Source organism: Silene latifolia, chromosome Y, assembly GCF_048544455.1.
Source record: "Silene latifolia isolate original U9 population chromosome Y, ASM4854445v1, whole genome shotgun sequence".
Taxonomy (NCBI): domain Eukaryota; kingdom Viridiplantae; phylum Streptophyta; class Magnoliopsida; order Caryophyllales; family Caryophyllaceae; genus Silene; species Silene latifolia.
In genome coordinates this window covers 440202220-440274308 of record NC_133538.1, presented here as the reverse complement: position 1 = coordinate 440274308, position 72089 = coordinate 440202220, and the positions used below count along the sequence as shown (strand labels likewise).

Genomic DNA, 72089 nt, shown 5'->3' with positions numbered 1-72089 from the left:
ATACCCCTGTTGGAGACTAAGTGCCCAAGGACAACGCCCTCATTTACCATAAAATGGCACTTCTCCCAGTTTAGCACTAGATTAACCTCAATACATCGCTGCAAAACTTTATCAATGTTAGCTAAACAATTATCAAAGTCATTCCCATAGACACTGAAATCGTCCATAAAGACTTCCATGATAGACTCGATATACTCAGAAAAGATCCCCATCATACACCTCTGAAAGGTGGCAGGGGCATTACACAAACCAAAAGGCATTCTGCGATAAGCAAAGACACCCTTCGGACAAGTAAAAGTAGTCTTTCTGATCGATCATCGGATGAATAGGGATCCGAAAGAACCCCGAGTACCCATCCGGATAACTGAAAAACTCATGAGAAGCGAATCTCTCTATCATCTGATCAATGAAAGGAAGGGGGAAATGATCTTTCTTGGTGGCGGCATTTAATTACCGATAATCTATACACATCCGCCACCCGGTCACTAGTCTAGTAGGTATTAGCTCATTATTTTCATTTCGGACAACTGTAGTACCACCTTTCTTAGGTACCACCTGAACGGGACTTACCCATTTAGAATTCCCAACTGAATAAACAATACCTGCGTCGAGTAGTTTCATAACCTCAGCCGTCACAACCTCCTCCATCTTCGGATTCGACTTTCGCCGACCCCCGCCCGCAAGGTTTGTGATCATCCTCTAGCTCAATCCTCGTGCATGCAGACATCGTGGCCGATGCCCTTAAGGTCATCCAACGAATATCCCATCCCCTTCCTATTTCTCTTAAGAACAGTCAATAAAGCAGTTAACTGTCCGTCGTTGAGCTTAGCGCTCACAATCACTGGAAACTGCTCAGTATCATCAAGAAAGGCATACTTAAGGTAAGAGGGGAGAGCTTTACGCTCGGGGACCTTTTCCTCGACTGAGCACAAAGTGTGTGCCAAGTTCTCTACTGTTCGGTGAACGTCGACAGCTCTATCTCATCTCGTAGTAATTCTAAGCAATCGCTCGACATCGTCCTCGTCATCCGAAAAATCGCACACTCATCTAGAAACATCAAAGACTCTGCGGATCCTTAACTAAGGAATCCGACCAAAATTAAAAGCGATTCATCAATAATATCAACGGAATAACAAGTATCCTCTATCATCGGTCTAGACAAGGTCTCGGCGGACTAAACGTAATCACATCATCCCCTACCTCCGAGTCAAACGCCCGAGTTTGACATCAATAAATGACTCATTTGTACACAAAAACGGTCTACCCAAAATAACTGGTACGGGTATCCTCAGCAATATCTAAAACAATAAAGTCCACTGGGATAAAGAATTTGCCTACCTTGACAGGCACATCCTCTAAGATACCTAAAGGCCGACTAACAGATCTGTCGGCCATCTGTAGGGTGATATTGGTCATTTTTAGGTGACCTCATTTAAGCTTAGAAAAGATAGAATAGGGCATGACACTGACACTAGCTCCAAGGTCACACAGCGCCCTATTTATCACCATATCTCCTATAACACAAGAAATAGAGAAACTACCCGGGTCCTTCAATTTAGGGGGAGACTTTCCCAAAATTAGACTACTAGACTCTTCCATGAAAGCGACAGTAGCGGTTTCTCCAAATTCCCTCTTACGCGTAATAATATCTTTCATAAATTTTGCGTAAGGGGGTATTTGGGTAATTAACTCAGCAAAAGGAATGGTTACCTGAATGTTTCTTACCATATCTGCGAATTTGCTGAATTGTCTCTCTGTCTTTGTGTCGCGTAATCGACTCGGGTAAGGGACCTTGACCATAGGAAGTGGGTCCTCTTCTTTCTCTTTACCTTTATCAGTTCTTGACACCCTCGCAGCACAGGAGATTACCCCACTACGGTCAGCATTAGAATGCGTGTCCGCAGGCTCAGCATCTCTTGATCGAGGCTCAGAAGTGCTCGATCGAGAGCTTTTCTTGCTAACCTCTCTCGATCGAGAGGTTTCATTGTGCGGCTTACTCGATCGAGAAGTATCGCCTCTCGATCGAGAGGTTTCTTCCTCAGCATGGGTCGATCGAGAGGTAAGTTCACTCGATCGACTACCCTTCAGCAATTCTTCGTCATTTTGCTGAACAGTGATCCCTGCCTCGGCGTTTGAACTTTCTGGAGTATATTATGGTCCGTCATAAGTGCGACCACTCCTCAAACTTATTGCATTTACCGGGTCTTCCTCTAAGCACATTGATTTACATTTTTCGAGCAGTTTACGGAAGACATCCGCACCCAGATTCCTGCTCAAGATGTTGCGTGTGAATGGCGGCCTTAAGGTTGTACTCGACCTGAACATTGTCAGCATAAAGCTCGAGGGAAAAGCCTCCTTGCCTAAACTTCCGATAGGCTAGAACGCTCTCGGATGTAGCCGTGCATAAAATGGGATTGTGTCCCCATTCGCCACATCTTCCACAAATTACCTCCATAGCTGAACTATAACCTGTAAGCACAAAAACACTCGGGCCAAGAATGAGAACTGTCTCAAGGAATAAATTCCCTGAGACAAAAGACAAACAAAGGAACTATAAAATTGCACCGTCTCCCCGGCAACGGCGCAAAAATTTGACACGGCTGTCGCAACCCTGTCAAAGATAAAACCAATGGGTCTCAACTAAATGTAGCAGAGGCAGTCGGGTATCGAATCCACAGGGAGATGGGAATCCTATAGTCAACTAGGTCTGTCGAAAGTAACCAAAATAGGGGGTTTGTTTGTTTGTTTTCTAAAAACTACGAGTAAAGGAGAGAATAAAAGGAACGAGAGAGAAATAAAATAGAGATGAACAAGGGAGAAAGGTACTAGGATTGTCGGTTCACCATGGCTTCTAAAGTCCGGACTAAAATAAAGATGCCCTAAATCCAAGCTGTGGGTAATAAACGTCACCTTTCGGTCCATAGTTCGCCCTAGGCAATACTAGTTTAGCTTTCGCCCTAGCTAGCATAAATCCTAATGAAACGCTGTAGAACTACTCCTTTTCCAATCTTTCGATCTAGGAGAAGGGGATAACGAGACAGTTAATTGAGTGCGTCGACTCAAACAATTAAGAGATATTAAAGCAGCAGATGCATACAACTAGACTACGGCTGTTCTAATTAATTCGTCCTTCCTACGCCATGGCTACCCTAAATCCCAGCAAAGCGATTAGCTATTCTTGATCGAAATGAGGAACAATAGTGGCAAAACAAATAACAATAGATAACATAATAAACGAAACTGAACTGAAATTATGCTATGATAATACCGAATTCAACAGAAGAAAAAATTGAGAAATGGTGATGAAAAGTACTTCCGATCCAAAAACTAAAGCAACAGTCTCCGTCCTCCGTCTAGAATGTCATAATTAGGTCTCTAGTATTCCTTGCCTCTTTATATGAAAAATAGCAAGGAAATCAAGCGTTATAAAATAACAACACAGTCGAATTAAAGCCCATCAGTGCGTGGCCTCTTGATCGAACTCCGCAGTTGCTCGATCGAGAGCTTCCCCTAAGTATCTCCCTCGATCGAGAACAGGACATCTCGATCGAGGCCTTCACCTTTGCATTCATTCGATCGAGAACAGGACATCTCGATCGAGGGGTTCTTGACTTCTTGTGTGTTCTCCTAATCTTTTGGATGCCTTCACGCATCTCAAGATGGTAAATTTTCGCGCCAACTCTCTTAAGCAAGCTTGGAGGATCGCAAATAGGCTGATTTCGAGTCATTCCGGTTCGTACCTGCAAATAATGCAAAACAGAACAAAGTAGACTATTCGGGGTATAAAGTGACATAATATCACTCAAATACATAGAAATGCGTGCCAAAAGAGACCGTAAAAGTCTATATAAAATGCACGCATCACGCATCATACTACACTAATATTAAGTAGTAATATTGAACATTTTTATGGTACTAAACTAATTTATGGGCATGTATCATCATTAAACATTATTTGTGGTATGGTACGAAACTCCCAGTAAGTCGTTAAACTGACCATTTTAGTGGTACGAAATGGTACCAAATAAAAAAATGAAACTGACTTGATAAAATGGAAACATGTTATGTCATTTCAGGTGTTACCTATGTCAAGGCATCGTCTTTGTCAGTGGCATATACAACAGAACGCAATATCTCATTTTTGATGCCTTAAGCAAGACACATCCTTCAACAGTATTTTCAACAAATGCTTAAGTGGGTGCTTTAACGTCGCCGAGTTTGAATCAACGTGGACTAACATGATATATGACTATGGCCTAGAGAATGATGAATGGTTCCAACATCGCTATAAGGAGGTAGAGGAGTGAGGAAGAGAAAAATGAATTTCAGTGCGGTAGATCAACGCCGTCTTCAAATATGTCCATGGTGGGACTTGTGAAAAGTGATTCAAGCGTTTATACTATCAACTTGTTCAAGATTTTATATTATCAACTTGTTTAAACGCTTTGAAGAGAAATTTGTATACTCTTTAGGTACAAATCTTGTCTTGCTAGACAGCGAAGACACAAATGTATTTAGGGTTTACCATTGAATGATCCCGACTCTCATCATGTGGTAACATTTGATTCTGCTATTACTCTCATCTTGTGCTCATGCCGAAAGTTTGATGCAGTAGTTGGAATGTTGTGCTACCATTCCCTTCGTGTGTTACATTTGAGTTTGGTCTCCGATATTCCCGAAAGATATATCAAGAAACGGTGGTCAAGATATACAAAATCAGAGGCACATTTTTTTGTTCATTAATAGTTTTTACTAAACTTAACCAACTGAATCATATTTGTTACATTTTCACTTATCGTACCAGTTATTCTAGAAAAGTACCTAGTATTCGAGCAAATGTACTTATCCATCACTTTTATATGTCCTAGGTGTGGGAGCGGTTAAGAGAGCAATCATCTAGCATTGTACCATCAGTTGACCGTTTATCCTGGCATCGAGAAATTCTTTGCAATCTACACACCCTCATACTTCAAAGCTAAGGGTCAAGCGAAACAAGGGTTTTCATCGACCAAGTTTACACAAGTGCTTGTGCTGGTGTACGTAAAATTCTTGAACAGTCACATACTTACCAAAACACCAGCAATGATAGTCATAAGTCCCCTCGCAATGTACTAGATCCACTACGTTCAAAGACAAAGGGCCGAAGTGGTAGGTTGAAGTGTCCTTCTAAAAGAAAGAAAACTAAGGGAAGGGGAGTCACTTCAACTACAACTAATAGTGTTGCACCGTATACTCCACCGAGCACTTCATTTAGATTTGTTTGTATTTCTTAGAGTTTAAACTGAATTGTTTTCATCTTTAACATTTACCGCTATAAGAATTTACCGAATTATTACAAGTTTTATTGAATAAAACACTAAATTTTTGTTACTATAAATTAAGATGGTTAATTTTTACGCTATAAAAAATTACAACTAAGCTAAAAAAAAGGAGGTACGAAACATATTTTTTAAAAATTACCTAAAAAAACCAAACATCTGTTAAAAAAAAGGAGGTGTGAAACCTACATACAATGGGAACAGAAAAGGCTTAAATTAATTGTATGATACGTACTCAATTCGTTGAGGTATAATTTCTACATAAACCGGCATTAAATACGATACAACTAAGCTTAGATATATAATATAGAGTTAACAATGTTGTATCAAATGGGGTACGGTATGACATACAAAAGAAACCAATGCCATTACCTATATTATGAAACGCTATTTTTGGAAATGGTACCACTTTTGTCCTGAAATGATACATTATCTTTATTCGAAGGTAAAAAAAATGATTGTTTCCATTTTCCAGACTAGCCAATTACCAATAAAGAAGTAAGTCTTACGCAACAATGCTAAATGAACATACCTGTTTAAAAATGATGTCTATCCAAAGGAACAACTGAAAAAACAAATAATCCAAGTGATCAAACTAACATGGACTTACAAGGTCTTCAACATTACATAAATAAACCAAAGTTAAGTCTTCTTGTTGCTTCCCTTTTTCCTTGCGACTCTTACTCTAACTAATCCCATGTTTTTCCGTGGGGAACTTATGTTTCGGAATCGATTAAAACCATCATCATTTATCCCGAGGTCAAATGAAGGCATCTCCTTCGCGTCATTAGTCGCCTCCATCATACGCGCAACTAAATCATCACATGATCGCATTACTTCATCGTCAGCCAGCAATTGCGTAAAGGATATATCACTACACCATTCTCCTCAACTGCTGCTTCTTTCTCCTTCTCCTTCTCGCTTAACTTTAAGGCATTCATCTTTATTCGTGTCACCCTCTCAATTGTGAGTCTTGAGTATATCTCTTGATCCCTCTTTTTCAACATGGAGTCTACCTCTTACTCCTACGTCATTAAACCATAAATTGGTAAGGACATATTTAAAATAAGGGTTAAAAAAACTGTTCACTATATTTTCAGGGAGATAAAAATGCTAAAAAAAATCAGGTACATATGATAGAACTTAAGCCATGAAACCATAGTTTATAAATAAAACAAAACAGGTACATAACGTATAAATAAAAGGCACGAAAACATGTCCATACTTACAGGGAAGAAACGGACTATATATTTTCATGGGAGGTACAGATACTATAGTAACATGCACAGAATGTAGGAGTAAAATAAAAAAAAAACTTACATTTTTGGCTTGTTGACGAATTTGCTCATTTGTGAGGAGGTCATCTGGAACTTTATACGTTAAAGTTCTACCATCGCCACTTTGAGATAATTCAATTACAAGAATTCTTTCTTCTTAGCCACCAGTATACGTTCCCTTCCGATAGGGTATGTAGTAGTATCCCACTCACCAAGTCCGTACTTTCCTTTCATTTCCTGAGTTGCTTTCCTCTCCTCCTCTACTCGAGTTTTCAACTGCTTCATATCCCAATGTTGTATCAAAGGGATTTTTGATGATGCCTTGAGAGACTGCCAAGTCAAGCGGTGGAAGTACACAAGCAGAAGGAACAACATACAACCTATAACATTCTTTAGATCTTTCAACCTCCACTTCGTAACAGCGTCACCAAGTTTCTGTAGCACATATGCACACCAATCAAAAGTACCTATCTCGCCAACATCCTTCACCGAAGGTACTAGGTGAAGATCAACATTCTTATGTGCTTTGGGTGCTAAAAGTGTTCCCATAACAAACAAAATAAAATACCTTTTGAAGTCGTCCCCCATCCTTGAACTTATGTATTTTAGAAGCAACTATCTCACCACTAAGTTCTTTGTTGGGTCCTAAACCAAACTTATCACTCTAAAATTGCACATATTCCATATGATGTATGTCTGATTTCTTATCTGTCGCTGCGATAACTTTCTTGCCCGTATCACATGGCAACATAAACACATCGTGCACATCATACACATTAAGAAAACATTCCTCATTATCATCCACATGAAATTGCCTACTTTTGGGGTGGTAAGCACCTAAAAGGAATGGTACCATTCCTTGGTAAAATTGTGTGAAGTTTAAAGTTAACAATCTCCCAAAATTGATCTCTTTAATATCATCCTTTTGTTTCTCATTTAGTTAACCAATTAATCGTTGAAGGCCAGATGGGGATCCATATGCATTAATATCCTTCCATTTTCTATAAATACATCAGTACGAGGTAAAACAAATATATTACAATTCAAATAGGTATGAAATAAAATAAATATAGTAAAACTGACTTTTACTAACATATTGATGGTACATAGGTACAAAATGGTCGTAGTATGGTACCTCTGTAAACAGGTACAATATAGAAAAAATATTGTACAAAACATAAACATTTACGTACTAAATGTACAAAGGTACAAAAGTAAAACAAGTACACTACAAATAAAAACTAGTATATTTATAAAAGACAAAGGTACCAAGTAAACAAAGTAGAATACAAATGTTTTACACTAAAAGATTGATGAAATATAGGTACCAAATGAGTTTAAAGAGGTACAATGAAGAAAAATATATTAAAAATCATATAAACTAACATATTCAAAGTACTTATTATTAGGTACAAAATGCTCGATAGTATAGTACATTTTTGAACAGGTACTAAAGTAAAACAGGTACACTACAAATAGAAGGCACAAAGTAAAATAATTAGATTTATAATATAAATAGGTACAAAATAAAAAAACTAGAATACAAATGTGTTATACTACCATATTGATGATACACAGGTACAAAATGTGGGATAGTACGGTACAAAGTAAAGGTCATTAGTTGTTCGCTATATCTAAATCAAATTAATTTATTAAGGTACAATATAGAAAAAATATTATACCAATCATCTACATTAACAAACTTAATGTACATAGGTACCAGATGGTTAGTTATATAGTACTTCTGAAAATAGATACAATAGTACAACAAGTCCATTACAAATCAAAACAAGTAGAATTAAAAAACACATAGGTACGAAGTAAGCAAAGTAGAATACAAATGCTTTATACTACATATTGATGATATATAGGTACGAAATGTGTTCAAGGAGGTACAATGAAGAAAAAAACTGTTATAACAGAAGCAAGAAAGAACAAATAAACAATAAAAGACAAACGCACAGATTTACGTGGTTCACTAACGATGTGTTAGCTACGTCCACAAGGCAGAAGGGAGAGAGTTTTATTGATTTGTGAGGAGTTTTCAGATCACAGATTCAGACGAGATGATAAGCATGACTGCTAGGTAGAGCCTTAGAGAGTTTATATTATACTCCCACATAGTCGTTCGAAGCGGCGACTAACAGAATCAAGGCACAAACCAAACAAATCTCCACCTTGACTTGAATTCTCTCACAAACAGGCAGATGTACCAGATGCACCCCCATATATTCCAGATGTACCAGAAAACTGTTCTCCCTTCCCCCTCATATATTGCCCACAAAGGGGCAATTACAGACTTCAGATATTTAGCAAGTCCAAACAGTGTTGGAACTTGCTATGCGGAACTGGCTTGGTAACCATGTCAGCTGGGTTATCATCAGTACCCACTTTGTTCAGCTTTATCCTCTTCTTATATCTCAGAAAGTGATATCTCACATCTATATGCTTAGTCCTCTCATGATGGACCTGATCTTTAGCCAAGCATATTGCACTAAGATTGTCACAGAATACAATAACTTACTCTTGATGGAGACCCAGATCACTGACCAACCCTTTTAACCATCTACCCTCTTTAGCTGCTGCGGTCAAGGCCATATACTCTGCTTCAGTAGTAGACAAAGTAACTGTAGCCTGCAATGTAGCCTTAGAACTGACGACCGAACCACCAAGAGTGAAAACATAACCAGTCATTGATCGTCTGCTGTCAACATCTCCTGCATAATCAGAATCTGAGTACCTTGACACAAGGCACTCTCTATCACCTCCATAAATGAGACCAACATCAGATGTACCCTTAAGGTTCCGGAAAATTCTCTTCACAGCTTGCTAGTGCTCTTTACCTGTATCACCCATAAACCGGCTCACCACACTGACTGACTGCGCTAGATCAGGTCTAGTGCAGACCATAGCATACATCAAGCTACCCACTGCACTAGAGTACGTAACTCGGGACATGTACTCCCTTTCTTCAGCTGATTTGGGTGCAAAAGCAACAGACAGATGTGCATTTGATGCACTAGGAGTATCCATGGATTTAGCAGTAGACATGTCAAATCTTGATAGTACCTTCTGAATATAGCCTTTGTGAGATAAGAAAAGCTTCTTCTTGCTTATATCCCTGTAAATATCCATTCCCATAATTTTTCTTTCTACACCCAAATCGTTCATCTCAAACTCAGCACTGAGAATACCCTTCAATTTCTGAACATTAGACTTGCTCTCTGCAGCTATCGACATATCTTCTGCATATAGAATCAGATAAATGAGAGATCCATTCTTCACCTTGCTGTAATAAACATAACAATCATACGGTATTGTAGCCAATTTCCAACATGTAGCTGTCGAACATTTTATACCACTGCCTCAGTGATTGTTTTAGCCCATATAAGGATTTCTTCAGCTTAGAAACATAGTCTTCTTTACCTGGAACCTGGAAACTGTCTGGCTCAGTCATGTATATCTCTTCTTCTAACTCTCTATGTAGGAAAGCTGTCTTCACATCTAGTTGTTCGTGTTCTAAATCCCGATGTGCAACTATTGCTAGTAACACTCTGATGGAAGTATGTCTGACCACTGGTGAAAAAAACTCATTGTAGTCTACCCCCTCTTTCTGACTGAACCCACGAGCTACCAATCGAGCATTATACCTTATACCCTCAACAGCAGTTTCTCGTTCTTTCTTCTTGAAGACCCATTTACAAGTAACAAACTTTCAGCATTGAGGCTTCTTGGATAATTCTCAGGTCTGATTCTTTTGATGTAAGTCCATCTCATCCCCCAGGGCAGCAACCCATTGGGCAGATTCAGAACATGTAACTGCTTATTTGAAAGTGGATGGCTCATGTAAGTCAGGATCCACCTCCTCAGCAACCTGAAGTGCATAACCCACCATATCTTCAAAACCAAGTATATTCGGAGGCTTCCCAAAATTAGGCATGATTGACCGCTCATGGGCCAAACTCTATTGATTCGGAACTGGTAATGAAGAACCTTACAGTACATATTCGGATTTGGACTGTAGTGGTTGATATTCTTCCTGTGGTACACTCTCATCAAAGTGTCTTTCTGCTCCACCTGTTTATCAACACTACTACAACTATCTGACAAAATAAAAGACTTTATAGTAGGATTAACCCTAGAATTTTAATTAAAGATAATATTTCTACTCAAAATAACCCTACCTTCAGATGGAGACCAGATGCATTATCCCTTGACACCATCCCTATAGCCCATGAATACTCTCTTTTTAGCTCGTGGCTCAAGCTTACCCTCACTAACATGATAATAAGCAGTACTATCAAAAGCTCTTAAACTAGAATAGTCAGCAGACTTACCAGACCACATCTCAAATGGAGTTTTGAGATTCAGACTCGTGTGAGGTCCCCAATTTAGCAGATAGCATGCTGTACTAACTGCTTCTGCCCATAATCTTCTTCTTATTCCAGCATTAGAGAGCATGCACCTTGCCCTCTCCAAAAGTGTTTGTTCATTCGCTCTGCTACACCATTTTGTTAAGGTGTATCTCGGACTGTACGATGTCTAGGAATCCCTTCATTCTTGCAGAACTCGTTGAACTCAAAACAACAAAACTCAGGGCCGTTATCAGTTCGCAACCTCTTGACTTTCTTCCCAGTTTAATTCTCTATTAATGCCTTCCACTGCTTAAAGTGAGTGAAGTCTTCATTTTTGTGCTTCATCAAATAAACCCAAGTCTTCCTTGAATAATCATCAATAATTGACACAAAATACATGTGACCTCCCAAAGACTCCACCTTAGAAGGACCCCGACAATCAGAATAGATGTAACCAAGCGTGCCCTTGGTCCTATGCACTGCTTTAGGAAACTTTAGGCGATGTAGCTTCCCAAATACACAATGCTCACAAAAATTCAGACTCTTGACCTTGTGACCACACAGAAGATCTTCTTTTGACAGAGTCGGCATCCCCCTTTCACTCATATGACCAAGCCTCATATGCCACAACTTAGTCAAATCTTCTTTATCAGCATCTGAGGATGCAACAGCAACAGAACCTAACACAGTAGATCCTTGAAGATAATATAGAGTACCGTGCTTGATACCTCTCAGAACCACATTTGAACCTTTGCAGACGTTCAGAACTCTACTTACACCTTGAAAAATGAAACCCTTACTGTCTAACGTACTTAAGGAGATCAAATTCCTTGTCATCAGTGGAACATGTCTAACTTCGTTCAATGTGAAAAATTTACCATCTTGTATCCTTATCCTGACTGAGCCGATTCCAACTATCCTATAAACAGTATTGTTGGCTATAGAAATATTGCCTACATCTACCAGTTCATAAGTTGAAAACCACTCTCTACGCGGAGATATATGGTTAGATGCTCCAGAATCTAGAATCCACAAATCAGTGTGATGCGTGACCCTATTAGTAACTAGAGCATAATCATCTTCCTCGGAATTTGCATTTGCTACACCAACAGTAGCAGTACCAGACTTGTTCTGTTTATCTTTCTTGGGGCAATCTAATTTCCAATGCCCCTTTCCTTTACAGTAGTTACAAACATCAGTAGGTTTTGGACCCTTAGAAACAGAAGTACCAGAAGTACCAGCAGAATTAAAAGAACCTGAATAAGAAGGCTTCTTATAATTTCTCTTCCCCGAATTTCCCTGTCCATAACCCCCGCTGGCTACTAACCCTGCAGCCTGATTGTCTATATCTGTACCAGCCGCCTTATGGCGCAGTTATCTAGTATGAAGAGTGACCTAACATCTTCTAGAGATACAGTATCTTTACCCACAATAAAAGACTGTACGAAATTCTCATACGACAATGGTAAAGAAACTAACAAAATTAATGCGACATCCTCATCTTCTACCTTAACATCAATATTACGCAGTTCTAGTAAATTTGTGTTTAACTGATCTAAATGATCTCGAAGACGCGTACCTTCCTGCATTCTCAGACTGAATCGACGTTGCTTCAGAAGCAACTTATTGGTCAAAGACTTCGTCATATAAAGACTTTTGAGCTTTGCCCAAAGACATGCGGTGGTATCTTCCTCCGCAACTTTAGTGATGATATCATCAGCAAGACACAACATAATTGTTGAATGTGCCTTCTCCTCCAAACTGGCCATCTCAGCAGTGACGGCAACGACGGCTGCGCCTTCCTGCTTCTTTTGAAGCGGCGCCCACAACCCTTGTTGCTTCAACAGAGCCCGCATCTTGATCTGGCACACACTAAAACTATTTCTCCCGGTAAAGCGATCGATCTTTATGTTCATCGCCGACATCTTAATTTTTTTTGTCACGAAAGTAATAATAGTGATTTTCAGTTATTTTTATACGACTATGGGTTAAGTCATTCTCAAATAATAAAACCAATAAAATATTTAGCAATTTATAATTTTATATATTTTAAATAATTAAGAGATTATAGTTTAGACCTTAGTGAAAAAAGATTAATTTTAATGAAAAGATAATAAGTTAACGAAATAAAATATAATTATTAGTTTTCTTTTTTAGTAAATCCAATTAATTAATTAGCTTCCTTATTTAAGAAGATGCTTTTTGAAGGGAAAAATTGTGAGATTACCTATTATTTTAGTAGATAAGAGATTTGTTTTATAATTAACATAGTATTTGTGAAAAACCCGGGCAATGCACGGGTCAGATCTGACATATCTCGAAATTCTAGATCCGTACAGTGCACGGGTCTGTCCAGTTTATGTGTTTTAATTTGTTCTTCTTATTTGATAATATGTGTTTAATTTTAGTTTAATTTGTTTTATCAAATTTAGATTTTAATTACTATTGTTATTGATTCGTGTTGTGTCTTAACTAATAAGTAACGTGTGTTAATCCGTCTTATGCTAAGAGTAAGAATACATCTTATCCCTCTCTTGTGTGTTTGATCATGTTAGTTAGAATAGCTAATGAATTTCATATGTTAAAACAACTTTGACAAAGTAGTTTAACACATGCATTAAATCGACAATGAAATCAATTCACATGTTAGGGTTAAAACGTTGTTTGCACTTCAACAAATACAATTCATTCGACTAGCCATCATTTTTCTAAGTAGAGGCCATCATTGCGACAGGCGGAGTTAGATGTCTTATTAACAGACTTCCTAACACATACCTACACACGAATCCTTTTCTCTAAACCGGTTTCAGAGTTTTCCTTAAAACTTGGTGGCGACTCCTTTTTCAAAACCCCTGTGAATTATCAAATTCTCACATCCACATTTTTGCGACTCCGCTTGGGAGTAGAGTAACTTCAAAAGTTAAATGACGGGTAACCGAATGAATTAGTATTTGTTTCATATGCATGGATAACCCAATTGAGACTTTAGGTTCGGACCATCTCCCCTTGGGTCGATTTCAAGGTAAAGAGATGACGTCCATTATACCTGGTTTAAGTACCAAGGTGGTCTTTACTGAATCTCCAAGTACTTGTTCTACCATATTACTATGGGCTTATGGGGGACTTGGCTTTTTTTATGAAGTGGGATAATTGGCATAGACCCAATTTAGAAGACCGAGTGAGACTTTGTCGAGTATAGGCTCATTCATTCATGCTAGTATGCGAATGACTACTTGCTATGTGTTCTCGTGTCAATGAAGTTTTCAAAAATTCAAGTCAATTTTCAAAACCGTCTTTTAAACTAGCCCTTTTAAAAAAACTATGTTTTAAAGTCAGGATACCGCCAAAGTTTAGGATTAGAATTTTCGACCAAAATGAGACTTTTATAGCCGGCATGTTGCCCATCAACCCATCCACCATTCATCTTGTCGATTTCTTACGGGTTTTAACCAAGTCCAAATCAAGCCACCTTCAACCGAGTCAGTCTTAGTATTCGATTTAGGTTAGGATGAGGATCTAGATTCAGATGAGTAATCGTCATGTTTCAGAATGAGCTTTATCTGACGGTGTTGGAAAAGATAATCGACTTGATATGGTCCGCGTTCCAAGAAAGACTTGCATAGGAAATTATGATACCTTTCGCCTTCGATTCACGTCGTCTGTTAGTCGTCTTAGCTAAGGTTCCTACACACTTAGGAATCTGTCTGTCAATGGGGTTTTGTCACAAGTCGAGTCGACCCCAATCAGTTTCAAATGTCAAATACCCGAGTCATCAAGAGTCATCTGGTCTCTCGAATTTCAAATCATCCAAGTACAAGTCAAACGTTTGGAAAATTTAAATTTCCAGCCTCATTTGAAATCGAATTCGAATATTTCAACTTTCAAATTCAAATTTCAAACCCTTTCAAAATTCAAATCCAAGTCTTTTGAATCTCAATGATTTCAAAACAATCAACCTTTTTTCGATAATCCCGACTTTCGAAAATTCAAAATCAAATTTTGTCTTCAAATTTGCTATGTGAATTACTATGTGTTGTGTTCATTATATATATAATTTTACCCCATATTTTAGTGTTGGAGTAAGCTAAGTGTCTTCGACCATAATGCGATCACATGTTTAAATCTCATAATAAGAATGCATGAGGGAAAGTAATATTTTATTGTCAACTGATCCACATTAATCGGTAATGATTGGCTGACTAGAGTTTGACATTACTGTCGTATGACGGTGGTGATCAGTTGATCCCTTAAGGTCATACCTCTAGGGTAACTCTCTTAATTTATTAATTAATTAATTGTATGTTGATACAAGTTAATTAATTCCTTAAAATTGAACGAATGATTTTGTGAGTGAGAATTCGTATCTTATTGTAATTCGATTAAATAAGATTCGTTCTAAGTAATGTAAAATTGTTTTATTAATTAGGTTTAATTATTGTTTATGAAACAATTAAAATAAGAATGAATGATTTATTATAAATACAAGTTGTTGTGATTTATAATCCCATTTTGAGTTCTTTTAATAATAAATTACTAGTTAATTTTTGTATGTGATTTATTTTGTTTATATAATGATTTTTAATAAGTTAAAAATGCATTATTAAATAACATGTCTAGTAACATGTCCAATATGTCACACTACACAAATTGACATATGACAAACTTAAAATGGACCCTTTTAACTCATGGGTGCCGTGTAAATAAGGGGTATGGGAGGTTGGTTGTGTTTTGTTCATTTAATTATTAAAACACAATCATACCCTACTAATGATAGGCATGCAAGCCTAAATCTTGAGAAGAACAAACTTGAGCATGCATTGGGCCTTCTTCCCCATGCTACCCGGCCACCTAGAAAATAAGAAGAATTTTCTCTTCTTATTTTTGGTCATTCTTACTTAACAAAAACATATGTAATTTGTAAATTCTCTCTTTTTGTTTAGAACACTTAAGAAGTAAAAACTCACAAAATCACTAATACTAATTACTAGTAATAAATTTAGGGTACATATACTAATTACTAGTAATAAATTAGTATTTGTTTAAGAGGGTTATCTTGGTACAAATCCTTGAGGAGTAGATTCTAAAATTGGATCTAAGTTCATCTTTTGAGCACTACGATTTTCTTAAGAACACTAATTTGGAAGGTGTCCAAATTAGTATAACCATTCGGCCCTCATTGTAAGTAGATCGTTTTCTTCTTACTTTGTATTATTTTGTTATGCATGCATAAGATCTAATTAGTTTATGACTAAACTAAATTTATAAAGTTACTAGAAATGTCTAATAAGAGGTTTATGAATACTAAAATTGGTATCAGAGCAATGGTTGTTGCATGCATAATCGATTTATAGTTTTTTCGAGTTATATGTAACTTAAATAAAACTAATATTTTGTGATTTATGAATATAAAGGCCACGAAATTTTGCAAGATTAACATTCTGGTCCTAAATCGATTTTAGGTCATTTTGATGATTTATGGAATTTTTATTGCTCATTAATTTAATTTTAGTATTTTTATTACATTTTATTTAGTAAAATGACTTTTAAAATACTAAAATAAGTTAGACTATGATTCTGACCTTGAAATTTTTAAACGACCTCACAAGCATATTTTACTTATAGTATGTAAAATTTTGTGTAAAAGTGTTTTATATTGCATGATTTATGATTTTTACATGATAAAAATGGATTAAATGGAGGTATTTTGGTTAAAATTAGTTAGACTTCGTCTCTGCCCATGAAATTTTAGTATGTTGTCGCATGCAATATTTACACACTATATGTAAATTTTGAGGTAAAATGGTTTTATTTTGCATGATTTATGATTTTTAGATGTAAAAATCACATAAATAGTGACTATTTTAGCAAAAATAGCTAAAATGAATTTTATGACATGAATTTTTTTTTCAATATTTTATATATAATATGAACATCAGATCTAAAGTTGCATGTCAAATTTAATTTGATTTGGGTGATTATTGATTTTTATATAATAAAATTGATAAATAGCAACTTTAAATTGTCATAATTGTAAATACGATTTATGGGGCTTGAAAATTTGTCATTTCCAGGTTCTGGAATTTTCTATAGAATATTCAAAATTTTAATTTTGATTTTTTATAATTTTTATGTTTAATTTGGAATTAAAATGTTGAAGTTATGTATTATGCGATGTATTTGTGAAGTAAATTAAAGATATTCTATGGGCAACTTTTATTAAAATTTTGGAATGTTGGAAATTTTCTAGAATATACAAAATCATGATTTTGAAATTTTCGAATTTTTATGACTTATTGGGAATTATTTATTTATTTTTATGATTAAAAGATGTTTAATTAGCAATAAAAGAATATCAATTTGAAGTATTGTCAAATATTTAGTGAAGACTAAATTTTTGAGTCCTAAAACAGTTGGGGTAATTAACTTGGACATAGATTTGATTTATGTAATATTGTGTGATTTTAATAAGTTAATAATCGCAACTATCCATAAAACCGGACCAAATATACGATATTAGCTTTAATAGGGCGATTTGGCACATCACATGGCATGTTTCATACATATATTAATGTTGTATTTTTAGTATGAATGTCATGTTTTATTTTATGTAATTTTGAATTATGTAATTTGCACTTAGTATGACCTTAGTTTTAATTAATATTTCCCGAAATGAATGAGGATATCGATTCGGTTGTAATTATTTGTGATCTCGTATTACTTTTATTTTATTTTTTTTGTTTTTGTTTTTATAATGTATAAAGTAAAAAAGTTATGTAATTTATTTTTCCCGGAGTTCCTTGAAGGCGGTGCCATTCGGGAAGGAGTTCCGACAAAGACGTTGTTGCCTTGAAGTGTGTGCCAAATGAAGTTCAAGGGACCAAGTAGTTGGTTTCCAAATTTGTAAATAGTTTATTAAATTTACTATTTTTAGGAAGGCCATACTAGGATTTTATTGCTTTGCTTTGCATTTATTTTATATGCTTGCATGCATAGCCAAATCTCCATAACTACACATGCATATCATATTTTATCGAGTCATCGACCCTGTCAATTATAATTATTGAAGTTCACCGCTTTTGTTCACTTAAAACGAGATAGATTATAATTTGATAAGACCTCTCACTAAATAATAATTGTGAATTAGCCTTACCAAATAGTAGAACCATGAGTCCCAATTTCATAAGAAAGTAGGCTCGGCTCACCGGGGTGCTAAACTTGTTAAATTGGGTAAGTGGGTAGTAAATTTTTATTACATCGTAAATTGGATTGAGCTCAACGGAAGCATTCGCGACCGTAGCCGCATGTGTTCTGGGCTTAAGATAAATATTAAAGTAATTTTATCGACCGAGAGTTCTAGAAGTAGAATCGATTAAAAAGTTAATCTACCGAATTATATTGATTAGGGATGAATCGGCTCACCGTCCCCGAGTTAATATGAATTTGGATTTCGGGATCATTTATAATAGTTGGGTAGAGGACACTATATAAATGCTTAAAACTTGTTTAAAATGTTTACAAGTATTATTAAAACGATAAATGTTTATTAATTCCTTCACTTCCTATTTTGTAGTCAAAATTGTTTTCTCAATTGCAATGACAACTCCAAATTCATCCGCAAACACTAGCTCGACGACTCTCACCAATGTTTATTGGCTCCGATTCTTCATGGATCGATGTAAATTAGAAAAGAATGGGTCCAACTTCGCTGATTGGGACGCTCAACTCCGTTTGACCGCGGAGGGCGACGACAAGCTTCGTTACCTCACCGAGGCCTCTCCCGCCATACCTACCGCAAGGTCTACCCCCGCCGCTAGGCAAGCCTATGAGACTTACCAAAAGGAGTCGGCCGCGATCAAAAATGTGTTGATCTTCTCTATGGAGGCCGATCTCCAAATGAGTGCTATAAAGATTAGCACCGCATATGAGATCTATACGAAGCTTGTGACCATGTTTTTACAAGCTCCAAGGATCATACAATAAGAAGCGGCATCCGCATTTTTCGATCTCAATATCAAGGAGGGCCAAAAAGTTAGCCCTCATGTGCTTAAGTTAATGGAGCATGTTGAGACTCTAAAGATGCAAAAGGTAGAAATTCCCGAATAACTCATCATTGTCCGAATTCTTCATTCCTTGAACAAGGTTAAGGCATATGTTCAATTCAGGGTGAATTTTAATAAGAAAAACTTGAAAGTTTCCCTCGATGAATTGCATAAAATGCTTGTGCAAGCAGAGAGGGACGTGGGGCTAAATGTTAACACCACCAAGGACGTGCTCAACTTTATTCAAAAGAGCAAAGGAAAATTTAAGAAAAGTGGCAATAAGGTAAAGAAGCTAACTCCCAACAAGGGCAAAGGAAAGGCTTTTGAAGCTAGCTCCTGTAAGTCCAAAAAGGGTGCCTCCTCCGAGGACAAATGCCACTATTTTAATGGTGTTGGGCATTGGAAGAGGAATTGTCCAAATTATCTTGGCGATATCAAAGCTGGAAAGATTGTTCCAGTAGGTAAATAACTATCTCTATCTTTTTGTTTCGATCTCAACTTTGGTATTTTGATACAAGTTGTGATGATTACCCTTTTTATTGTACTTAGGGCATCCAAGCAAGGACAAAGGCAAAGACAAGCAAGCCTAAAAGATCTTGAGGAAAGCTATATGTAGCCGTCCATGGTACTAGATCTATGGAAGCTTAGCCTTATTTTGCTTTGTCTTTATTATCGTGTTGTATTTTGAAATTTTAGAACTCCTTTTAATTTCCTCGTTCGACTTGGAAATTTGTTTGTTTCCTTTAAACAATGGTTGTATTTTGGATATTTGTGACTTGGTTTGCAACCCAAGTCACTCCACTTATCGTATCATTTGTTCTAAAATTTGTCATCATACACTACTTGCACCAAGAAGCATAAAATTTTAACAACTTAAATTGATCAAATAGACAAATATAATGATTGAATCATTAACATAAGCTATGAATTCGATTCTCCTTATGCCATTGTGACTAAAAAGTAACAAGTTACTTGTGTAAGATCAATTATGAAGTTATGCTGAGTTATTGGAGTCACATTAGGTAACGTTACCAACCTTATTTGATACACCTATCAAAATTAAAAAGTCTAGTCTACATTATCTTTTCAATATCTCTCAAATAGATCTCTATAGGTTGACATGTGAAATGTCTTCCTCCTTCACCATCATTATTTGTGGCTCAAAAGCTATCTTTGGAGAAATTTAGTGTATTTTTCCTAAAGATAGAGTGGGAGTAAATTTAGCCACAAACCTTGACCAGATGGAATCTACGTGAGGAGACCAAAAGAAGATGTTCTTAGGGATGGGATCTACGCGAGAAGACCAAAAGAAGATGTTATTAGGTTAGACTCTTGACGTGCGGAGACCAAAAGAAAGCGTTCTTAAGAAAACTTTAGACTTATGAAAAGACAAAAGAATATGTTCTTGGAAAATAATATTTTGATCTATGAAGTGGATATACCTAGAGATTTTAAAATTCGACATTTTACTTAAGAGCCTTATGAAACCAAAATGGTATCTATGCAAGTAAATGGATTTATTTTGGATTGTTGAGACCAATCTAAAGTAAATAGAAATTTATGATTAAGAGTTGCATAGAGAGGCATGTCGATGTCTACAAAAGCTATGTTAATTAGTAACTAAGCAAAAGATTCAAATCATTGTTATACCTCATTATGAAAATAATTAAGGTACGGTATTAAAACCACTTTCCAAATGGGAATTTAGAAAGGGATATGTGAATGACATATATGTATGGTTTTAACTAATACTTAGAAAAGCAATGACCATTCCAAATCATGTAATGTTTCGAATGAGTTGTCGAAAACGAAACATGTGTACACATGGAATTGAGTGTCAGCGACAGTCATGTTTAGACATAAAGTTGAGTGGGAGCAATCATCCTTCATGAATTGCATAACATATTACTCATTGAGAATGACATACAAATACTGTCTTTTATAAAGAAGTATTTAGGTTTTTCAATTCTGGATGAAGTTAGACATTATGCAAATCTATCATAACATGGAATGTTGGATTGGCACATAGATAGGTATCTTATGTTGATAATAATCCTTCATCTTAAAATTCAACAAGTTAAGTAGGTTGTTCATATCGATGAAAATTTAATTATCATAGAATTATGATTATTCACATAAACCTAAGAACTGTTGTCTACACGAAATCGATTACTAATGTTTCCACCATTAGAATAATCATGCATGCCATAATGCACATGTCCTAGATGAATCACATGCTTGGAGCATGATGAGTCGATAACAAGTTAACCCATATGAGAGTCATTGGTAAGCCTTAAGGAACCGTCATAAATTCTCAAGGAGAACTAATGGTCTGTTCTGGAGTTTGGAAGAATATTGAGTTGTGTGTTGAAGATTACACGAACTCAAATTTTCAAAGCTCATAAGGTTTTTTTTTATTATCCTAGGCTGGTTTTGTTGACCTAAGGAGCAAAAGACTAGAAAAGGGTATTTTATTGTCATCCATTGCAAGATTCTACAAAATGAACCTAAGTACGTTGTGATTAGGTGGTGTGCTTTGATGACTATGAGTAGTATCGTCCACCAAAGACCACATCACAGGTTATATAATAACAATGGGAGCTTATTTCAAGTTAAAGAACCTGAGTCTAGTATGAAGTCTAGACATGTACTTAGTAAAGTTCATGTTATGAGAGAGAACATGAAATTGAAGGAAATCACAATTCATAAAGTTTGAACTCTTAGACACATGGTATGTTCACATGCTAAACTTTTATTGCATAAGGCAAGTGTATAAATACACTTATGATTATAAGACATAGAGTGGTAATATGGTATTTACTACTCGTATGTGATAATCACATTTATCGTTTGAGTTATTGATAACTCATCTTGTACTTTGTTACATCCAAATGGGTTGTTGAGACAATATTGAACCCCATTAAAGTGAACTGGATTAACATAGTATTCGCCCCTAGTTACTTATATGAGGTGACATCTCGAAGTGACTGGAAAGTGATGCGATTGATGGCAAGTTCAAGAGCCATAAAGTCATAAGAGATGACTAGTCGATCATATAGACAGACTGTATGGGACACTCTGTCGGGCTTATGACCGCTTATAGAGTTCTGGAAACTTTTATAGCCTGGTCGTGGCGAGAGCTACTATAGTATTCTTATGAGTCGATTCTTTGACTAAAGACTGTTCGCCTAAGGTGGCACAGTTTCAGAGTAACTTTGATTTATGTTCTACGACCTTCGTAATTGGGGTCTAAAGGGCATAATTTGGGTTATGATAAGCTGTGGCTATTTAAGGAAATAGTGTAATAGGAATTGTCCATCCCTGTCAGGGTTATTTAATATCTCAAGGCTACTCGAGGAGTAATGAACTGGAAATGCATGGCCACGCTCGGAAGATATCTCTGGTACATAATTCCGGTTAGACAGTTATTCTCCAGATCGAGGAACCCACTCACGATATGATCAAATGCAAGTACGACCTGCAAGACACCTTACATTGAGTGAGAGATAGTAATAGGACAAGAGAATTGGTGACGCACACTTGTCGCGGACAACTGGGAGATTGTTGGAGTAAGCTAAGTGTCCTCGACAATAATGCGATCACATGTTTAAATCTCATAATAAGAATGCATGAGGGAAAGTAATATTTTATTGTTAACTGATCCACATTAATCGGTAATGATTGGCTGAGTAGAGTTTGACATTACTGTCGTATGACGGTGGTGATCAGTTGATCCCTAAGGTCATACCTCTAGGATAACACTCTTAATTGATTAATTAATTAATTGTATGTTGATTCAAGTTAATTAATTCCTTAAAATTGAACTAATGATTTTGTGAGTGAGAATTCGTATCTTATTGTAATTCGAGTAAATAAGATTCGTTCTAAGTAATGTAAAATTGTTTTATTACTTAGGTTTTATTATTGTTTATGATACAATTAAAATAAGAATGAATAATTTATTATAAATACAAGTTGTTGTAATTTATAATTCCATTTTGAGTACTTGTAATCATGAATTACTATTTAATTTTTGTATATGATTTATTTTGTTTATATAATGATTTTTAATAAGTTAAAAATGCATTACTAAATAACATGTCTAGTAACATGTCCAATATGTCACACTACACAAATTGACATATGACAAACTTAAAATGTACCCTTTTAACTCATGGGTGCCGTGTAAATAAGGGGGTATGGGAGGTTGGTTGTGTTTTGTTCATTTAATTAACAAAACACAATCATACCCTACTAATGATAGGCATGCAAGCCTAAATCTTGAGAAGAACAAACTTGAGCATGCATTGGGCCTTCTTCCCCATGCTACCCGGCCACCTAGAAAATAAGAAGAGTTTTCTCTTCTTATTTTTGGTCATTCTTACTTAACAAAAACATGAGTAATTTGTAAATTCTCTCTTTTTGTTTAGAACACTTAAGAAGTAAAAACTCATAAAATCACTAATATTATCTTACCTTTAATAGAAGTAGTAAACAATAATATTAGTATTATTTTAGGGCACATATACTAATTTCTAGTAACAAATTAGTATTTGTTTAAGAGGGTTATCTTGGTACAAATCCTTGAGGATTAGATTCTAATATTGGATCTAAGTTCATCTTTGGAGCACTAGGATTTTCTTAAGAAGACTAATTTGGAAGGTTTCCAAATTAGTATAACCATTCGGCCCTCATTGTAAGTAGATCGTTTTCTTCTTACTTTGTATTATTTTGTTATGCATGCATAAGATCTTGTTAGTTTATGACTAAACTAAATTTATATAGTTATTAGAAATGTCTATTAAGAGGTTTATGAATCCTACATTTAGCTCAAATTTATATGATTATTGCACTAACCTTAGTGTTTTTATGAGATAATATTGCATTCTAGTTGTCTTTGCATGTTTTGTCACATTTTGGAGGAAGTTGAGCTTTTAGAAGCTAATTCCATCACTTGAGCAAGTAACTAGAAGCAAAGCTAACATTGGACCAACCTTGAAATTTTACATGGATTTGCATGCATAAAGTTATGGATCGAAATGAGAAATGCAATGTCTTATTCAATGTCAAGCCCAAGATTTGAAGTCCGACTAGGTGGAAGCTTAGGATGCTAAATTACATTGGATACTATGCATTTAGAGCTTAACCGGGTGATTAAACATGGCATTAAACATCAACCTCGGATTCCTTGAGCATTAACTAGAGGACTTAAGAAAGACGGAGATTCCTTGTTTTACGTGCATGTGTTTTATCCCTAGCCCCCTATAAATAGAGAGCTAGGTCTGACCTAATTAGCATCTTATTTTCACCTTACAATCTCATATTTCTTGTATTCTTAAGCACACAAAAATTCTCTCATAGTTTTCATCTTAGTTTGAATTTGTTAAGAATTTGGTTATTGTTAAACATTTGGTTCTATTTATTCAAGTATTTGGTTCTCATTTTGTTCGTACTTGCAAGTTTCTACTTCAAGTTCCATTTCCTTTCCGGTAATTCTAATTCTAGTTTATTTAGTTTATATTTCCACTTTAGTTATCACATAGTTTTATCATTAGTATTTTTATTCCATCACATAGTTTATTCTCATTTTTCATAATTCATCTGTTAGTCTATATCATTTCTATAACCATGTTTAGCATTTGATACATCATAGTTTGTAGTTTAAAGTTCAATATATGTAGCTAAATTTCCTTATTCTAGGGACTAGGGAAGCCATGCAATAAATAATATATGTAAAATGATAAATTAGGTTTATATAATATTGTCTAATTGTTTCTATCACATGTTTGTATAATCATGATTAATCTCTGTTTAGTGGCCATAATCATCGATTAAGTTTGTTAATTCGTTCTATAAGTCGAGAGGCACGGAATCGGATTAGACTAAGCATGTGTAGTAGGACGACCTAGTCATAAACGGGAGTTTCTCTAGGACCCGGTCTATGGTTGACACTAATATCGTGAGGTAGGTGTCTTTAAGCCTAAACAATTGACAATGTTATTAATTCTGAGTTTAACAAGAACAAATATATTTACAATTGCATGTGTGACCCGACTCCCCTAGACCTGTTAAATCATATAGTTTACATCGTCTTATTTGATAGTTAACAAACCAACCAACAAACCAAACCAATCGTAACCAACCTTGATAGAAGTCTACTCATAGCATTTCATAGCGCAATTCCTGTCTCCTTGTGTTCGACCCTTATTACTACATTAATTTGTATCTAGGGAATTTATCTTTGATTAGGTGTGCGACATAGCCTATCAAATTTTGGCGCCGTTGCTGGGGAGCATGGTTTTATTGCATTTAGATTTGTTGATTTCTATCTTGTTTTCTTTTGTCTTGATGAACACTTGTTCCTTGAGACATTTACTTACGATTTTATAGAGATTGTTGTCTTATGCTCTGGTTATCTCGTACTGGAGATTTGCTTTCACCAGATTCCGAGCCTGAGAAAACTTTTCATAGAAGACGACGTTTTTGGAATGAAGTTAAAGATGCCGCTTCTCCCGTGCAATTTGAAAGTGCAAGAAAGTCTTACTTAGACGATCTTAAAGCTCTTGAAGAGGAGGAGGTTTCTAGTTCATCATCTCCACCACCACCACCATCTCCAACTTAAAAGATGGTGAAACTTTTCGATCATTCCAAGCCTACCGCGGCTATGCTTCCAGCCGGTATTACTACTACTCAAATTACCGCCCCGGAATTCAAGATCAAACCGGATTTCGTTAGCCATGTGGAGAGGAAGCAATTTGGGGAAGTCCTTTGGAGGATCCCAACTTGCATGTGCAAAAATTTTGTGACTATTGCTCCATGATTCGGCAAACGGGTGTCACTCAAGCCCAAATTAGGGAAATACTTTTTCTTTTCTCTTTGAAGGACAAGGCAAAGCTATGGATCAATAGCCTTGATCGCACCGCCATGGGAATCACAAATTGGGAGACATTGGCTCTTGCTCTCTATCAAAAGTTTCTTTCACCAAAGAAAACTCAAACTTTAAGGAGCCAAATCACCGGATTCCGTCAACAAGCTCTTGAGAGCTTGTATGAAGCTTGGGAGAGGTACAAGGAGCTACAAAGACAATGCCCACATCATGGGTTGGATGCTTGGTTCCTCGCTATAACATTCTACAATGGATGTTGTGTCGAGTCCCGAAGGATTCTCGATTCCACCAACAATGGGCGGTTTGATCAAATTGACACTGATATTGCTCATGCCACAATTGAATCCAAGGCAATCCATGACGTGCAATATGTCAATTCCCGAAGTGTGCCACTCAAGGGTAAGGAGGAATCTCCCGATAATTCCGTTTTCTTGGCTCAAATTGCCTTACTCCAACAACAATTGGCGGATCGAGATGCTAGGAATTCTCTTCAAAAACTCAATGTCATGTCTTCTACTAGTCAAATCATTGTTTGTGAAGGTTGCGGGGGTGCGGGTAATTATGCCGCTCATTGCCAAGCTACTATGGAGGAGGTATGCGCTTATCAAACTTTTAGACAAAATTTATATCCACCAGGTAGATTTTCAAATACTTATAACCCGAATTCAAGATTTCACCCGAATATGTCTTATAAAAGTAATAATCTGCTTGACCCTCAACCTTAACCCCAACCACAACAACAAAATGCTTACATTCCACAACAACAAAAGTATAATTCCCCACCGGGCTATCAAAGTGAAAACTAAAAACACAAAGGCCACCTCAAATAAATTACCAACAAAATCAAGGTCCACCACCTCAAAATGTCCAACAAAACAACCAAGGAGGGGGTAAAATTGAGGCTTTGATGGTACAAATGCAAAGGGAATTGTTGAATTAAATCTAAAAGAATGATCAAGCTCAAAATGCTGCCATCAAGATGCTAGAGCAATAAATGGCTCAACTAGCCGCTTCTAGCTGTCAAAGAAAAACGGGTCAATTACCACCTCAAGGTGAGAAACCACATGCTATCCTCAATGCCATCACCTTGAGAAGTGGTATGAAATATGATGAGCAACCCATGCACAAGGAAGCTGAGGAGGTACTTGTTGAGTTGGAGATTTCTCCTAATGGTAAGAAAGGTGAGGATATTCCAAAGAAGGTGGATGGTCCAATTTGTGGTTGAAGAAATCAAAGATGTGGAGGATGCTCCTCCAAAGAAGGATGTTGAAACAAAGTGCCGGAAAAAGTCAAAGTGCCTTTTCCTCATAGATTGGCAAAGCATCAAAAGAATTATCCATTCGGTAAGTTCATGGAAGTTGTAAAGAATCTCCAGGTAACCGTTCCTTTTACCGAATTAATTACTCAAATTCCATCTTATACTAAGTTCATGAAAGAGATTTTAACTAAGAAGAGGACTTTTGACGAAGTTGAAACAATATCCTTCACCGCCGAGGTTAGTGCTCTTTTGTAAAACAAGTCCCCTTCTAAGTTAAAATATCCCGGTAGTTTTTCTATTCCATGCACAGTTGGCACCTATCAAATTGATAAAGCTTTATGTGATTTAGGTGCTAGTGTGAGTGTAATTCCTTACTCTATTTGTGCTAAGCTTAATATGGAAGTCTTAAAATGTACTAGTGTCACATTGCAAATGGCGGATCGTTCTATAAAACGCCCTTTGGGAGTTTTGAAGGATGTTCCTGTGAAGGTACGTAAGTTTTTCATTCCGGTTGATTTTGTTGTTCTTGACATGGCCGAAGATGCCCAAATCCTAATCATTTTGGGAAGACCCTTTTTACATACCGCGGGTGCGGTAATTGATGTCAAGAATGGTAAAATCACATTGGAAGTGGGTGACGATAAGGTCATATACAATTTAAATAGTACCATGAAGAGTCCAATGATAGAATAATCTTGTAATTCTATTGATGTTTTGGATGTTGTTGACATTGTCATAGAAGACTCTATACCTCGATATTTGTCTAAAGATCCTATGGAGGCACTCTTGCTATTAGATCATTTACAGGTGATGATGAGATTGGAAATGAGGAGATAGATGCTTTGGAGCATGAATTGGATGGAGAAGAGCTATCATTGGAGGAAAGCTCACACTTTATAGGTTTGGTTTCTACATCTCAAGACCTTTAGGTATAAAAACCTGAACTTAAACCCCTCCCCTCCAATTTAAAGTATACTTTTCTAGATGATGAGGAGATGTGTCCGTTAATTGTTAGTGCTAATTTGAGTGAGAGTCAATTGTCTAAATTGCATCATGTTTTAAAAACTCACAATAAAGCCATTGGTTACAAACTTGATGATTTAAAGGGCATAAGCCCCGAATTTTGCATGCATAGAATCCATCTTGAAGAAGACCATAAACCATGTGTCCATGGTCAAAGACGACTAAATCCTAACATGCAAGAAGTGGTAAAAAAGGAAGTGATTAAATTGTTGGATGCGGGAATTATTTATGCAATTTCCGATTCTAAATGAGTAAGTCCGGTTCAAGTGGTTCCTAAGAAAGGATGAACCACCTGAAAGATCATAGATCCTAATTAGACTCTCTAATTAAAAATAAAATTATCTAATAATTTGTGTTTTAGGTGATCTATGTAACATGCATCGAAATATAAAACCATATTAATTAAAGATTAAGGAAATACAATTTCCTTACATTGATTTGATGGTGAATATGGGCACAATCAATATCTCCTACGTTGATTGTTCTTGTGCTAATAAAAGATGGAAGATCCTCCTTTTCAAATCTCCAAATTAGAAGATCTCCTTCAAGAAACACCCAAGAACAAATACCCAATAATCTAACAAATATTAACTAGATACTTGTTAAATTTATCCCTTGATAATATGTAAATAATACTAATATACTTAGTATTATTAATCTTTATTACTAACTAGTCTTAGTAAAATGATTTTAATGATTTTAGAAAGATAAATAATTTTTACACTTTCTTCACATGCAAAAATGTTCAAGTTGTGGAAAAATGAACAAAAATGAAGTGTAAATGAGGGAGGGGAGGCCGGCACCCTATAAGGGAAATGGAGTGTGCTTTTTCTCCTTTTTATGTCCAATACTCTATCACATAGAATAGAACAAAAGATAAAATAGGGAAGAGCATAAAGTAAAAGTGAAATGATTATATTTATAATCAACCATTTACACTCCATTTATACGGTCCAATGTCCCATTTACGGGTCCATTTTGGTTCTTATATTTGTCGCACAAATACGTGTAATTTTACTTTAAACATCGTTTTATGTTTAAATGCTTCCCGATTAAATATGTCCAAAACACTCCATAAATATACGTGTACCGCTACACATATTATTTACGTACTAATATTAATCACATTAATCAATTAGTACAATTTTAGTAAATTAACAATTAATTAACTAAAACCCGTCTCATAAAATTTATTATTCAAGTATCGCATAATAAAATAATAACTGCCGCGCCTCGAGTTCGCAACTCGAAATCTCTCTAGAAAGATCGACTAACCTTTTAGTAAATAAATCAAGGGACTAAATAAATTGTATATCATACAATTAATTAGTTGTCAATTGGGGTTCGTTCCTTTAAGTGTGACCGAAAGGGGTCAGTTGATCACCGTCGTCTCACGACAATAATGTCAAACTCTTGTCAGCCAACCGTTATCGATTTACGTTAATTAAATGATGAGGATCATATAATAAATATCCTGATGATATTCCTTTATTGAGATTTATAATGTAAACGCACTATTGTGGAGGACACTAACTCCAACAATCTCCCACTTGTCCGACACAAGGTGTGCGCTACCAATTCTCTTGTCTGTTTTAATCTCCCACTCAATGCAAGGTGTCTTTCAGGTCGCACATTCACATGAACATATTGCGAGTGGTTTTCCCGATCGGGAGTGTGATTACAAGACCGGAAAAATCTCCCACAGATTACTTCCGAGCGTGGCCACACATTTATAGTCACAACTCCTCGAGTGGCCTTGAGATATAGTAACCCAACGTGGGTGGACAATTCCTGTATGCCCTATCTATCTTCGCTCAATACAGATCACCAAGACTGAGAAGATGCCCTTTGGCCTCCTTTCACGGCACGACCTAGGACAAAAACCAAAGTCACTCGGAAACTGCACTGACTTGGATAATAGTCTCCAGTTAAAAGAATCGACTCATAGGAACATCTTAGATATACCTGCCACGATCAGGCGTCTATAATAGAACTAAAGGACTCTCTAAATGGTCACTGTCCGGCAAAATGTCACACACTATGCCTATGTAATAGACTAGTCATCACGTATGACCTCATGGTGTTGAACAACCATCAATCGACTTACAGTCTAGTTACTCCGAGACGTCACCTCATTAAGTGACTAGGGACAAAATACCATGTTCATCTTATTCACTTAAATAGTGTTCAATATTGTCTCCACAACTTATTCAGATAAACAAAGTATTATAAATTTAGTCACACTAAATAAAAGAATTCATAAAAGAATGCTTAAACAATGAATGCGATTATCATATATATAAAAAGTGATATGATATCCAATTATTACATATCGATAATCTAAAGAAATTCTGGTACTCGTCTCAATCCCATTGCGACGACATGACCATCATGCATAGGCTTTGATAAAGGCTTGGTTAAAGGATTAGCAATATTATCGTCTGTCCCAATCTTAGAAATGTCTATTTCCTTCCTTTCCACATAATTTCTAATTACATGGTATTTCCTTTCAATGTGTCCAGATTTATTACTAGACTTCGGCTCTTTGGCTTGAAAAATAGTCCCATTGTTATCAAAATATAGAGTGATCGGATCTTTGGCGGAATGGACTACTCCTAGTCCCTTCATGAATTGTCGAACCCAAACAGCTTCCTTTGCAGCCTCAGACGCTGCAAGGTACTCAGCCTCTGTTGTAGAATCCGCGGTAACACTTTGTTTGAAGCTCTTCCAGCAAACAGCTCCTCCATTTAGCATAAATACATAGCCAGATTGGGATTTCATATCATCTCGATCGGTTTGGAAACTTGCGTCCGTGTAACCTCTTACACGCAACTCAGTTTCTCCACCAAACACTAAGAACGAATCCTTAGTCCTTCTCAAATATTTAAGGATGTTCTTTACGGCTATCCAGTGACTCTCACCAGGCATGGCTTGATAACGACATGTCATGCTCAATGCATACGCGACGTCGGGACGAGTGCAAATTATAGCATACATGATAGACCCAACAACGGAAGCATAAGGGATGGTCTTCATGCGTTCAATCTCCTTAGGGGTAGAGGGAGACTGTGACTTGCTCAAAGTGATCCCTTGGCCCATAGGTATAAATCCTATTTTAGAGTCTTTCATATTGAACCGGTCAAGAACTTTGTCAATATAAGCTTCTTGAGTCAATGCTAGTATCCTCTTGGACCTATCCTTATAGATCCGGATACCCAAGATTCGTTGTGCCTCTCCCAAGTCCTTCATCTAGAAATGATTCCCTAGCTACTCCTTAACGGAAGTGAGCGATGGAATATCATTCCCGATGAGCAATATGTCATCCACATATAGGACAAGGAATGCAACCTTACTCCCACTAAACTTCATGTACAAACACGGTTCTTCAACACATTGAGTGAAACCGTATTGTTTAATAACACGATCAAAGCGATGATTCCAACTCCGAGATGCTTGCTTAAGACCATAGATGGACTTCTTGAGCTTACACACCTTCTTAGGGTTAGATGTATCCACAAAACCTTCAGGTTGTGTCATGTACACTTCCTCTTCTAGAATCCCATTCAAGAAGGCGGTTTTGACATCCATTTGCTAAATCTCATAATCATGAAATGCGGCAACCGCTAAGATTATCCTAATGGACCGAAGCATAGCGACTTGAGTGAAGGTTTCGTCACAGTGTAAACCATGAACTTGTGTGAAACCTTTTGCCACTAATCTAGCTTTATAAACATCTATATGTTTTTCCAGGCCGAGCTTAATTTTATATATCCATTTACACTGAAGGGGTCGCACTCCCTCAGGTAAATCCACCAAGTCCCATACTTGGTTCTCGTACATGGAATCCATTTTGGACCTCATGGCTTCTAGCCAATGCGAGGAGTAGGTACTAGACATGGCCGATTTGTAGGTGGTGGGTTCATCACTTTATAAAAGTAACAAAACACCATCCTCTTCAATGTTACCAAGGTAGCGGTCAGGTGAATTAGAAATCCTACTTGACTTTCTAGGAACAATTACCATTTTAGAGGAGGAGGGAACGTTATCCTCCACGTTCTCCTCTACCTTATTCTCGGTTTGTGGCTCTCGAACTTCATCAAGTTCAAATTTTCTCCCACTCTTTCTTCTAGAAATAAACTCTTTTTCTAGGAAGACAGCATCACGAGCCACAAACACTTTGTTCTCATTTTTATTGCATAAGTAATAGCCAAGTGTTTCCCTTGGATATCCTACAAAAAGACATTTGTCAGACCTGGGTGCAAGTTTATTGTCAGACTTAATCTTGACGTACGCTTCGCAACCCCAAATGCACATGAATGATAAATGAGGGACTTTGCCTGCCTATATCTCATATAGAGTCTTATGGCCGCTTTAGTCGGGCTTCGATTTAGTGAAAATATTGCAGATAAGAGGGCAAAACCTCAAAATGAACCAGAATGCTCGGTTAGACTCATCATTGACCGAACCATATCTAATAAAGTTCGGTTTCTCCTTTTGGCTACACCATTTAATGTGGTGTGCCAGGTGGAGTCCATTGTGATACTATACCACAATCTTTTAGGTGTGAATAAAATTCAGAATTTAGATATTCACCACCACGATCGGATCGTAGGGTTTTAATCTTTTTTTCCAATTCGTTCTCTACTTCATTATGAAACTCTTTGAACTTGTCAAAAGCTTCACTTTTCTTCTTCATCAAGTAGATATACCCATATCTACTCAAATCATCAGTAAAAGTAATGAAGTAGGGAAAACCTCCTCTAGCAGTGATAGTTAATGTTCCACACACATCCGTATGTATGAGAGCCAAAACCTCACTTGCTCGTGTCCCTTTTCCCTCAAAAGGTGCCCGAGTCATCTTGCCTAAAAGCCAAGACTCGCATATACTATAAGATTCGAAATCTAATGGTTTGAGCACTTTTGATGAAGCAAGTCTCTTAATGCGTCTTTCGTTTATGTGACCTAAACGACAATACCAAAGGTAGAATTCATTTGGATCATCCTTTTTGAGCTTTTTAGTTTCCACATGATAAACGTCATTAACATCATTTAAAACATAAATACCTCCAATTGAAATGGTCTTGCCATAAACCAAATCATTCAATGAAAAAGTACAACAATTGTCGTTAATCATAAAACAAAAGCCTTCCGCGTCTAACGCAGAAATGGAGATGATGTTCTTGGTTAAAGTTGGTACAAAATAACACTTATTTAAAAACAACTCTAAACCATTAGCTAAAGTGAGCACATAGGTCCCCACGGAAACGACCGCTACTCTAGCTCCATTCCCCATGCGGAGATCCACATCACCTTTTGCTAGTGCTCGCACGTCCCTTAAACCCTGCAAATGATTACAAAGGTGAGAGCCACATCCGGTATCTAATACCCAAGTGGAAGTGCTAGCATAATTAATGTCTATCACATAGAGAGAGGAAATCATACTAATAGGCGTAACACGCCCTTCCTTGAGGTCCTCCAAGTATTTGGGACAACTCCTCCTATAATGCCCCTTCCCATTACAACGGAAACCTTCGGCCTCGGAGAGTTTGACATTATCTGCCTTGGGTTTGCCATTCTCAACAGTTTTCCCCTTTCCCTTGTCTTGTTTCTTTGACGATTTCTTGAATTGGGACTTTTCTTTCCCATTTCCCTTCCTAACTCCAAGTGACATGTTCTTTAACTTCATAGTGAGAACATCCCCTTTTGTCACTCCCACTAGCTTCCATATCCCTCTCCACTTGGGTGAGGAGTGTATGAATTTCATGATAACTCTTATCCATGCCAGTTATGTTATAGTTTACCCTATAGTGGGCAAACTTGGTATGAAGTGAGTGGAGGATGTATCCACCACAAGATTTTTAGGAATTTTACACCGTAGACGTTCTAAGATGTCAACATATTCGACCATATTTAGTACATGGGGACCAACCTATTGGCCCCTCTCAAGCTTTTCTTCAAAGAAGCGTGCCGCCGCTTCTTAATGGTGGACATTAGGTGTTTGTAAAAACATAGTAGTCATACGAGTGAATATCTCGTACGCGTTCAAAGAAATGGATGAAAGTTTGAGACTTGGGGACATCGACCATATCAACACATTTTTGATATCATTGGACATCCTCATATAGTCATCATAGGTGGTCAGCACAACCGATGAAGCCCTTGAGTCGGGCTTGATGGGAGGGGCATCGGTCAAGTAAGCGAGCACGTTTTCGGACAACGCGGCACTTTTGATGTTGGATTCTCATTCAAGAAAGTTACTACCGTCATCTTTTAAGGTTAATTTGTCCATTACCGACCTTAGCCATGAATCTTTGCCTAGTGGAGTAGTCGATGGAGTTGATTAAGTTGCCATTGCGAATTAAAATGCTACAACAAAATAAGGAAATAGTAACATTCATTGTTTTAAATTTACTTGTGAAACATGTTTAACATGTTTTAACAGTTATATAACGTTCTCTCACTAAATTATATAAATGATTCCAAGATTCGTTTTTAAACAAAAATGAGCATCGCTTGGGCGAAACTGTAATACCCGTCCTTTTGGGGACCCATTTACCAACGCTGACCGACCTTTAGGGGAAGACAATAGCCTTAGTGATGCGTGCTAGAGTTACCTTGTGCTTTGATTGCCTTTAGAAGTGAGTGGTACTCGATAGAGTAGAGGCTACTTGATCGAGTAGCTTGGGTACTCGATCGAGTAGGGGCCACTCGATCGAGTAAGTAGGTTACTCGATGGAGTAGCGTCTTTTCAACGAGGGTTTATAATCGTGTTTTGTTAAAACCGCAAATCATTTCCGCCTCCTTCCTTCAGATCTATAAGCCGCCTCCCTCCTTTCCCTTCACCAAATACCTTCCATGGGAGCCTTTCAAGATGCTTGTGCCATAGGAGTGGCTAGCTTGAGTCGGGTAGCGGTCTCTTTGCCAGGTTTCTACGTGTAGGTATGTCGTCATCATCGTCCTTGTCATTGTGTTTTCAGTTACGGTTAGAATGGTAGTGATAAAGGATTGTATTGTGTGTCTATGTGTTGCTTGATTGATGGGTGTTACGTGTGTGGACGTGGAATCGCTGCAGTTGCTTAAAGGTAGGTTCGCCTACTCAGTTTCTGTTGATTGTCTAGTGTGTCGGTTGTTGTATTGTTGTTGTGACCGTGCGGTTGAGTATACATGGTAATTGGTTGGTGTATGCTGTTTTGTTGATTGTCGTTGTATTGCAGCTGTGTGTGATTGATTGTCCCTGGTTCTCGAGGTGCGTTCTCGGCTGAGTGGAATCACTTGCGGGAATGGCTTCATGCCCTAGTTTCGCTCTCCGTGGAACCCGCCATGGGAGGGGATGTGCACATTAATGGAACAAGGTTATCGCTCGGTATGATGAGCGGGGATTTGGTGGGGACGGCTGCGGTCTCCTACTAGCAGGGCTAGTCCAGTGGACGGTCGGTGATGGAGATTGGTTGGAGTGGTTGAGACTGTGTGTGTGTTTGGTTGTGTTTGTAATATGTTGGTACTGTTTGTTGTGTCATACCTCAGTTACTGGCCTTGTGTGGCTGTCTTGTTTGTTTTGTTGTGTCTGCCGTGATCCTTTATGGTGAGCAGTCCGTCTTAGCAGGTGCTGTCTTAGATGCTAGCTGGAGTCCGGGTTGGGATGAGTCCTTACGAGTAATGTCAGAAGTAGTTCTATAGCTTTGGCGAGTGTACCTTTGTTTTAGTAGTTCAGTTTTAACACTTGTAATATAACCGTAACTGTTATTTTATCGACTTTGATGATAACTTACCTCGGGCAACCGAGATGGTGGTGCCCTTATATGCTAAGGAAGGTCTCGTTAAGGCTCCTCGGTATATGGGGGTGTCACAAAGTGGTATCAGAGCGACGATTTCGGAACCTGTAACAAATGAACCTAATGAACGTAGTGAGTCTGATAAAATGAACCTGGTGTATGTATATTGGGAACCCCAGCCGATGCTAGATTTTGGGTGAGTAGGTGCCCTCATTTCAAAATCTTGGCCCCATTGTGCTTAAGCCAGTCACTGGGTATGGGAATGTTTAGTCGGCCATCATTATATCTATAAAAGAGGAATGATAAAAAGCTGAGGTGGCACAACCTCCTTTAAGAATTAAGGCAATGAAGCTCTCACATTCAACCTCACAAAATCAATTCTTTTTTAGCCAATCACGTTTTGCAATATGGCCACATCAGCACACCAAAAAAAAAAAACAAGGGCAATTAAATCTGACGTTTAATTACATAAAAAAAAATTCAAAAGGTCCAATTAAATATCAGTTCAATACTTCAATTCTAACGTTGAATTACCAAAAAAAAAGGGTCCAATTAAAACTCACGTTCAATTACCCTAACCCTTTGTCATTCTCCATGCTATCTCACGTTCAATTACCCTAACCCTTTGTCATTCTCTATGCTACTTGAGAATGACAATGAACAATTAGAATTACAAATTCCCAAGAGACTCAATAAATTTTCCAGAACACAAGCCTTTCTCCTTCCCAATATTACTTTATAATTGCAAATGAAAATAGCCCAATTGTCTTCATACTATCTTCATTTGCTAACGTATACATCACTTTTCATCACTTTTCAACCTGTAAACAAAGTATAGATCAGTTTTCACCACTTTTCAATAATTTGAAGCAAATTTCTTCAATTTCTCAAATGGCAATTGCACCCCTTACTATTAGTCAACTCAAATATGGAGTAAGGCTTACGGAAATGAATGTTAGAGTGGTGCACAAGTGGTCAAGGCCGGAATTCATCAACAAAAACAAGAGTGAAGATAAGAAGAAAACCGAAGCCATTGAACTTTTGTTTGTTGATTCAAAGGTATGTCTAATTTTTTTTTCCAAGCAAATATTTCACATCAGATAAATACCCTTTATTATTAACTCCAATTGCAGCCAAATAATTCCCACAAACCCTAATTTATGATCCAATTTACTAATATTTGGCACTTGCAACACACTTGAAATTAGATGAATATATTTATGCAAAAAAAAAAAGTTGGCACTAAGATATTTAGTTCAAGTTTAGAAAAGAACATAACTTTATATGTTAATTCAAAAATAAACAAATACCCAGATTAGAAAATGGGGAGATCTAATCAAATTAGATGAATATATTTATGCAAAAAGAACGTTGGAAAATCAGTTGGCAGAACTCATCTAATTTAAAGTTAATTAAACAATTTTATGTGTGATAAATATTTTTTTGGCAGAACGAAGTCATCCAAGCTACTGTTAGGAAACAACTAATTTCCTATTTTAGCTCTAAGCTCTCTGTGGATAAAGTTTACACCATCCGTAACTTAACCGTAGACAACAACACCGGACTAGACAAGGCTACCTCTCATAGTTATCGTTTGAAGTTTGAGTTTTCAAGTAAAGTTCAAGCCACAACTGATTCATCTATTCCGATGCATGGGTTTCGTATTGCTGATTTCAAGGATTTTATTGATGGTAGAGTTCCCGGTACCCATTACATAGGTATGACCCTTTCACATATCTAATGTTTCGTCACTGGTAATTTTTTTTCCTACAATTTCTTTTACTTACAATTTTTTAAAATGTTCCACTTTTATGGCTATAGATGTTATTGGAAAAGTTTATGAGATTGGTCCAATCACTGAAACTACACACAAGCATAAGTGTCGCACCATTAAGCTAGAAGACCTTGAGTAAGTGCAAAGCCATTATCAGTTTGTCACTTCTTTCGCCTTTTTAATTGGCAAAACAAAATAAGGTACAATTTTGGGTTTGATGCAGGGGGAATCAACTATGTTGCACCTTATGGGAACCACACACGGTTGAACTCCCTGCTGCTCTATCTAAGCTACCTAATCCGGACCAGTCTAAAGTTATTGTCATACAATGTGTGCAGGCTAAAAGATTTGAGGGTACTATTACTTTGTCACCTTATGATGAATTGTTGTTTAATATAAAAAATTAGTTTAAATATAAACTTATAAAATTATATTTTTAGGTGTTTGGCGTGTCTAGACAACTTTTAACTAAATCGTATTTGTATTTCATGTCAACCCCGATATACCTCAAGTGAAAGATTTTGAGCCAAGGTATCAATTTGTTTATACTCTTCTTCTTAGTATCATTTTGCACGCCCTATTTAATTATCAATTTTTAACATTCACAATTAAGCGAGAATAAACATAAAAACAAAATTGCACCACTTACCCCTACTTCTTCAATATATGTAGTCTTTCTACTCCGTCACCAAGTAACTCCTTGCAAATTATTGAAATTCCTGACGACGACGTTGACGATGATTACATGTCAAGAGAAAATATAAGGAGTATCAGTGACCTAAAAGAGAATGAAAAGGTGATTATTCTTTGCTAAAAAGCCTTTTGTTTGGCTACGTCAAAACAATTAGAAATACTAAAACAACTATTAATGCAGGCGGGTTATTTCTATACATATGGAAAAATTGTTAACCTTGATTGCACGGCTGGATGGTACTATGATAGTTGTAAGCTATGCTGGTCTAAGTGTATCAAAAGTGACAAAGGAAAATGGGTTTGTACATGTGAACAGTGTGATGGTTACATAAACCGTGTTACGACAAGAATTCCTAGGTAAAATTATTAAACTTTATGCATTTTTTACAATTGTGCCATATAATTTCATTAACCTCTCAAATTTTTCCTTAAACACCTTCTTTCCTACAGGTACCAAGTAAAGTTCGAGGTTACTGACCCGTTGGATGATTGCGTCCACTTTGTGGTTTTTGATACTCAGATCAATCAATTCATCACTCCAACCGCTGCGGAGATGCTTGCAAAAATTGAAGAGGTTTTATAATATCTAAATTTTACCTTTTACAATCAATTTTAAGGAAAATTCCACCAATATTCAATCAGGGATAAAAATTACCGCCTTTAATATTCTATTTTATGTGTCATTTTTTTTGTCATAGCTTGGTGGTGATAAAGAAGATATACCTCGCGAATTGGATGCTTTCATTGACAAGTCATTTCTTTTCAAGGTCTATGTACACGAAAAGTTTAACGTGAGTCAAGGCTCAACTTCATACACGGTCTCCACTTTGTGTGACGACGCATACCTTGCTAACAAATGGCTTTCCAAGTACACTGAAATGTTCAAGGTCGGTTACAATTTTCTTTGTTTTCATACTTCCCTCTTATTGTGAGAATTAAACATAACTTCTTCTTGAGAATATTGTAACCGACCTTTCCTTTTCCAATTACAGGAGGAGTTTCATTGTTTTAAATCGAGGACTGAGCCTTTGCTTATCAAGGAAAGTTCGAAGGCCTTAATTGACATCATTAACGCTGAGGTAAATAATCTGGGTAAAACAATAACTTTACCGAAATCGTGCCCCAAAAATAGTTTCTTATACTAACAACTTTTAAAACTTTAAAATTTAGGAAGAAGAAAAGTCTCGGGCAGACAGATGACAGAGAATCACTCCTCTCAAAAGGTCCCCAACCAACGACTATCAGTCTGCTGATGGTGATGCTAGCTCCGCAACAAAGAATAACGTCATTGTTAAGAAAGAAAAGTGATCCATCTCCATTTTATAATTGGGATTGGCATGAAGTATTTTGGAATGTTTGTCTTTGGAGTAGACGTTTCTATTTTAATTCCTTAATGCATCGTTCATCTTTTGGAATGTAACTTAAACAAGATATTTTTGTTGTTCTTATCTTTGACGATATGTTTTTTTTTTTATTTCTCAATCTTCAGCTTTTAATTATTTTCTATGTAATGCAACCTACTACAACCTAAATTTGATTTTTCATGTCGGTTTAAACATGTTAGGCGACATAAAAAAACATACGAGCAAAAAATAAAATAAAAATAAAAAGGAAAAAAAGGAAAAAAAGGATTTTAGGTTTAAGTTAGAATTTAATGAGGAAAATTGTGTTGGGTTGAGTTAACTGAAAATGAAATATGAAAAAGCTTAGTTGATTGATGACTTGAAAGCGAGCAGTGTAGATATAGTTTTGGTCAACATTATCGAAACTATGGTCAAACCAGCAAAAAAAAAAAAAATGGCCACAACAGGAAATAAAAGGTAAAAAAAAAGGCGAAAAAATTCAATGCAACGTGACATTGGGGAAATTAAAAAAGGATAAGAAAAAATTGCATTCTACCGTGTCAAAAAACGTGTACTTAATAATTTCATAACCAACCTAATTAATTTAACCCTTTGTCATTCTCAAGGTTACTCGAGAATGAGCCTCTTAGAACCTTCTAAAGCAGTCCCTTAGAATTCTAAAAAGTGCACACAAAAAATATGACTACAGCAGCAAAAAAAAAAAAAAAAAAAAAAATCAAAGTGCACTGCAATTATAGCAAAACCTAATTAATCTAACCCTTTGTCATTCTCAACGTTACTCGAGAATCCCAATCTCACGGGAATGATAAATGATTTCTTAGCTGTTCCTTAATTCTCTTCCTCAACTTCAACTACCTATACATATAATACTCACACCATTCACTGTGACAGTCTCTGAATAAGAAAAGATAAACAATTCTACTTCTACTTTTCACCCATGCCTGGATCAAGTTCTGAACAACCACCAAGAAAGAAGAGTAGAAGAAAAAACAAAGAGGATGGAAAAGGTTAGTTTTTGTTTTAACTGCAGATTTTTTTAAAAACAACCCTTTACAATGATTTTCCTCTTTCACGCTTCTTTGTAGAAAACTCAGAATTTTCAAGAGCAACTCCTCAAACAATCCTTATACGTTCTTTAAACACCCCAAAATTAGGTATGTTATTTCATCTCAGATAAGAAGAAGGATGCCATTGAACTTCTATTTGTTGATTCAAATGTATGTCTATTTTTTTCCTTTTTATCTTTTATTATATAATGCAAATCAGAATTTGAGGGTTAAAGGTTTATATTATCAATCATTCATGCCAAGTTCAAGGTGTCCATCCAAGAGAATTGATGACGGATATGACAAACCGCAGACATATATAGATCTGCATGGAGAGATTTGTGTCTCTGTACGGTATAGTTCTAAACATCTAATTAAACCCTCAGAATTCAATGAGCAGAACTCATTTAATTTTTTGAATAATTTTAGTCTTCGAACTAAAAGAAAACTACTTTAAAATGGTAATGCAGTTAGTGCCAGGGAGCTAAGGGTCGGTAATATGAATTGCAGCAACCACCACGTGTATAAAGTAGTCAAGAGAAGAGAGAGGATGAAGAGAGAACAAACCCCAGCTCGCATTTGATTAAGGCCGTCATTAGTATGAACAAGTAGAAACCCCGGAGTCTGCTTTGGTCCGCATATATACATCACATAACAAAATAACATTAGTATTTCAAAGTTTCAGATGATAACTAAAATTAAGCAAAGGAAATATTGATCTCTTAAGAGTATATGAATCATTAGGGCTAATACAAGGCACGAAATCACGATGATTTGGAGGCATCTTCCATAATGATTTACTAGCACCAACCAACTGTCAATTCTTACCAACCATTCTAATAGAAAATTCAAATAATAGATCTAATAGAAAATTCAAATAATAGATCGAGCTGTGAGCCACAAATCGCTTACTAAAAGGACATGATTTATGTATGGAGACCCCATGCTCAATTTAACCCATGCAAATTAGAATAATATTAAGCTAAATGCAGTAACAATTTTTGTAATTGTTTTCTACACAAGTTTATTACCATGTTATTAGGTACTCCTACTTTACCTCTACAAGATTTGACAAACCAACAAATGCCAAGCCATGCTTCAAGTCAAACAAATAAGGGTAAAGCACCACTCTACCAGTCTCAATCTCAATCTCAATTTGGTACGTCTCTCAGTGTACGGTTTTACAAATATAAAACATGCATAAATTAATATTTCTAATACTTCCCATAGCTTTAATTATGTTACTACATATTTTATATTAATTTTGTTATATATACGGTTTTTTAGTACTCTTAAATTCTTAAGGTGCTCTTACACTCTCAAATTGTTAAGTCAATAATATCTGAAAGTACCTTTAATTGACAATCTTTTAGGTAATCCATTTTTCCCGCTTAGTGGGATAACAACAAACTGCCATATTCAAAGTTACTCAACTACACAATCAAGGAAGGGTAAAGCAACTCTTTACCAATCTAATTCAGGTATTTGTATCAATCTTCAGTTAACAAATTTAACTTTTTTCTACATAAGTTCATTACTATCTTAGTTTGTAACTTATGTATAATTAGCAACATTATTAGGTACTCCAACTCTACCTCTACATGACTTAACAAACACACAATTGCCAAGACATGCCTCAATTAAACCTGATAAGGGTAAAGCACCACTTTACCAATCTCAACCAAAAAGTGGTAAGTCTCTAAATTTACGGATAATTCAGTTCATATCATGTATCAACCAATATTTTAAATTCTTTCGTAACCTTTAATTATGTTACTCCCAATCTTATTACGCAACTAAAGTGAATGATTTTACGCAATCATATCACTCACATGCAGATAATACTCCACAACTACAATTGGCTAATTCTATAAACAATTTCTGGAGAGGTAAAGATCTTTGAACTCTCTTTTTATAAAAATTAAGAATTATATATTGTATTTTTCTTTTAGCCTCTATTGTTTACACTTATCCGTCTAATAGATTATCAATACGGGAAAAGTGTAAATGACTACTATATGGCACAAAACGCAAGGAAGCAACAAAAGCTAAGACTATCCCAAAAGAGAACTAATGAAAATCCTGGAGTTGGTGTGTCACATAACAATGTGACACACCAACGTCAACTGTATGTGAAATTAGCGAGACAAAAGAGGAAGCTTATCTTAAGTCAAGAAAGGATGGCTAGGAATTCTTCTATGTTGATGTCTACAACTCCATTGAGCACCATCACATTTGGTAATTATCATCGTTAATTTTTTAATAGGTAGTAAGAAAAAAAAATATTTTACTTATTAGGTACTATTTGTGTTTGTTAAGTATGTCAACAATGTTAGTGACTTCTCATAATCTAACCCTTATTTGGTAATTGTTCAGCTAATTGTGGAGTTCAACTCTCCGGAAATCAATTTCTACCCACTAGCAGCACTTCCGTGCAAACTACGAATCATAGGCAAAACATAATCGAAGAAAGGATGGCTAGGAATTCTTCCATGTTGATGTCTACAACTCTATTGAGCACCATCACATTTGGTAATTATCATCGTTAATTTTTTAATAGGTAGTAAGAAACAAAAAATATTTTACTTATTATGTACTATTTGTGTTTGTTAAGTATGTCAACAATGTTAGTGTTCTCTCATAATCTAACCCTTATTTGGTAATTGTTCAGCTAATTGTGGAGTTCAACTCTCCGGAAATCAGTTTCTACCCACTAGCAGCACTTCCGTGCAGACTATGAATCATAGGCAAAACATAATCGAAGAATTGGCAAGGGATCTTTCAATGACCTATGATGTGTTTGAAGCTACCAACCATAGGTCAAATTCGGATGTTAACATTCCAAAGTTAAATTGTCTTAAATTTGAAAAACTGCATTTTTATTTTACCTGCACTTAGGTTTTTAAATTTGTCATTATCTATTTTCTTCATATCTTTTCTTCCGATTGACCTTCTTAATTAATAACAGAAGGGTACCATGATATCGGAGACCCTACTTACACCTGCACAAAATGTGGAGCTCAGATGTGGTATGATGAAAGAGATCGTATGGATATCAAGCCCATAGTCCCCTCTTTAACATGTGTTGCAAAAATGGAATAGTTGAACTGCCCTTTATTAAAAAACCTCCTAAGTTGTTACATGATCTTCTAATGCGAAAACATCCCAAAAGTAAACATTTCATGGAAAACATACGGTCATACAATAATATGTTTTCCTTTACATCTATGGGTGGTAAAATTGACCATGCACTCAACCAAGGTAGGGGTCCTTACACATTCAGAATAGGTGGGCAAAATACACATTTAATTGGAAGTTTATTACCTAATCATGACGGACCACCTAAATTCTGTCAACTTTATATCTACGACACGGAAGAGGAGTTGAGGCATAGGAAGAATGCAGGAAGGTGAGCCTTAAATTTATTTAATTTTTTTTAATATTAATATAGTTTCTTATTCTTTAATTTATTTTTCAATTGTAATCGCAGTTCTACAAATCCAGGTCAATTTGATGATGGACTAATCGATGATTTAAAAAAAATGGTCGATCGTTACAATGTTTTGGCAAAATCATTTAGAATGGCAAGAGATAGGCTTAACGAAGGTGCCGGTGGTGAGGTAAGGTTGAGGCTCATTAGCGGACGACAAACAGATGGGAGAACATATAATCTACCCCCGTGCCGGAGGTGGTGCCCTCATTGTTGGAGATCTTGAGAACACGATTGATAGTCGGGACATTATTCTTGAGGAACGCAGCGGTAGACTACAACGTATATCAGAGCTACATGCTTCTTATTTAGCCCTACAGTACCCTCTTCTTTTCCCACGTGGAGAAGATGGCCATAGGCTTGGTATCCCTCATAATCCACGTTCTTTAAGTAAATCAAGAAATAGTCAGAGCTCTCGGGATAAGCTTACATTGAGGGAGTGGTTTGCTTTTCGCATCCAAGACCGATCGGCAGATAGGGAAGCTCCGACAATTTTGATGGGAGGTATAAGATTTGATGCCTAATTTATTATGTTGACAATTACCGTTCTTATGTTTTTTTTTCTCAGTCCAAAGTTAATACAAAGCTAAGTAAAATAGTTTTTTTTTTTTTTTAGTTTGAACGTTTTTTTTTAATGGCAGGTAAACTATTTCAACAAATCCTTGCCGATGGTTTGACAATGATAGAATCTCAACGGTTAAAGTATTTCTGTCTTAACCAACCAAAATTGCGATCGGAAAATTTCAAGAATCTCGCGAATGCTGCCGCTACAGGTCAAACTAACCCGTCCTCCTGGTGTTGTTACATTTGTACCGTCATCTTTTGTAGGTGGTAAAGGTTACATGAGGGAAACATATCAGGATACAATGACCATATGTAGGTGGTGTGGATATCCTGATTTGTTTATTACGTTCACATGCAATCCAAAATGGCCTGAAATAACTAGGTTTGTTCAAAAAAGAAATCTGCGGCCAGAGGACAGACCTGATATACTTACTCGACTATTTAAGTTGAAACTCGAAGAGATAATTAGGGACTTAAAAGAACGACATCTTTTTGGACGGACAAGGGCAGGTGATGAACTATACGTTTTCATCTTATTTTTATTTTCCATTTCCAATTTTTTTTTCCGAAGTTTTATTATTAACATCGACTATATAATATTACTTTGCTTGAAATTATCAGTTGTCTATACTATTGAGTTCCAAAAACGCGGCCTCCCACATACTCATATTTTGCTTTTTTTTACACCGAGAGGACAAGTTTCCTGAAGCCGCTGACGTGGACCGTATTATAAGTGCTGAAATCCCAGATCCTGCGAAAAGCCCAGCACTATATGAAGCAGTGAAAAATAGTATGATTCACGGTCCATGTGGGGATCTTAACCCAGATTGTCCATGCATGATTGACGGAAAATGCTCGAAAATTTTTCCAAAGAAGTTTAATGAAAGAACAACAATCGACGGTGATGGTTATCCTGTTTATAAGAGATGAGAAAACGAACCGACAATTGAGAAAGATGGAAAAACAATTCATAACGGATATGTTGTTCCTTACAATGCAGATTTATTGTTGAAATATCGGGCTCACATTAATGTTGAATGGTGCAATCAGGCAAGATCAATCAAATACTTATTCAAGTACATTAATAAAGGATATGACAGTGTCACCGTTAGTGCAACTCGCAGCAACAATGGTTTAGTCAAATCCATTCTTTTCTTATTTAACTCCTATTGTTCCATTCGTTTTTGTTTGAATGTTTTAATAACTTGTGGTTTTTTGAAATGTAGGTAGTCAGGACCCAAATCAGATTGATCAAATACAACAGTTTTATGACTGTCGTTACATTTCACCATGTGAAGCTGTGTGGAGGATTTTTGCCTTTGACATTAACTACAGGACACCGCCTTTTTTTACGTTTGGATTACCATCTCCCAATGAGCAAAATGTTATTTTCCATGATGATGACCCAATTGATGAAGTTGTCGAAAGATCTGCTTTGGATCCAGGACAAAATTCACTGCATGGTTGGAATATAACAAAAACCATTCCGATGGTAGAGATTTGACGTATTGTGAGTTCCCAAATAAATATGTCTGGAATAAAGACACAAAGGCCTGGACTAAAAGAAAAAAAGGGCTTTACTCTCGGCCGAATGTATCATATGTCTCCAAATGGTGGTGAAAGATTTTATTTGAGAACCCTACTGAACTTTGTTAAAGGACCAAAATCATATGAAGAGATTCGAACTGTAAATGAAATACCTCTCCCAACTTTCAAAGAAGCTTGCTATGCTTTAGGCTTACTTGGTGATGATAAAGAGTATATCGATGCCATTAAAGAAGCGAGTGAATGGGGATCTGGATATTACCTTAGGAATCTGTTTGCTACCCTTCTATTGGCAAACAGCTTAGTCAAGCCAGAATTAGTGCGGGAGGACACTTGGCCACTATTATCAGATGATATCCTATACCGCAGGAGAAGAGAACTACGTAATTTAGGTACTTTCTTAATTATTTATAACTCTTAAACTAATACCTTCGTTATCGTTTTAATTTTTGCCTTTCCTTTTTACTGAACTTTAAATTTTCCATGTTTGCGTTTCCATAGATCTCTGTCACGACGAGCAATTGAAAAATTACGCGTTATCCGAGATTGAAGCTTTATTGCAAAGAAATGGTAGTTCATTGCGTAAATTTGACAACATGCCATTCCAGATTTCGACATTCATGCTATGAATTGAATAGGCTATTGGAAGATGAATTATCCTATGACAAGGAAGTTTTGAAGAAGGAACATGAAGTTCTCACTTCTTCCATGAGTGATGAACAAAAAAGTGTTTATAGAAAAATAATGTGCTCTGTTCAAAGTGGTCAAGGTGGTGTATTTTTTGTTTATGGTTACGGTGGTACCGGTAAAACTTTTCTCTGGAGAACTTTGTGCGCTGCAAAAAGGTGTAAAGGTGATATCGTTATCGCTGTTGCTTCAAGTGGCATTACCGCTATCCTTCTTCCAGGTAGACGAACACCCCATGCAAGACTTAGCATACCGATAAACGTAGACGAAAACTCCACCTGCCCTGGTATAAGACCAGGAACTGATTTGGTAGAGCTATTACCGAGGGCAAAGCTCATCATATGGGACGAGGCACCTATGGTTAATCATTATTGTATTGAAGCTCTTGATAGAAGTTTGAGAGATATCATGCGATTTTCATCAGAAGGAGATCCTGAGAAACCTTTTGGAGGGAAACTAGTTGTGTTTGGCGGTGATTTTCGACAGATTTTGCCAGTTGTACCTAAAGGAAGCAGGCAAGAAATCGTTGGCGCCGCTATCATTTCCTCTCCTTTGTGGAGATATTGCAAGGTTAGAAAGATTTTTCTTTATTTTGTGTGTTCTTTTGTACGTTTTACTGTTTTAGAAGTCCTTATTTTAAATTTATTAATGAAATTTAGAACCTTTAATTTTTTCTTCTTTGTTTGTTTTTTTAGGTTCTAAAGCTCACGAAAAAATATGAGACTTCAAGTTGGAAGTTGAGTCGACATCAATGAAAAGACAATTTTTTGAGTGGATTCTCGATGTTGGAGATGGACTAGCAGGTGGCCCAAATGATGGTGTAGCTAGCTTTCAATTGCCCGAAGATATTCTTCTTCATCCTGGTCCAAATCCAATAGCTACCATTGTAGAGAGCACTTATCCATCTTTAAAAGAACATTTAGGTGACCCTCAATACTTCACGGAAAGGGCTGTCCTTGCTCCTACTCACGATATCGTGGAGTTGGTAAACGAGTTTGTATTGGATCAAATTGATATGGAAGAGAAAGAATACCTAAGCTCGGATGAAATAAGTAAAGAAGAGACAAACGGGGGGTTCGGGAACTCTATTCCACTGAGTTTCTAAACACTATTAGATGCTTTGGTCTCCCAAATCACAACCTAAAGCTTAAAGTTGGTGCTATAGTCATGCTTCTTAGAAACATTGACCAAGCAAATGGTTTGTGCAATGGCACCCGACTAGAGGTAACTCATTTAGGAAAACGAGTTATAGGTGCAACTGTTATTTCTGGAAGTCATATTGGCAGTAAAGTGTATATTGCCCGCATCACCTTGACCCCTTCAGACACCACTAGATTCCCAATTAAGTTTGAAAGGAGACAATTTCCTTTGGCAGTTTGCTTTGCAATGACTATTAACAAGAGCCAAGGGCAATCTCTATCCCGTGTTGGTCTTTATCTTCCTAGACCAGTCTTTACCCATGGACGGGTTACGTTGTTGCTCTCTCGCGGGTTACAAGTAAGAAAGGTCTGAACGTCCTTATTTTAGATGAAGACAAAGGCATGACTTCTACAACAACTAATGTTGTTTACAAGGAGATTTTCGAGAAATTATGAGATTGTCCGAGACTATCCTAATATCAGATTTTACTCTATTGTAGATTGTATTTGAATTTGAATTTCTTCTAATTGCTTAATGTTTGACATTTGTTATCTTTTACTCTTTTCAAAATGGCTATCCTTTTTGAAAATTAAGTTGGTGCTGCATGTGAACTCTCTACAAAACTTTTACATTTTATGAGAATTAAGAAAATAAACATTTTTAAAGGAATGCAAGAACCTATGTATTTTTAACATTTTTAAATTAATGCACTATTTAATTGTCAATTTATATCATGAACAATTAACGAATTCTAAACATAAAGTTAAAATTTTACGAGGCTAATTTTTAAGAAACTAAACATTTTTAAGTTCATGCAAGATTAAGATTTAAGAAATTTTCGTCCTAGAAGTTGATGCAAGATTAACATTTAAGAAAATTCTAAACATCTGTAACTAACGTATAATTAATAATATGAAAAAAACCTATTGATTTTTTGACAAATAACAATATAAATTTCCAACAACAAAAGTTTTTGAATTTAGCAAAATAGATGTAAAGGAAACTTATCTTTTATCACATAAGGATGGCTACAAAATCTTCAAAGATAACTGCTTTAACACCTTTCGACTTGGAGTCTCATTCGTTACTTAACATCATCGCCTCAAATTATTCACAAAAAAAAAAAATATTAGTCAACCTGTACAATTACTTAACATATTCTCAATCATAACTGTAAATCAAAGTTTAACGTGCTACAGTTCTGATATATTTCCGTAAAAAGATCTCAATTTTCTATGACCACTTCACAATTAATAGACACTCGAAAATTAAGAATACCCTTAATTTTATCAATTAATCTCAAAAATTCAAGACAATCAGATAGTCACGGTCAGTGAATATTAACGTTGTCAATGATACATGTTAAATATCAAAATTTTAAGACAATTAGATAGACACTCCCTCCATTTTTATTTGAACTGTTTCCGTTTCGCATTCACGGTCAGCGACTATTAATGTTGACAATGATACATGTGAAAGTATCAAATTAAAATTGACATCGCCAGACTCACAAAGTCAAATATTTAGGAAATAAAATTGAACAGTATAATTTGATCAGCTAAACAGAACAATTGAATTACGGGTATTCCCCCTATTCACATAACACAAAGAGACTTGACATTTTAACAGACAACCTTGAAACAACTATAATTTGATCAGCTAAACAGAACAATTGAATATATAACTAATGGCGAAGAGAGGCACATACCATAAGTTCCAGTATATAGACCGCCTGTCTATATCAGGTTCAGGTAGGACTCTCTCAAGTTGATTAGCATTAGCTATACAATCGGTTTTCACAGATCTGGACTAACCACTATTTTCTTCCCTCATTAAGTGCATCAAATGGTAACATGCAATCATAAAAAACGTGTAAATCACAAATTGCCATTATAACAGTAATTAGAAAAAGGAAAAAAAATCAAAAAAATTGACTTAATGATCACCTTTTCATTGCATGTACCCAATCTTCATTTTTTCGAACCAATCGCCGGAAAAATCTCCTTCATCTTCAATTTTTTGCTACGAATCTACCAATTTTCGCAATTTTGATCTGAAAATTGCTTCTCTGTTAATTGAAAATTGTACTGAAATGTAAATCTGAAAAGAAGGACGACGAAATGAGGAGAGAAGATGGGAAATGGAAGAACGAAATGGCTGAAATGGAGATGAAATGGCTGAAATGTGGATGAAATATTGAAATGCGTTATTGGGTGAGGGAGATATGAGGGGAGAGGTAGAAGATAAGGCTTGATCGGTTTTGGTTTTTGTTTTGTTTTGTTTTTTTGTTTTGTTTTTTTTTTTTTTAATGTAAATTTAAATTAACTATACCTACTTTACGCAACAATTTGGTCTACTCGGTTTTCAGTCTTTTCAGTTTGTGAAAATTTCAGTTTTATTAATTTTACTTATGTCAATAATTTTTCATATCCTAAATATTTCAGTTCTAACTTATATAATGTTCTTACTTAAATCTTCGTTAAACGTTTCATATTTACTATAGAATTACGGGTATTCCCCCTATTCACATTTTCATTTTTTTAACTTATTCTTTATTGTCAACAATATTTTAAAATGCCCTTATATATATTTATCGATTTTTATTTTTATTTATAAAAATCTGTACATTTTCATAAAATTACATAATCGATTATCTAAGTTATTATAATATAACGTCTCCTTTAAAAAAAAAGTATACAACCCCGTGAATTTTCACGGGTGTTACATTAGTTATGTGCTTAATATGTATGGTGATTATCTTGGAATTGATTGAGGTCGGGTCTATGTTGAAGTTAGTGTTGGGAAATGTGTCCTCAACAATAGTGCGATCATGTGATTTAAATATCATTATTAAATCTCATTTTAAAGAATACAATTGGGAAGTAATTTTGTTACTGTCAACTGGTCAACATATATCGGTAATGATTGGTGACTAGAGTTTGACATTCTTTGTCGTGTGACGGTGGTGATCGAGTTGACCCCTAGGTCATACCTATAGGGCAATACTCTTAATTGATCATTTAATTAATCGTATAATGTTACGAGTTAATTAAATTACTTGAAAAAAATTGACGGACGATTTTGGAAGTAAAATTTACGTATCAAATTGAAATATGATTAAATGAGATACGATCTGAGTAATCGAATTGTTTCATTCTTCGGGATGAAATTCTTGTTTAAAGAAACAATCGGAATTGAATGAATTATTATAAATATGATTTATAAATTGGTAAAATATTTTGGTATAAGTAATTATGAATTACTAAGTCGATTTTTGTATATGACGTATTTTTATTAATACGTTGATTTTTAATATGATAAAAATACATTGCATTGTTACATGTCATGTAACATGTAACATGTGACAAAATTGACAAATGACAAAATATAAAATGGACCTTCCATTTTATAAGTACCGAAATATTAAGAGGGTTTTAGTGGAAAAATTGTGTTAATTATTTTAATAAGAGAAAACACAATGATGATCTACCTATGTGTAGCCATGCAAGCCTACATTTCTTGGGTAGAAAAATTAGCCCATGCATTGGGCTCTCCTTCCCTCCCAATCGGTTCTACATAGAAAAGAACAAGAGTTCTTTTACTTAAAATAATTATTATTCACCATATGTATGTGTGGGTGATTATTATTATTCATTCAACCATGTAAAATTATTTTAGAGAGATAAAAATAATACTCTTCCTCTCCACATCTCCTACCCGGTTTTAGGAGCCTAAACCAAACAAATTTTTGGTTCATTTTTCATGAGATTAATATTATACTAGCTCAAATAATATTAATTAGATTAAGAGTTAAGCTTTGGGTATTATTCCTAAGGAGAGATCCTACACTTGGATCTTGTTCTTCCATTAAAGGAAAGCTCAAGAACAAAAGAAAAGGAGATTTCTTTTGTGCCCATTTGAACCGAAATTTCATTGTAAGAAAATGATTTCTTCTCTTTTATTATATTGTTTGCATGCATAAAATCCGTATTTAATTTTATGACAAATTAATTTTAACATATAAGAGTATGTTAGTATGTATATGAATCTACATTTCCTTCAATCGGTATCAGAGCCACGGTTGTTTGCATGCAAATTGGTTAAAAGTTTTTCCGAGTTATATGAATAACAAATAAAACTTGTAAAATTTGTGTTATTATGATATATCACGAAATTATTACATGCATGTTAATATTTCTGGTCCTAAAATGTTTTAGGATATTTTGGTTAATTTTTCGGATTTTTATTGTTCATATTTTACAATAATGGCATTTAAATGTGATTTTATGAGTAAAAATGTCATTTTTGGTCTAAAATTAGCTATACTTCGAATTTTCACTTGGTTTTTGGATATGTTGTCACATATATTATTTTGAGATAACCTGTAAATTTTCATAATTGTTGGACTTGTTATGCTCGAAAAATGATTTTCTCATTATTAAATTCGGATTTAAGTGAAAAATAGGTTAATATGAGTTAAATTTCGAATCTGGTCATAGAAAAATAATATGTTGTCACATACAATTTTACAAGATGTGTGTAAAATAATTGGCTATAAATAAGTCTTTTTGCATGATTTATGAATTTTTGAAGAAAAATAGCATAAATAGTGACGTTATTAGTGGAAAATTAATAAAACATAATCTATGACTTAGGAAAAACGTCTAATGTTGCATTTTATTATATTTTTCAGATCTAAAATTGAAAAGTTAATGAAAATAATTTTTCCATGTTTTTATGATTATTTTATTAAAATCGATAAACATGATATTGTTTTTAGGAAAAATTTGAAATTTTTAACCTAAGATTTTGAACATTATGAGTGTCATGGATTTTTCCAGAATGTTCATGAATTTAAATTTCAAATTTTGAATTTATTTGAAATTTTTGGATTTATTTGAAGTTTAATAGCTTATTTTTGTAATTTTGGTCCATTTATGAACAATTTTGTAAATAAAAGTTAATTATGGTCAAATTACTAGTGGAGACTATATTTTGAGTCCTAAGAGGTTAGGGTAATTAACTTATGCATAAATATGAGTTTATGCATTTTTGTGATTATAAAATGTTGAAATCACGCAAAACCGTAAAAAAAAGTAATATACGATATTGGCTAATTAAAAAGCGATTTAGCATAAAAATTGAGCATGTTCATACATATTATAATGCTGCATTTTTCTTTATGATTGTCATAATTTTAATTTATGTAATTTTGAATTATGTAATTTTACTTAGTATGGCCTTAGATTTTAATTGGTATTTCCGAAATGTATGGGAATATCGATTCGGTTGTAATTTTTATTGTGATCTCGTATCACCGTTTTGTAATTTAATAGATTTATTTTATTTTAGTTACAAATGTATAATAGGAAATTATGTAATTTATTATGTAATTTTATTCATTAGGAGTTCCAAAAGACGGATTACTTCAAGAATGGCGATACATAAAGACGGTGTTACCTCGAGATGCGTGCCACAACCAAAGTTCAAGGGACCAATGGAGTTGGTTTCCGAATATGTAATAGATTAATAGTTTTTCTATTTTAGGAAAGGCCATACTAGGATTTATTTACTTTTATGCTTGCATTTTATTTTATGTCACATGCATCGCTAAATCGCCATAACTAAACATGCATTGTTATTTTATCGAGTTTATCGACCGTGTCAATTCGAATTATCGTAGTTCACCGCTTTAGTTCACTTAAAACGTGATAGATAATAAATTGACATGACCTCTCGCTAAAACAACTAATTGAGACATAGCCTTACCAAATAGTAGAAACCATGAAAACCTATTTCGCGAGGGAGTGCACTCGGCTACCGAGGTACAAACCTTGTTACGTAGGGGAAGTGGGTGATAAATGTTAATCCACCGAATTCATGTTGATGAGGGTTTCATCGGCTACCCCGTGCCTAAGTTAATGTGGGTTTGGATAATGGACACATTTATTCGAAATTTGGATTGAACTCAACAAAAGTAATTGATAAGGGTTTCATCGGCTTCCCCGTGCCCTTGTTGATGTGTTTTGGGCTATAGATAAATATTAGAGTAAATTTATCGACCGAGAGTTCTAAAAGCAGAATCGATTAAAGAGTTAATCCACCGAGTTATATTGATAAGGGTTTCATCGGCTACCCAGTGCCCAAGTTAATATGAATTTGGATCTTGGAATCATTTATCATAGTTGGGTAGAGGTCACTATGTAAATGCTATACTTGTTTACAAGTATTAATATGACGATGAATGTTTTGTTTTCCACTATTCCGTTATCATATTGTTCTATTTCTTTACCACAATTCATATACGATATCATTTTGATTTTGATTCAAAACTCCATTAAAACATCGTAACTAAAGACAAAATATGAATTTTCTTCTAAAGACCTCGTATGAACCATTGCTAAGGATCTCTTGTAAAGAGTATAGATTAAAGTTATTCATTATCAAACAGGTTTTTGATTCTTGACTAACACTTCTACTTACAATGGATTGTTATTCATATACTTAATTGAATTAAGTACCTTGAAGCGATAAATTATTTTGGTAATTAGTTTTGTCAAGAATTCGTAATTGACCAAAATAACGCAACCACCTCAATGAAAGTTTTTAAGACTAAAACGAACAAATGAAGAGTGTTCTTCATGAATTCAATTTTGCTTCTCAAAGCAAAGACTCATTGAAATGAGTGGGAGCATTCTCTTAACCTGTTAAGATGAGGACGAGGTTCAAGAAGTAAAGATTATAATGGAATTGATACAAGGTAATGTTAAAAGTAAAGTTGTTGAGAATGACGATACTAAACCTATCAATCCCAACCGATAAAGTTTCCATTGTCTCAAATGTTGGACACGAGAAAGGAAACTACCCCAAATTATTGAAGAATCAACAAGTTAGTTGTGGGACATCTAATGGGACCTTCTTCTTTAAATGTTTATTTGACTAAACATAAATTTTTGCTAGTACCACTTCGTCAACATTAGAAACCAATGGAGGTTTTCATCATTGTATTCGACACATAAGATGATTAGAATATGACGACTAGCAACAATAATGTTGAGAGATAGAGAAATTGTGTACTCAATCTAGTTTTTGGATTTAAAGTTGTACTTAATTGTGACTATTAAGTGCATAAACTCTAAATAAGAATATAAACTTGTTAAGATACAAAAGAGGTTTTCACTTTTGTGACCTTATACACCACTATTTGATGTATGGCTAGCCCATTATCAAGGTGATTATATTCTAAACCAAACTAGAATGATATATCATGTAGATGATGTAAGATTTAAACTGGTAACCCAAGATTAAACCTTAAATTTTGGAATGATGAACGCAAGGAGTTAAGAGTACTCTTGAAACCATTAGATTGTTAATGGTATATGCGTATCTTGTATTCAAAGCAAGATGTCTCGTGCCTTTTGGTTGAAAAGGTGATCGAGGTTGTATATCATCGATCCAAAATAGGTTGATCATTATCTTTTACCAACGATTTAAGTTGACACTAATATGTTCACTTAATAAGGTAAATAAAGAAATCTTTGAAGAAGTTCAAGAGTTCAAAGAATCACGATTTAGTCGTGATGGGATTATCAAAGTGAAGACTTTGATATAAGCCAAAGGAAATGTGATATAGTATCACAAGTTAATCTCTCTTAGCACGCATTATGAAATAATGTGTGGATGGATAAGAAATCAAACGCTATTCGATATGGTTTGGATTTCAATCAAGTTACTTTGAGTTACTTGATCCTTTTGGGGTTTTTATCATTTTTGTCTAAATTATTTTTCCACTAATACGAATCATATGAGATATGAAATGGTAAGGGTACCATGTTTGTAAGTTTTCACAAGAAACAAATGCTCATTTTTCCCTTTTCAATTATCACGAGTACGACGGGTTTGCGGCTCATGAAGCTGTCTTTCTAAAATACAAGTTTATTTTTGAAGACAGAGTGGGAGAAATTATTCAAAGAGCCACAAGATGTTATGTCGCAAGAAACTGGTCTTTCTTGGCTACATGAGACGTTTTGTGTAAGACATTGTTTCTTCAAAACCTAGGAGGTTAAAATTCATCACTTGTTAAAAATGATGGATTCATGCTACTTTTAAGAAAGTAAAGAGCTTATAACTTACAAAGAAATCGTTTGATTCAAATTGATTACTTCTAGAAAGTAATGAACATATGACTTACATAAGAGTGTTTAAGTCACAACTCAATATAAGGCTTAGAGCCATGAAAATCCAAAATAAAAAGGCTTGATTAGTTGCAAAGGGTTTTGCACTAATAAAGACAAATTTCAAAGTTTGATTGGATGCAAAGGGTTTTGCACTAATTGAAATGCTTAAGTCTATTTGGATCTTCTTAGGGATTGTGTTTCATTATGAGGTTATGAAATACATAGCAAGTGAATCTAAAACCCACTTCTTCAATTAGAAGGAATGTATTCAATACATGTCTTGAGTTTTGAAGATTCTTGCAATCCTAAGATAATGTGAAACTTAAGAGAGGGTCTTAAGTAGGACATCAATGAGTTGGAATCAACATTTTTGGATCATGTGATAAAACATTTCTCGATATGTCGAGAAGTTGTGTTTATACATGAAGTTTAGTGGGAGTTACGGAAATTTTAATTAGTCCGATATGTGGATGACATATTGATCATCGAGAATGATTTAAGACTTTTGGAGTATTATAATACATCTTGAATATCCGGATTTATGAAGATAAATCCACATGATATTAGCGTCAGTAAGAAGTCTTATGTTGATAAGATTCATGACTAGTTCAATTAAATCGAACATATTTGATTGATTCCATTTGCTTCTTCTGCCGGATCAATTAAATGAGTAATGATGTATAACACTTCATATACTTTGAGTATGATGAATTGTTTTCAAAAACGAATTTAAGTAATCTTTACCTAGTATATAAAGATTACCCTTAAGTGCTTGTAGAAGCATTAAGAAAGTAAAGCAAAGTGTTTATGATGCAATTTTGTGTAAGGGTGTTACACAAGTGACAATTGACAATTGAGGTTGCGCATGGTTTCCGACAAAACCATAATCAAAACACATTAGGATGGTTAAGATACCATTGTGGCTATGATAATTAAGAAGTAGAATTTCTAGAATCGTTCTAGGCAATAAAGAACAATGAGAGATATATATATAACGGAAATTGAGTACACTTGCAATCATGAGATGTGCAAGAGGATGAGTCCCGCACCTTTGTGAAAACAAAGTGGGAGCTATTCTTAGGCTAAGAGGGCCTATGTCTTGATTGGATCTCGACACGTACTCAGAAAGTGTTGTGATGCAAATGTATACATTACAAAGGAAAACGAATATGTAGTAAGGTTGAGTAAGGTACAAGAAGTTGATAAAACCTACTAACCAAAGCCTTCTCATAGGCTAAACATGATGAGTCATGTCATTTCAATTGAATTGAAATGAACAACTACATGCAAGATCAAATTAGATTATAGAATATGGAATAGTAATCAGGCATTGACTATTCATATGTGATAATCGCATTTGTCGTTCGAGTTTTTCTTTAAAAACTCCTTTTATACTTTGTTACATCCAAACGGGTTGTAGTGACAATTGAACTCCGTTAAAGTGAACACGGATTAACATTGTATTCGCCCATAGTCACTTGTATGAGGTGACGTCTCGAAGTGACTAGAGTGTGATGCGATTGATGGCAAGTTCAAATGCCATAGAGTCATATGAGATGACTAGTCGATCACATAGGCAGACTGTTAGGAACTTTTTGTCGGGCCTAATGACCGCTTATAGAGTTCTGGCAATTTATATAGCCTGGTCGTGGCGAGAGCTACTATAGTATTCTAATGAGTCGATTCTTTTGACTAAAGACTATTCACCTAAGATGGCACAGTTTCAGATTAACTTTGATTTGTGTTACTACGACCTTCGTAAATGGGGTCAAATGGGCATATTTTGGGTTATGATGGCTGTGGCTAGTCGAAGGAATGAGTGCGATAGGAATTGTCCACCCCTTGTCGGGTTAAAACAATATCTCAGGGCCACTCGAGGAGTAATGAACTGGAAATGTGTGGCCACGCTCGGAAAGTATCTATGATAGATAAGTCCGGTCAATCAGTTATTCTCCAGATCGAGGAAACCACTCTCGATATGATCACTTCCAAGTACGACCTGAAAGACACCTTGCATTGAGTGGGAGATAGTAATAGGACAAGAGAATTGGTGACGCACACTTGTCGAGGACAAGTGGGAGATTGTTGGGAAATGTGTCCTCAACAATAGTGCGATCATGTGATTTAAATATCATTATTAAATCTCATTTTAAAGAATACAATTGGGAAGTAATTTTGTTACTATCAACTGGTCAACATATATCGGTAATGATTGGCTGACTAGAGTTTGACATTACTGTCGTGTGACGGTGGTGATCAGTTGACCCCCTAGGTCATACCTATAGGGCAATACTCTTAATTGATCATTTAATTAATCGTATAATGTTACGAGTTAATTAAATTACTTGAAAAATTGACGGACGATTTTGGAAGTAAAATTTACGTATCAAATTGAAATATGATTAAATGAGATACGGTCCGAGTAATCGAATTGTTTCATTCTTCGGGATGAAATTCTTTGTTTAAAGAAACAATCGGAATTGAATGAATTATTATAAATATGATTTATAAATTGGTAAAATATTTTGGTATAAGTAATTATGAATTACTAAGTCGATTTTTGTATATGACGTATTTTTATTAATACGTTGATTTTTAATATGATAAAAATACATTGCATTGTTACATGTCATGTAACATGTAACATGTGACAAAATTGACAAATGACAAAATATAAAATGGACCTTCCATTTTATAAGTACCGAAATATTAAGAGGGTTTTAGTGGAAAAATTGTGTTAATTATTTTAATAAGAGAAAACACAATGATGATCTACCTATGTGTAGCCATGCAAGCCTACATTTCTTGGGTAGAAAAATTAGCCCATGCATTGGGCTCTCCTTCCCTCCCAATCGGTTCTACATAGAAAAGAACAAGAGTTCTTTTACTTAAAATAATTATTATTCACCATATGTATGTGTGGGTGATTATTATTATTCATTCAACCATGTAAACTTATTTTAGAGAGATAAAAATAATACTCTTCCTCTCCACATCTCCTACCCGGTTTTAGGAGCCTAAACCAAACAAATTTTTGGTTCATTTTTCATGAGATTAATATTATACTAGCTCAAATAATATTAATTAGATTAAGAGTTAAGCTTTGGGTATTATTCCTAAGGAGAGATCCTACACTTGGATCTTGTTCTTCCATTAAAGGAAAGCTCAAGAACAAAAGAAAAGGAGATTTCTTTTGTGCCCATTTGAACCGAAATTTCATTGTAAGAAAATGATTTCTTCTCTTTTATTATATTGTTTGCATGCATAAAATCCGTATTTAATTTTATGACAAATTAATTTTAACATATAAGAGTATGTTAGTATGTATATGAATCTACATTTCCTTCAGTTAGCATGTGCATAATAGTTATGTTAGAAACATGTATGGTAAAGTTTTGATGGAACTAATATGTGTGTGTGATTATAATGAGGAACGTGAAAGGTTTTATACGATTGACGTATGTGAAAAGAGTAGAAACGCGTGAGGCGATATGAAATGCGGTAATGGCTGTGTTTGTTGAAGTCGTTAGTAATGGTAGTTTCTATAAGGGTTTATAAGGCTTATAATAGTGCTTATGAGGGTAGTTAAAGAGTTGTAGAATCTTAGTAAGATTTATCCAAAATATTAATGGATGAATGTGATATATGAATGTCTGAAAGCTTTTGCATGTGACGTGATTAATTTGAGTAGGTTAATTTGTTTATGTTGAAGCATAATTATGTTGCTTGTACCCTTGGATGATACCTGTAAGTTTTATGGTAAAAGAGTGATTAATGTAATGTGATTATAAGTTTATTAGCAGAATAGTAGGCAAAGGTTTAAGTGATGAGATAATGCGTTAAATGTATCCTAGTGGTAATAACATGATATGTGTCCTAGTTGGTGAAACCGGTGTGGTATAATTGAATAGTAATGGTATAATGTGAATGAATATGATAACCGGTAATGATTTCCGAACTTGGTTTGGAATCGACACGTGATGTTGTTTTGCAGGAATCTTCAGTTAACCTCGTTGTTCCGACCATGTACCCAACCTTACTTGACCGACTGTGAGTGCTTACTAGACCAAGTAGACTTCATTTGATTTAGTTAGGAAGCTATGGCGTCGAGGAAGTAGGAATTTCCTACGAATACTCGATCAAATAGCGCCTACTCGATCGAGTAGAGGGCACTCGATCGAGTACCCGAGACACTCGATCGAGTAAGCTACAGTACCCGGATAATTGCGAGATTCTCATACTCTTTTCCCATCGTTCTTCCCTTCATTCTAATTCATTCATAAACCCTAATACCTTCATCTCTCTCATCTTGCTCTCAAATCTTGTGATTGTGGTGATTTATTTGGTGATTTCCTTTGCTTATAATTGTTCTTTCACTTCCTATTTGATCAAGGTAATAATTTTCTTCCTATTTTAATGTTTTTCATCAATTAGAAACAACTAGGATGATAGAAAAATCTGAAAATTCGATTTGTATGTGAGAAAATTTGCTTCTAATTGTTGTAATATGATCTAGATGCTTCCCTTTTATGATTATTGTTGCTTATTATACAAAACTCAAATAGAAATTGCATATATTGGTGACCGAATTTTCTAGGGTTTGAGAAATTAAATTGATTTTTGGTTGTCATTTACATGTTAAAGGATGAAATTTGAGTAATTTATGTTGTATATGTCATGTGGGAAGTTGATTTTTTTGATTTTCACCTCAAAAATTTGCCTTAAAACTCCGTCTTAAAAGTGTCTCAAACTGAAATTCCTCTCATATGGTTGGGAATTTGTGTTGTACATGGATGTATTTTGAAGATTTAAGTCCTAATGATTGTAATGGGTGAGTTAATTCGTGTTAATTATGATGAAATTTTCACAGCTGTAGAGACCGTCTGAGATATAAGGAATTGAAATTTTACTTGTAATTTAGAAAATTGTTGGTCATAGTGTGTACTTAGATGACTCTTTCATGACTTAATTTGTGTAAATAGCATGTTTTGGTGCGCATGCGTTGGTGTACTAAAATAATATGTTGAAATAGATGCCGAGACTAAACTTGGGGACTAGACAAAGTAAGAGGGGTAGGGCTTCTAAGCCCGAAGTTAGGGAGGGTAGTGGACCAGTGGTACCAGTGGTACCAGCTGTATCAGAGTATCCTTCTGTGGTCTTTGTAGACTTTACACAACGGGAAAGGTTTGTGGCCTTACAATCCCGTAAGATGAGACCGACTCATTGTGTGGACATGACCCTTTTAGAGGACCTCGGTATTGAGACGGACGTCCGTCATATTTTTGAGACTTTGGGGTTCACTGGGCTATACCATTTGTGGAAGCATTCTTATGCTTTTCTGACCTTGGAGTTTATGAGCTCGTTTAAATACGAGCCGGCTGAGCATAACGTTTAGTTCCGTCTTATGAACACCAGTTTTGTGTTGACCGTGGACCTTTTTGCCTCTCACCTTGGCTTGGCTAAGCCTCCCAAGGGATCCCTTTGTGACATACCGTCTGAGTGTGGAGTTTGCTGCCTTATGCCCTGTATCACCGGGAAATCAGCTCCCACCGCTAGCAACATGCTGATTAATGATGTGCAGCATGTTACCTTGAGGGTCTTTCTTCGTGCTATGTCGTGTCTCCTTTACGAGAGGTCTGATATGAGTAAGTTAAACTCCCACGAGTTGTTGCTTCTGATGGCTTACCTTAACCCTGAACGGACTGAAAAAGTGACCTTCAATGCTCCCGCAATAGTTTATGCTAGCCTTGCTTTGATGGCCTCCTCTAGCACTAGATTCCTGAGTTGTGGTGTTATTGCCACTCGGCTAGCCGAAAATCTAGCTTCTTTTGAGGCTTCCTCCGAGTACGTTCCCTTAGCCACCCCGGTACCTACCATGGATAGAGATTATTTCCTCGACCTGAAATGGTTGAGAACCTTGGCGGATGGTAGCCTAGCATGGAGGGTATGGGGCATGAGCTGGATGAGGATACCGGCTCCTGAGCACCTCCCACCGACTGAGCCGTTAGATGCGGTAGTGGTAGCTGCCGATTCTGATGAGAAGGAGGATGAGGATGCACCTCCGGCGAGACAGACGTACTTCATCGATGATACAATCCTTCAGGTTATGCCCGAGCCGAGGAAGGGGGAGAATGTGAGAGATGCGGAGGATAGACCCAGGATAGGGAGGGGACCACGCCGTGTGAGAGAGAGGATGGCTGAGACCCAGCCACAGCCAGCAGCACCACCACAACACCTGTTTCCTTGTTACCCTTACCTTGATACCCCGACGACGCGTGACAGCTACTTGGCAGAGAGAGTGTCCTCTACCTTGACGCTCCGGAACATGCACGAGATGGTGTATGCTCAGGGTATTGGGACCTCGGGACCGCATCCAGTTTGGTGGAGGGGAGTTGGGGATTACAGCGGGGTTTTCCACTTTTACGGGGTGGATGCGTCCACATGGATAGCACCTCAGTCTTACCCTTACGGCGGTTTGATCCCATGGTACGTGAGTCCAGAGGTTGGAGCAGGGGATGATGCGGGTCTTGGGACTTCAGGAGCTGGCACCTTAGGTGGTGGTGGAGATGATGATTATGTCCTGGATGAGCAGCAGCAGCAACAGGAGTGATACTCCTTTTCTTATTTTGTTCGTAGTTATTCCGGGTGTTAGTTTGCTTTGGTTGGAACTTTTTCATTTCGTACTTGTTATGTTCGGTTTGTATTGGTGGCCATAAGGCCGTACTTGCTTTTCCTAGACTTGTTTGTAGGATTTGTAGCCGGAAATTCATTCCGACTCACAGTTATGTGATTACTTAGTTTGTGTCTCGTTGATATGGAGATATGTTGACCTGTGGCCACTCGACCGAGTGCCCTCAACTCGATCGAGTAGCTGCAGGTGTAGCAGATTGGGAGTAATCTGATTTCGGGCTACTCGATCGAGTAGCTAAGATACTCGATCGAGTAGGGCTCGCTCGACCGAGTGTCTAACCCACTCGATCGAGTAACTCTGTTACAAGAACTTTTTCGAAAATAAAGTTGTTTGAATGTTTCTATTTTTGCATATTTTGATACTTATAATGGTTATTGAAGGTCAGTAGCATGTTTGGGTCGACTTATTAGTTATGCTTGGGTCCATGCTTGACTTATAAATGATATTTTGTGGGAATAGATGTGACACAAAGTTTTCTTTTATTGCATTCACAAGCAAGCCTAACTTATTTATTATCGAAAAGACTTGTTAATTATTTTTAGAATTTTCATAACTACATTATATACAATTGATATGTGCATGTTTTATGATTCTTGACAATTATCCTCGTAACTTTAGTATATATATATATATATATATATATATATATATATATATATATATATATATATATATATAAGACCATGTTAGTAGTGATTATTGAGTAATGTCGACAAGGTGCGGTTTGTGTTAGAAAATTTACTTGACAGTGAACTTCGGGGACGAAGTTCCTTTTTAGGGGGGAAGAGTAAGGTCGCAAAATAAAAAGGCCGATATTATAATAATAAAGGCCAATATTATAGTAATTTTGTTGTATACTATACTGATTTCGTTGTTTGTTTGTAATAATGCTCGCTATTGTCTCTATTATAATTCTAGCATGAAGTTATAATTGTTTTAATTGTTTTGATAAGTAATTTGTATGTTTAAGTAAAAGTTGAGTAATTTACAATGAAAAGATAGTCATAAAGAGATGAGTGTGTCGGGAACGGTAACGAAGTGTTCAAATCATACAATGTAACAGGATCGTGGTGTGGCATGTTTTGGTGTTGATAGTTGTATACTAGTGAAAGCATAGTCTCGTAGTGCGTGGCTAAGAGTTTGGAGTAGTAGTATAGTTGTTGGTCGTGTTGGTACATGTTGTGAGTTTGGTACGTCAAGTTGTGGGTCGTAGAAGTTGGTGTATATGGTATGTCGGGCAGTGATGATGATGACATAGTGGGGTAGTGCTTCTAGAGGGTAGTGACCTGTGTTGGGAGAACAGTGCTGTCAACCTTGGTTTATTGTCGTGTGGTTGGGGAAGGGTGAGTTGAACTTCGGGGACGAAGTTCTTTTTAAGGGGGGAAGACTGTAATACCCGTCCTTTTAGGGACCCGTTGACCAATGCTGACCTACCTTTGGGGGCAGACAATAGCCCTTAGTGATGCGTGGCAGAGTTACCATGTGCTTTGATTGCCTTTAGAAGTGAGTGGTACTCGATAGAGTAGAGGCTAGTCGATCGAGTAGCTTGGGTACTCGATCGAGTAGGGGCCACTCGATCGAGTAGGTAGGTTACTCGATCGAGTAGCGTCTTTTCAGCGAGGGTTTATAATCGTGTTTTGTTAAAACCGCAAATCATTTCCGCCTCCTTCCTTCAGATCTATAGGTCGCCTCCCTCCTTTCCCTTCACCAAATACCTTCCATGGGAGCCTTTCAAGATGCTTGTTCCATAGGAGTGGCTAGCTTGAGTCGGGTAGCGGTCTCTTTGCCAGGTTTCTACGTGTAGGTATGTCGTCATCATCGTCCTTGTCGTTGTGTTTTCAGTTAGGGTTAGAATGGTAGTGATAGAGGATTGTATTGTGTGTATAGGTGTTGCTTGATTGATGGGTGTTGCGTGTGTGGACGTGAAATCGCTGTAGTCGCTTAAAGGGAGGTTCGCCTACTCAGTTTCTGTTGATTGTCTAGTGTGTCGGTTGTTGTGCCATTGTTGTATTGTTCTTGTGACCGTGCGGTTGAGTATACATGGTAGTTGGTTGGTGTATGCTGTTTTGTTGATTGTCATTATATTGCAGCTATGTGTGATTGATTGTCTCTGGTTCTCGAGGCGCGTCCTCGGCTGAGTGGAGTCACTTGCGGGAATGGCTTCACGCCTTAGTTTCGCCCTCCGTGTAACCCGCCACGGGAGGGGATGTGTACATTAATGGGACAGGGTTAGCGCTCGGTATGATGAGCGGGGATTCGGTGGGTACGGCTGCGGTCCCCCACTGGCAGGGCTGGTCCAGTGGACAGTCGGTGACGGAGATTGGTTGAGACTGTGTGTGTGTGTTTGGTTGTGTTTGTAATATGTTGGTACTATTTGTTGTGTCATACCTCAGTTACTGACCATGTGTGGCTGTCTTGTTTGTTTTGTTGTGTCTGCCGTGATCCCTTATGGTGAGCAGTCCGTCTTAGCAGGTGCTGTCTTGGATGCTAGCTGGAGTCCGGGTTGGGATGAGTCCTCACGAGTAATGTCAGAAGTAGTTCTATAGCTTTGGCGAGTGTACCATTGTTTTAGTAGTTCAGCTGTAACACTTGTAATATAACCCTAACTGTTCTTTTATCGACTTTGATGATTACTTACCTCGGGCAACCGAGATGGTGGTGCCCTTATATGCTAAGGAAGGTCTCGTTAAGGCTCCTCGGTATATGGGAGTGTCACAGAAACATCCCATAATCGTGTAAAATCGGTAAGTCAACGTTTGACTAATTCTATCTCTAGAACTCTTGGTCGACGGATTTACTTAAATCCATCTACTAGCCCCGGAACACAAGACCGTCTTATATCCGGTTGAGTCCAACCAAGTTTGGCGCGTGATAACCTTTTATCTCCCTACTGACCAGAGGTAAAAAGAGAACACCCCGCTTTGGCGATCGTGGCTCTAATGAACAAGGGATTCATAGGTGTTACTAATTCGTAAGGCTAATCTCAATTTTAGTTATGTGAGAGATCTTGTAAATTTAGTCATAAATTCCCTATAAGTGAACTAAGTCGGTGAATGTAAATGACGTGAAATGACAACCGCGAAAATAAAATGCATGTGAATGGCGGTTTTGGCATGCGCGGAAAAATAAAAGCAAGCAAGCATATGAATAATCCTAGTATGGCCACCTAGCTAAAAATAACTAGACTATTACATATCGGAAACCAACTCCTTGATCCCTTGCCTCTTCATTCCAAAAGTAGCTCCTTCTTGTGGGATTTGAAACACCTTTCCAAAATAGACTCTGTCTCGTTGTAAATCCGCCTTTTATAAATGCCGGTAAAAATAACTATCACAATAAAATTACATAGCTATTCCTATTATACATTAATTAATAAAATAAATAAAACTATTAATTAATTACAAATTGACGATACGAGATCGTATTTAAATTACAAACAAATCGCTATTCCAATTCATTTCGGGTAATGACGATTAAAATACCTAGGCCATACTAGGTACAACAAAATAAATACTTTAAATAAATGACATTCATTCATTCAACATAAATAAATATGATTTAACTCCAAACTAATTGTCCAAACAGTTTTGGACCTCAAAAATTAGTCCTCGCTAATTTGATGATGAATAATTAGTTTGATTTGGTGTTATTTGCTAATTTAATCGATACAATCATACTCCCTCATATTCACTATATTCTTCCTCTTTTCTTTTTGCACAAGGAATAAGAAACCAATTTTGGACCACACAAAATACACTACCCACATGTAATTTAGTTTGAACCGCACAAATCAACCCAAAAAAGGAAATAGGGAAGAAAACCTGAATCATCCGAATAAGGAAATAGGGAAGAAAATGGTGAATAGGAGGGAGTATCATTTAAGTAATAAATCCAAAATAATTGAAAATATTACCAAAAATTGAAACTAAAAATTTTTAGTATTCTGGAACATTCCCAAGAACACTAAAAGGTCCAAAAATTTGCCAAAAAATTTCGGATAAATTTTATGAAGAAAAAGATCAATATTTATCGGTTTTTAACCACTAAAACCAATAAACATCAAAACAAGGTGAAATCACATTTTAAATTTCACTTTGAACTTTTAAAATATATTATTGAATGTACATAAATTTATCAAGGGCAGAATCATCCATTTCAAATTTATGATTAATTTATTTCACTTTTATCGACTTTTGTCTCATAAAATTAATAAACATGCAAACCTTCAAACCAACCTTCGAAATTTTACATACAATCTGTAGAAAATATATATGAAACCTTTAACTATTTTTAGGTATGCATGTCCAACAATTTTCGTGCTAAAACCTCTTTTAACACCATTTTTGATTTTTTTGAAATTATCTCATAATTTATTTAATATGCTAAAAATCAACATGCAAATTACAAGCCTAGCTCTTGATACCACTTGAAAGATCATAGATCCTAATTAGACTCTCTAATTAAAAAATCAAATTATTTCATAATTTGTGTTTTAGGTGATCTATGTAACATGCATGCAAATATAAAAGCATATTAATTAAAGATTAAGGAAATACAATTTCCTTACATTGATTTGATGGTGAATATGGGCACAATCAAGATCTCCTACCTTGATTGTTCTTGTGCTAATGAAAGATGGAAGATCCTCCTTTTCAAATCTCCAAATTAGAAGACCTCGTTCAAGAAACACCCAAGAACAAATACCCAATAATCTAACAAATATTAACTAGATACTTGTTAAATTTAACCCTTGATAATATGTAAATAATACTAATATACTTAGTATTATTAATCTTTATTACTAACTAGTCTTAGTAAAATGATTTTAATGATTTTAGAGAGATAAATAATTTTTACACTTTCTTCACATGCAAAAATGTTCAAGTTGTGGAAAAATGAACAAAAATGAAGTGTAAATAGGGAAGAGCATAAAGTAAAAGTGAAATGATTATGTTTATAATCATCCATTTACACTCCATTTACATTGTTCAATGTCCCATTTACGTGTCCATGTTGGTTCTTATATTTGTCGCACAAATACGTGCAATTTCACTTTAAACATCGTTTTATGTTTAAATGCTTTCCGATTAAATATGTCCAAAACACTCCGTAAATATACGTGTACCGCTACACATATTATTTACGTATAAATATTAATCACATTAACCAATTAGTACAATTTTAGTGAATTAAAAATTAATTAACTAAAACCCGTCTCATAAAATTTATTATTCAATTATCGCATAATTAAATAATAACTGCCGCGCCTCGAGTTCGCAACTCGAAATCTCTCTAAAAAGATCGACTAACCTTTTAGTCAATAAATCAAGGGACTAAATAAATTGTATCTTATACAATTAATTAGTTGTCGATTGGAGTTCGTTCCTTTAAGTGTGATCGAAAGGGGTCAGTTGATCACCGCCGTCTCACGACAATAACGTCAAACTCTAGTCGCCAACCGTTATCGATTTACGTTAATCAACTGACGAGGATCATATAATAAATATCCTGATGATATTCCTTTAATGAGATTTATAATGTAAACGCACTATTTTGGAGGACACTAACTCCAACAGCACCGTAGTCAAAAATAATAAAAATGAACTCATTCCAACTAGAATTGTGACGGGCTGGAGAATGTGTATTGACTATAGGAGGCTAAATTTGGTCACCAAGAAAGACCACTACCCATTGCCTTTTATTGAACAAATGTTCGAGCGGTTGGCATGTCAAAAGTATTTTGGCTATCTAGATGGTTATTCCGGGTTCTTTCAAATACCCATTCATCAGGATGACCAAGAGAAGACCACATTTACATGTCCCTATGGTACCTTTGCTTACCGTAGAATGCCTTTTGGTCTTTTTAATGCCCCCGCCACTTTCCAACGTTGCATAATAAGCATCTTTTCCAACTTTATCGAGTCTATCATGGAGGTGTTTATGGATGATTTTACTGTCTATGGTTCTTCTTTTGATGCATGTTTGGCTAACTAGTCTAAAGTGTTGAAGCGTTGTGAAGAGGTTGACTTGGTGTTAAATTGGGAAAAGTGCCACTTCATGGTGAATGAAGGAGTGGTACTTGGTGATATTGTCTCGGAAAGAGGAATTGAAGTAGACCGTACTAAGGTCCAAGTTATTGAACAACTACCCCCACTGGTAAATGTGAAGAGTGTAAGGAGCTTCTTAGGCTATGCGGGATTCTACCGCCATTTTATTAAAGACTTTTTTAAGATTGCAAAACCACTTACGGAGCTTCTTTTAAAAGATGCTCCCTTTGTGTTTACTAATGATTATCTTGGGTCTTTTTATAGGATCAAGAAGGCTTTGATTTCCGCACCTATCATCCAATCACCGGATTGGAACTTTCCATTCGAGCTCTTGGGTCTTTTTATAGGTTCTCCATGTTATCTAGTATGCTAGAAAAACCTTGGATCCGGCTCAAATTAACTATGCCACCACGGAGAAAGAGCTACTTGCCATTGTCTATGCCTTAGACAAATTCTGCTCTTACTTGATCGGTTCCAAAGCCATTGTTCATACCGATCATGCCGCACTAAAGCACCTCCTAGCCAAATAAGAAGCTAAGACAAGATAGATACGATGGATCTTACTCTTGCAAGAATTTGATCTTGAGATTAAAGACAAGAAGGGGGCCGAAAATGTTGTTGCCGATCACCTGTCCCGTTTGAAGTTTAATGATGGAGGTATTGAATTAACTATTGATGATTCCTTCGCCAATGATGCCTTGATGGTGTTGGAAGCCAATACTCCTTGGTATACCAACATATCCAACTATCTAGTTGGAAGAGAGTTGCCACATAATATTTCATATCAACAAAGGAAGAAGTTCTTACATGATGCCAAGTTCTTTCTATGGGACGATCCATATCTATTCAAACATTGCTCCGATGGGCTATTCCGGAGATGTATCCCACATTAGGATGTGAAAGGGGTGTTAGAAAGATGCCATTATTCTCCTTATGGTGGTCATCATAGACCATCCAAGACCGTTGTAAATGTGTTACAATCCGGCTTCTATTGGCCAACTATGTTCCAAGATGCTAAAGATTTTGTGATGGCTTGTGATGCTTGCCAAAGGACGGGTTCTATATCAAGCAGGCACGAGATGCCTTTAAATGGTATCTTGGAAGTAGAGGTATTCGATGTTTGGGGAATTAATTATCAAGGACCGTTTCCTTCATCAAAAGGGAATCGGTATATTTTGGTTGCCATTGATTATGTCTCTAAATGGGTAGAGGCAATTGCTACTCCAACAAACGATGCTCGTGCCGTGATCAACTTATTCAAGAAGATCATATTTTCGAGGTTTGGTGTTCCAAGAGCGGTCATTAGTGATCGTGGTACTCACTTTGGTGAGAAACAACTTGATGCCTTATTGGAGAAATATGGGGTCTATCATAGAAGAGGTTTGGCTTACCATCCACAAAATAGTGGCCAAGTGGAGGTTTCTAACCGTGAGTTCAAGTCCATACTTGAGAAAGTTGTTGCCAAATCATGAAAGGATTGGAGTATGAAGCTCGATGATACCTTGTGGGCCTCCCGTACCGCGTATAAGACAACTATTGGTACCTCACCATATAGGTTGGCTTATGGAAAGGCGTGTCATCTCCCCGTTGAGTTGGAACAAAAAGCTTATTGGGCGGTCATGGAGCTTAACATGGATAAAAAGTCAAGTTGAGAAAATCGGTTGTTGCAACTAAATGAGCTTGATGAATTCCGCTTACAAGCTTATAAGAGCTCCCGTCTTTAGAAGGAGAAAACAAAGAGATGGCATGACAAGAAGATTTTGAACAAGGAATTTCAAATCGGTGATAAGGTGTTGCTATTCAATTCCCGCTACAAGCTATTTTCGGGAAAGCTACGATCACGGTGGTCCGGTCCATATACCGTCACAAATTTCAACAAGTTCGGTTCTGTTGAAGTGATGACCACCAAGGGCGAAAAATTCAAAGTAAATGGCCATCGTTTGAAGGTCTACCATGAGAATGTGATCGTTGGAGTGACAGAGGAAGTGACCGTTCATCCTCTACTTATGAAAGCTTAAACCGACTCAATCTTTTTACGTCGTGCGGGGCGTTAAACCAGCTCTTCTTGGGAGGCAACCCAAGCTTTTATTTATTTTTGTTTTTAATTTTCCGCAATTTACTATTTTTTGTAGAATTAGGAATAAATTACTAGACTTGACGATGTTTATTTTTGTGATTTATAGGTGACAAATGAAGGAAAAGAGGCTTAAAGGAGAAAAATCACGCATCTCCATGCAAAAACCCCGTTCGGGGACGTAAGTTTCAAAAAACGGAGCTGAATTAAAACAACACGGAGGAAAAGTCAAAAAGCGCATAAAACTGGTCAACCCCGATCGGGGTTCCCAAGCCCTGATCGGGGACGTGGTATTGCATTTTCTTGGCTATTTTTCTTATACGGGTAAAGGCAAACTACTCATTCTATTACTCAGCATCCCGATGGTACACTTCTTTCTCCTTCCTCTACCATTTTTCTTCATTTCTTCACTTTAAATCACAACAAAACATCAATTCCTTCATCATTTTGCAAGATTCATTCAAACTTTAACATCATCAAGTAAGTATTTCTCTCATTTCTCTTTGATTTCATTCATTCTAATCAATTTAATCAAGTTTATCAAACCCTAACTCAAATTGGGGGAAATTGATTTTGTTCTTGTTTTTGCTAAAAATTGGTTAGATTATGTTCGATTAATGTTTATAGGATGAATTAGTTCACTAATTTGTTCTATTATACCTATTTGGATGGATTTTGGTTTACCTTAAGATGAATTTTTGTCTTAAAATTTTAGAAAATGGCACCAAGAAGAGCTCCTACCCAAGGTGCTTCAATGAGAAGAAAAGATGATGCGGAGTCCTCCTGGGCTGCGGAGGATGTTCAAATGCAAGAAACACCGGAGTGGCATGATCCTACCTTTCCCCGAGTCATCTTCAATTGTAAGAAAC

The 72089-nt window shown here is 36.0% G+C and overlaps 1 long non-coding RNA gene and 1 other non-coding gene across 2 annotated transcripts; both read right to left on the bottom strand.

The window, feature by feature from the left end:
• Positions 1-25984: 25984 nt before the first annotated feature.
• LOC141636956 (small nucleolar RNA R71) lies at positions 25985-26092 on the bottom strand. Its single transcript, XR_012541521.1, has one exon. It is a non-coding gene; the product is annotated as a small nucleolar RNA R71 (small nucleolar RNA).
• Positions 26093-36366: 10274 nt separating this feature from the next.
• Positions 36367-50492, bottom strand: LOC141626862 (uncharacterized). Its single transcript, XR_012536442.1, has 5 exons — positions 50178-50492; positions 49940-50054; positions 39119-39268; positions 38352-38421; positions 36367-36749 (listed from the first exon to the last, which is right to left on the bottom strand). It is a non-coding gene; the product is annotated as an uncharacterized LOC141626862 (long non-coding RNA).
• Between the last annotated feature and the right edge of the window lie 21597 nt (positions 50493-72089).